Source organism: Nannobrachium achirus, assembly GCF_963921795.1.
Source record: "Nannobrachium achirus genome assembly, chromosome: 13".
NCBI classification, from domain to species: Eukaryota; Metazoa; Chordata; class Actinopteri; order Myctophiformes; family Myctophidae; genus Nannobrachium; species Nannobrachium achirus.
In genome coordinates, this window is record NC_137833.1 from 46,625,784 (window position 1) to 46,697,872 (window position 72,089).

At 41.6% G+C, this 72,089-nt stretch overlaps 1 protein-coding gene across 1 annotated transcript; it reads right to left on the minus strand.

Annotated features, from left to right (window-relative positions):
• Nucleotides 1–30,363: 30,363 nt before the first annotated feature.
• On the minus strand, nt 30,364–46,772 carry ubtd1a (ubiquitin domain containing 1a; the record flags this gene model as incomplete). Its single annotated transcript, XM_080740789.1, has 5 exons — nt 30,364–30,581; nt 31,838–32,023; nt 35,495–35,722; nt 44,521–44,607; nt 46,721–46,772. 5 exons carry the CDS (start codon nt 46,770–46,772, stop codon nt 30,364–30,366), a joined length of 771 nt encoding a protein of 256 aa, XP_080596915.1.
• Between the last annotated feature and the right edge of the window lie 25,317 nt (nt 46,773–72,089).

Genomic DNA, 72,089 nt, shown 5'->3' on the forward strand with positions numbered 1-72,089 from the left:
CTTTTTTTCTTTTTTTTTTAAATTAAATAATAATTTCTAAGATACATTGTTTTGGTCTCTGATTTTATCTGAAGTCATTGCTACAACTACATACAGTAGAATCGGACAGGAAATATAATATCTCGTTTACAGCCATTTTGACAACATGCAAACTCAAGAATAATACAGGTATAAGTCCCTTCTGTGCCATAAATCTTAGCAAATGGATTCATATTGCTTGTATTTGCAAAAGCAGTCAACAATCATGGTAGAAATTATGCTAAAGCTCTATTTTGGGAAATATTGGCAAATATGCATAATAAAGGTCCAGACACACCCAATAATAAAATTAGCTATTCCATTGAGTCGTGACGACTTACATGACGGTACAGTTCAATGGTACAAGGTCTACTAAAAGGAGATCCATGAAAAAGACTAAGCTTATTTCCACAGGAAACCATTTAAGTATCTCATATAACATTGAATGACAGACGAATAGAACACAGTACTATGCAGTAGATATGTAAATAAAATAAAATGAGAGAACAAAAAAGAAGAAAACAGTAAGTCTAAACAAACAGTAATATACAAAGAAGGGGCAGGGGAGGGGAGGGTTGGGCTAGGTTAGTGTTTTTTTTTTTTTTTTTTTTTTTTTTTACCAGTTGCAGAGTTTAGCCTTGGTCTCCGGTTTGAGACCACACTGGGCACTGGGGGGAAAACACAAACGTATTTTAACTTTTATATTTGATTTTATAATTAATTTTGTTATTTAAAAAAATAAATAAAAAATAATAAAAAAAAATAAAAAAAACGTTTACTCACGATGTCATCATGGGCATGGGGGGCGTTTATATTCTCACGGGGAAACTACATCGCCATCGGCGAACTACATCACCCACAATCCAGTGCTGTGCAACTCGATGGGAGCATGGATGGGAGAACAGTGCGCAGTAGTCAGGTCACGTTATGATACAGGGATCGGATGTGCAGTGCAGTCAGGGTGCAGCAGTAGAAACATTTTGTGAAAGGCAGTTAAAAGCGGACTAGTCTCCACTCGCGGCGCGTGACGCGTCTGAAGACGAATTTCACTGTAAGTAATTTTACGTTGGTACTTCAAAGTCATCTTATAGTCATAGACGGATCATTTTGACCAAATGAGTTTGTGGTGGGAAAGTTTACATAGAAAGTTTGCATAGGAAAAGGTACAGTTTCAAGACGGTACAGTTCACTGGTACAAGGTCTACTAAAAGGAGATCCATGAAAAGACTAAGTTTATTTCCACAGGAAACCATTAAAGTATCTCATATAACATTGAATGACAGACGAATAGAACACAGGGTAGCCAGATAAGTCGCCCTCTTTCAAAGTCGCCCCCAAACTCGTTTCCCAACGGGTATGTGGCCTTAAGCTAGATGCGGAATAGACAAAAATCAAATATTTGCTTCTGGGGGTCCCTGGAACAAAATATTTTGTGATGGGGGTCCGTAGCCAAATATCATTCTGGGGGTCCTTCACATGACAAAGTTTGAGAAACACTGATGGCAACATAGGTTTTTTTTTTTCAGAAAATTGTTATGATTTAGAAGACATTTGAGCTCCGCGACTTTTCTTCCATGCTGGAGTGGAGAGGTGTCAGGCATATTCGCCTATAATAACTCATTCGCCTTAACGGGTTAACGCATTTGGTCCTTTCGCCTGGCACGTTCGCCGTGGAGGAAAAAAATGTTTTTTACCAGTTGCGAACGGCTGCTGCCTGTAAGGGGTGTATCAGGGCAATTTTAAAGGATGCTAGTGATCCACACTCCTTTATGGCCTTCGGTAAGGCTTTCCACATTTTGGTGGTAGGCCTATAGCAGAAGAACGAGTTTGACCCTTTGTTGGTTTTGACTCTGGGTTTTAGTATTTCAGCATGCTACAACTGGTCATATGATGCAAAATGCATTGTGACCAGTTGTAGCATGCTGAAATACTAACATATCTAAAAACACAGATTGAACACAAAAAATAATTCAGGATTGTGTTGATCGTGTCCCACACAACAATAAAATAAGATCTGGTTGTCCCAGAGGTGACCTGGTCCTTTAACCACTTCAATAGATTTTGGCCATTGACAATCTATTTTCTAAAGATTTTTATACATTTGAAAACTTGAAATGAGACATTCTGCAAAATATAAGTACTGTTACTTTTGTTACTTTAAGTACATTTTGATACCAGTAGCCTACTTTTGGTTTCTAACAGAGTAGGCTATTTCTACAGTCATTGCAGTAGCCTAAAATACTTTTATTCAAGAAATTACTTTTTCCTCCACCGCACACCAAACTAAAAACAAACATTGATTGATTGAAGAATTTATTAGAAGTTTGCAATAGAAAAAAAGTACAGTTTCATGACAGTACAAATCACTGGTACAAGGTCAACTAAAAGGAGATCCTAGAAAGCCGAGGCTTATTTCCACAGGAACCACACTTTAAGTATCTCATATAAACAAACAATTGAAAATAGCCAATCTACAATTAAGCTCACACATGTATGGCTTGACTCCAGTACTTTGTGCACCCACCCAGGTGTAAAATAAACGTGGCAGCTGCACGAGGGATTGTTTTTTCGCTATAGTTCCTTCAATGAGATACTGCATCGGCGCACTCATCTTCTGACCATTCTGAGAGTTCTTATGGGTTGAGTATAAATGTCCCCAATTTTGCTGAGAAAACGCTCTTTCTTCATTGTTCAGCTTGTCCTTGTACGGTATGTTGAGTCCAAGTTTCACTCTCTCCATTCCGTTCTCTGTTCACGGTGTTAACTAGTTAATGTTTACATTTACCGCCATCCAAATTCCATACATTCCAATGAGCGCAATTTTGACTGTGACCCAAACAATGGCCGAGCTAGTAAAGGGGGGGCGTGGCGAGCCCTTGCTGACGTAGCCGTTGGCACACACTATAGGACCACTGTTGTTCTTAACAGTGGTCCTAGTGTGTTTAAACAGTTCCTCATTTTGCATGGGGACCGCTTGCTTGACACACCCTCCCCCTCGCCCTAAAAGAATATTGTCCTGTGTGTGCAGTCCGTATTTGTCAATAGATGTGTTTTAATCAGGTTTAAACCTGCCTGTGGCAGGCTATGTTTTACCCCTTAAGCAGGATGAACAGCTGTTCAGGAACACTAGTGTGTATGTAAGGTTGCTATATGATAACTAAAAGCTTGTTCTACTGTTGCTTTTCACAGATCGCTACAGGGAGAAGTCTACTTATCAAGAGAGATGGCTTCCAAAAGCTATTCAACATTGTCAGAGGAACAGCAAGAGGTGGACCAGTCATGTGGACTGCCTGATGACAAGCTAAAGATGACACCTGTAGTAAAGTTGTATAGGATAGGTATGTACTGTATGTCATGTTTTTATTTTATTTCTCCTGGGGGTTTACACTGACTTCTGCACAGAGAGTTCTTGGTGAACAGACATACCCAAATGAAACAATGTCCAGGCAAGAGTTTATTACCCTATTTGCTAAGTTTACAATTATTTTTTTAACCTAATTCTAATGTGAATGAATTAGGGATGTCACTAACAGTTAATTCAGTAACCGGTTAGCCATCAGCATTAAAGGAAAATTCCAGAATAAAACATAACCCCCCCTTAATCTGCCGTTTACCATGAGGGTACATACCTGATGTGATGGATTTCTGTTATTGTTGCCCCCATTCAAATATCACTGGACTCACCGCGACCCCTCTCCACAGCAAAAATGGGGCTAAATATTAGTCCTGCTAAAGCGCTAATTTTCACCGCTCCAAAGGCACTTTTTTCTTCATAAATCTTGTATTTATAGTTCCAAGTGACGCAGTATTCCATTGTTTTATCCCGACTTGACTGCTCGGAGGATAATGCCGGTTGTTTACATTCAGTAGCACTCAGAGAAGAAGAATGAAGTCTCGCCGTCTCGCGAGAATACCAGTCTATGGTTTAACTTATTTCCATGAATATATTATTTATTTATTATTGCGACCGTCAGGTCGCAGTTTAGTATCAAAACCTCCACCGGCCGTCCGTCCGTCCGTCGGTCACACGTCACACCTTTGCCCTGCTCATATCTCCGCATCAGTATGACATCACACTGCTGACATCAGTATGACATCACACCGTACACAAATGACCCTTATATAAGACCGGCATTATCTACCGACAGATTAGTAACAAGATGTCAAAATCGTCTAGGAAGGATGGTGTGAGTCATGCTGGCACCCTTCGCGGCAGGAGGAAGCTGGTGCAATCGACCCCTTGGCTTGTCGGGACCCCTGCCTACTAACGGGGTGGCAGGCTATCACCTCAGACTAGTCATATTACAGCCAGTATACACAACAAGGCATCGTGGTGACGAAGCTTTTTAATTAGACCAGTTCACGATGAAAATAAAGATGGAAGCTTGAGCTGTCTTTCTGTGAATTTATTCAAACCAGTAAAATAGTGTGTACACACGTTTGCTTTTCAGGCAGAGGCATGAAGGTCTACCAGAAAGCAACAGAGGAAAATATGAAAAACCAAAGCATATACAGAAATGGGTCTCTGGGACGGGAGGGGCTCTACTATCTATTAGCCAGCAGACAGGGGAGTGAGCGTTGCTATGCTACCGCGATGGCCTTGGGGCGTCCACAGAGGCCCTCTGTGAAAGGGCCACTTTTCTAAGATCAGGAGACTACAAAGTGGTCAAATGAATTGAACTATAGTAGTAGTTGAACATGTGTCAGTGAAGTGCTAATGTGGACAAATGATCCAGCCATTAGTTAGACACAGAGATCAATGTACCTACACATGAACTAGTGCTGATGATGAAGAAATGAACACACTGACTGTTTGTCACTGCACACACAACACGGGTCAAAAGGTCGAGTTCATGATGGAGGGGCCCTCCCCTCCATCATTAGGGACCAGCAGGAAATTACCCCATATGATGTATGAAAATAAAATGAGCATATGATCAGTAAAAATAGTATCACAGTGTCGATCAGTAAACATAGTATCACAGTGTCATAAGATAAGAATAAAAATAGTATACAGTATCATAAGGTTAGAAAAATCCATATCGTGGTATGCATTTTCTTTAAAGAAAGCAGGAGAATATAATCTAGTTAGTCTGTTGATCGCTAGAATCTAGTAATTTGAATGAGAAGAAAAATAAAAAAGAGACATTTCTGTGGTCGTAAGGTCATTTTACCTAAAGTATGTTTTTTGTGAGGCATTGCACATTATTTCAGAATGTCTTGAGGAAAATATGATTATTTTGTGTTTATGTTGTAGCCTACATTGTTTACAAAGAAAATACATGTCAAAGTTATTTTGTAAGTAATTCCATGAATAAATAATAAATAAAATCAAAGAAATATCTCGAGGAAAATAAAAACAAATAAGGCAATAGAATTACCTTGCGACCACAGGAAGTCAGTCATATGCTTTTGTTATTGTGCCTTCTCAGTCATATTACTTGATTCTAGCGATCAACCAGGCGCGTCACGACGAGTCGTGGCTATATTAGAGTTAGAGTAATGATGGATGCTATGCTATGCTGCTGGGTGCTGGCTAATGTAGTCTACACTGTTTGGGCTAGTGGCTAGAACCAAAACCACTGTTTCCAAACAATGGGGTCGGGACCGATGCGTGGGTCGCGTCACGGACACATTGTATGGGTCCTGAAAATAGCCAATCTAGAAGTTCACAACGCAGCGCGAAGCGACTCGTTGTGAGCTTGTAGATCTGCTATTTTCACTACTACTGTTTTGGGTCCCCTAACGTTTAGTTTCTCTTGGTTCACGGGCTAAAACGTTTGGGAACCATCATGCTTGCTGTAGTAGACAGTGGTGTACAGTAACTAAGTAGATTAACTGAAAAGCTTTTGGAACTGAATTGTTGTATGTCTGTTGGTACCAAGAAATCCATCTACTATAGACTATATCTTGCTGGATGGTGCATGTGGAGAGGCAAAGGGAAAGTGTAGTGTGCCGTTCCCGATTGTGTTACATTTAGCAAAAAAATAAACTTTGAAAACCCGAATAAAACACGATCAGAACCGCATAAAATCGATAATTTCCGCGCACGTGCACTCGCATTTTCGTGAGGACGCGGCTAAGTCATCCCCCCCACTATCTAAGACGCTATAACGCCCCTGCGATCAACAGACTAACTAGATTATATTCTTCTGCTTTCTTATTTTTTATTTATATACCACAATGCCTTGTTGTGTTTATACCGGCTGTAATAACTCCAGGAGAAAGCTTTGTTTGCGCTAAAGAAATGAGGCTGGGAGCCGGAAATCTCACGAGACGGCGAGACTTCATTCTTCTTCTCTGAGTGCTACTGAATGTAAACAACCGCCATTATCCTCCGAGCAGTCAAGTGGAGATAAAACAATGGAATACTGCTTCACTTGGAACTATAAATACAAGATTTATGAAGAAAAAAGTGCCTTTGGAGCGGTGAAAATTAGCGCTTTAGCAGAACTAATATTTAGCCCTGTTTTTGCTGTGGAGAGGGGTCACGGTGAGTCCTGTGATCTTTGAATGTGGGCAACAATAACATCAGGTATTATCGAAGAAGAGATCAACAATTCAAGACCAGATAGAAGGGTTAACATGTTTCACTCTAATATCAATATTGTTTTGTGTCTTTTCGTTATCTTATGTGTTTTGTTGATTTCTAGCTGAACAAATTAACTCACTTACTGCCAATTAAAAATGCCCTCGAGTGGCATTAGTGCCAGCCCTCTCCATAGACTTCCATGTAATTTGTAGTGCACAGATCATGCACACCCATGCACAGATCATGCACCATGTTTGTGCAGGCTGTTCACAGCTTTCAAACAAAAAAAAAAGATTGGAAATCCGTTCAGGCATTCTTGAGATAATAGCCATTATGTTTTACATGTTATGTAAACAAAGATGGCTGCCCTGTATAAAGATGGGGTTGTATGGGGGTGGAACATGCAAAATCGCGATTGAAATCATGTTTACTAGATTTAATGGGGTCCAAAAGAAAAAAAATAAATGTTTTTTTTCTAAGTAAAAGTCGCCCAAAGTCGCTTGGCAGGGAAGCCCATAGTGAGAAAGTTGCTCTAAAAGTCGCCTGGCACTGTATGAGTTAACATGAGGACTATTAGAGAAAGTTGACATTAGGAAAATGTTTGATTGTCAACAAGGTATTTGCCACGTATGTGAAGATAATTGATTTTTATGGCCTAAACTCTGGCATTTCAACATTATCAGAGTAGTCAGACAGCCCTGGAACTAGGGCTGTCCTCGACGCAGGATTTATCAAATCGACTCGAGTCGCGGGGGTTAATCCGACGCGTCGACGAATCGTTTATGTGTAAGAAAAAAAGAAAAGTTGTGCTTTAATTTTTTTTTCTTTTTTTTTTGAAGTTGTGCTTTAATGACTGGAGAGGAGGCGCGACCGCGACGCATTGATAGAGTACCGGTACAACAGCTGTTGTAAACCACTATGATTTGTGGATTCTCTGCTTTGAAAACTGCCTAGTTGTAATGATTTTATGCCTCTCCAAGGCTAAAGGAACAGGGCTAAAGCACTAGCATGCTAACGATTTAGCCCCGTTCCTTCAGGAGGAAAAACAACACCAAAGTAGGCTAAAGGTAACAATAATGTAACATCACTGCGTCGATACAGAACGGCACACGGCTGCATCGCAATGCAAGCAAATTGTCGTAATCTAAAACTTTTTAAGAAGTCCTCTACTCCACCGCAGTCCTCCACCCCACAGAGCCACACTCAGTGGCAGTGAGTGAAAGTGAAAGCGCATCGATCTGCGCTGCTGCTTCTTGGTCAGCTTTAACAACTAGAATAACAACACGTCGACGCATTTCCTCTCAACGCGGTTAACTTCAAAATAAGAGCCGATTGTTATATGATCAAGGCAACTTTCAAGTCACGTGAACTGGTTTTATGTTTAAGTCTAGTTGCAAGCAGTAGGAAGTATGGACTAAATAGGAAGAACATGACAGTCCAGCGCTCTCATACCGCACCGGTGTGATAAAAAATAATATATTTTTGACGGTTCGACTCAAACAATTGGCGTCGATTCCGGGGGCTTAAAACGACGCGTCGATTCGTCGATTTTTAGAGGACAGGCCTACCTGGAACGTGACTGTCAAGGAATGACTGAGTCAGGCAGAGGTTTGTGAGCTAGCTCTTCACTTTGGAAAACAGAGTTTTAAAGTACAAACAAATGTTTTATCTCACAAATCCTAAATTCTGAAAATTTGAGACACAAAAAAGCGGATCTATTTTGGACACTATTATTAGGCTTACGGCAGGTACAGTGATTTGCCTTTTGCAGTCAGTCGAATTAACGCATCAGATGTAAGTCGTCACGTCCTGCTTCCTGATATTTATGTCTGAATGATCTTAAAGGTGATGCACCATGAAATGTCACTTTTCCTATTTAAAAACCTTTTTTGGGGTCCCGCTAGCACCTTCTATCCTCACAAAGTCCCATTTCTGACAGTTGTGTCTTTCTCTGGTTTTGGGAAGGCGGAGGTTAAAAGCATCCCACGGGTTCTCAAAACAGGCTGTCCAGATTTGCTGCCTTCGCTTTTTTTTTTTATTATTATTTCTTTAAAAAAAATGATGAATTTTGATATTGTGATTATGATTTTTAACATTTTAGCTCAGAGTTTAAAGTAAACAGAGAGATCCTGCACACTGATGGAAAATGAATGACGCATAGACATGAGTCTGGCATAGTTTTTGTGAATGTAATGTAAATCACCTTACAACTGCTGTATAGTCTTTAATGCCTGTTTGTATGTTGATCATGTTGTTGGTATTGAGTATCATGTTTGACCAACTACCTAGGCTGAGCTCCTATTGTCGCTCAAGGGGGGATATGAAGTAAATTGTTATACATTCATTATTATATGATAATACAAAGAACAGTCTGTACATTGCCAGGCCGGACATCCTGGGCCCCAATGAATGGACATGTGAAGGGAGTCACATGTCTGTCACATGTGTCTCTCTCTCACACACACACACACACACACACACACACACACACACACACACACACACACACACACACACACACACACTAACGCACACACCTCATGCACAAACTTAGAATATAGCAGCATGCATGTGCATAGACACTGGGTATAAAAGCTAGCCCAAATCTCCGTACTTTGGTCTGTTGTAGTCAGCTCTCTGTCAGAGCTGGGGAGCTGTTGGAAGGTTCACCATGGAAGCTACATCTGTCTAACCTCTATTTTCCGTCTCTTCATTAAAACCAACTATTAATAGATAAAGGACTGGACTTTTACATTTGTTTCTGTGGGCCCAGAGAGACCCCAACCCCCACAATACACAACACTTTCCTTTTAAAGGATGTAAACTCCTTAAAGTCCTTATTATTAATGTCCTTATTCTATAAATTCCTTCATTCCAGACCAGTCTGTGGAGTCCAGTGTGAATGATATGAGTACTCCATCACCAACCAGGACTGTTCCTATTAAACAGGAACCCGGGACCGTTTCTATTAAAGAGGAACCAGAAAACCACCCAGAGCTCAGTAAGTGTAGAGCATTGATTGCTTTTCACACAGAGACATTTTTTATGGTTCTAAGTTAAACCAAAACGTAGATAAATGTTCAAAACACAACTCAAAGGTCTACTCCAGCTGAATATTCATGACAATGCCCGAGGTCCTTACTCCTTAGAGCAGGGGTCTTCAACAGGGGGTCCGCGGGGATACTGCAGGGGGTCCCCAAAATTGTTGAAAAAAAAGATAGATAGATAGTGATAGCTTGATAGTATTGACATTGGTTCTCAGGTAATAAGGTATGTTTGTAAATGGCAGTGGTACGGCCACTTACATGCATATTTAAAATAATAGCATGAATCTATTATTTTAATAGTTAGTATTGAATGCACAATAACATGGTATGTTTATACACATGAAACACAATTTTATACATAAATATACAATATATGTTGTAGCCCCACCCTACAAGGTAGGGGGTCCCTGGCCTGAAAACGTTGAAGACCCCTGCCTTAGAGGTCTGTGACTCTGTCAATCGTGTCTGGAACGGTTCTGGTTCTATTATCATGGACCCGGGTCTGTCTGTTTATCAGTTATCTTCATTTTGTGTATCCTTTTGTTGTCCTAAATTATTTTGTGAAAAGAAAAAGTATTTTTGGACACTGTCGAAAAGATGAGAAAATACATACAAGACCTGGATTGCTTTTCATTTCTTAACTTAAATGAAGGAAGTTATGAAGTTATTTTAATATTAATAAATGTATTTTGGCCTATCATTAAACACTGCACAATACTAGGCCCTCAAAGTAAAAGTGTTTGTTTGTTTCAGTAAATACTATATTTTTACACTGGTAATGGCCAGTCAATTTGCTTCTCAGTCTGGCAAGCCTCCATTTGACTGGTATTTCCGAACGTATTTCCGGCTTTTCTACGTCATTGCCCCAAACCACGTGCCCCAAGCCTACAGTAGTGGTGGGAATTGTCGTTCATTTCCGTGAACCGAATCATCGTTCGTTCGTTCACAAGATAGATTCGGTCATGATCGTTCAATCGGTCGTTCACAACTTTCGGGAAGCGGGGGGGGGGCGTTGAGCCGGTCGTCACATCATTCTCGTTCAGAGCCGTGACCGCGTTAAGTCAGTCAGTCAGTCAACTTGAGTCAAGCACAAGCAGTCAAAAACACACCTCTTTCCTCTCTGCCTGACTGTTTCGGTCAGATGACAGACTCTGCTGCATGCCTGGCCTGCCTGCTGCCTATATTGTGAACGTGACGCACGCACGGATATGGCATATCAATCAAAAACATTCACACCGTCGCCACACGCTCTATCATAAAACGGCCAACACTCAAAAGCGCAAATTAACATTTCACCCGTTCAGAGAATGAACGATTATCCCTTACCATTACGTTCACACTTCATGAATTAACATGACACTGGCTCAATGGTCCATTGTATGAGATGAGATAGATTGTAGCATTCTTTTGTATTGAACTGTACCGCTTTTTTTGCAAACTTAATACAGTAGTTAGTCAGTCAGTCAGTCTGCAGTCTCGTAGGGTAGGCTAGTAATCAGGCTAGTAATTAGAACATCCCGTTCAAAGAATGAACGATAACACCCTTTTCACTCGCAGGCAGTCAGACAGTCGGTCTCGGTCAATCAATCATCAGTCACAACTCTTCTCGCGGTCGGAGGCACTCTGCTGCTCCGTAACTGTTGTCCCTGATTTCTGTTCCACACCCCCACGCACACACAGTCCTGCTTCTCTGAGGGAGAGCCCGCCTCCAGCCCACTACAGTGTTCAATAAGGAAAGAGGAACGGTGGAAAGGAGGGACGGAACGGTCGGTCGGGTCTGTCTTCTCTTGTGAGATACGTTGAATGAACCGTCTCTCTCTCTCTCGTCGCATTTGCAACTGAACGCCGTGAACGGTTGAACGGGTCTTTTCCGGATGGTGACCCGTTCGATCTCGTTCACCATAAAGATCCGTTCATTTGAACGGGTCATTCATGACCGACACATCACTAGCCTACAGAAACCACGTGCCCCAAGCATACAACCCTGATTGGCCAACCCTTGAAGCTGGTTGAGGAAATAGAATCTCAATCGATTGGTGCCAGACCATACTACAACACCACTACCGCCAGGGGGTGGTGTTGTGTTCGGTCTGGTTTATTAACCAGGCAATGATTCTCCCCTTTGTACCATAGACTGTAAACAAAAATGGAAAGAGCCTGAGCCACGCCATTGGTTTCTACAAACCTTAAATGAAGCCTATTTTACTAGCAAGTGCATATCTGCCATCTTTCTATTAGTGATGCTTCGATGCGATTCTGATATGGACCGATACGATACAGCACATCATTTTAAGTCTTTCTATGGTGTCGGATATCGGGCTGGCAGCACACTTTTATAAATGTACTATTTATTTCTGGGGGGGGGGGGGGGGGGGGGTGTCGGCGGCGAGGCCCGGTCATTTTGGCTCGCATACGGGCCCGTTGTTCACTTGTTCCGCCACTGCACACACATGCACGTGCACACACACGCACACTCTGGTGGCTAAGCTATAGCTGCTAACGCTAACTCAATAGCTCCAACGTCTCTGCATGGCAATGTTGGTCATTGGTCTTGGGAGCCAGCGTGTGGTCGCGTCTTTTTTGCAAGTTTTGCACTGAGCTGCTGTTGGGTCTGCAGCGTCTGCTGGCTTTGCTTTCTCTCAGAGTTCACTCTGTTGTACTGCTGCTGCGGTCGTTGTGCCGCGCGTGACCGTGGAGCAGACTCCTGGAATGGAGTGCTTATATCGGAGCGCTCTAGAATTCCGATATGATCCGATATACGTTTTTAGGCTCATATGGCGCCGATATGCGATATATTTATATATCGTATTGCGGCATCACTACTTTCTCTATCCGCTACAGAAATGGTACTCAATAGCTGCGTCTCAAGTCCTTAAATTAGATCCAATTTTCTACACTTCCTTCCTATTTCCTTGTATGTTTGTCCTGCCCACTAACAATAGAACGCTAAGAAAATAAAGTGTAGTAAGTTTAGTTTAGTTTAGTTTAGTAAAGTTTGCCAAATCCTCAGACTCTCACTAAGCTGAAGGTTTTTTTTTTGGCACCGAATAGCGACATCTGCTGGGCCATTAATTTGAACAGCAACTTCAAGAACCCGGAAGCAGCTACATTTCCAGCGAATGGAAATGTCCCTTTGCTTTGAACGCTTTGCACTTTGAGCCATCCTGATCCCGATTCTACAAAATGAAATATAGTGGACATGCGCCTGAGTATTCAATTCCTTTTACTTGTGTCAAGTTTGGGTACAAAACCACCACCAGGTAGTATCATTGGTGGCTCATTGTATCGTCGTTGTATATCCTAATAGCTTACGGCACAAGTCTTATCATGCCTCCACCAAGGGAAGATGAATTTGTAATACCCCGGGGTTGGCCATGATATCTTCCAGCTTCCTCACTGTTCTTACCTTTGCCACCCCATCCAGTCAATCTCTGATGATGAAGACAGCTATTCTCACCGGCCTGTTGGTGTACACCAAGGGTCTTCAACAGGGGGTCCGGGACCCCTGGGTCCTCAGAGTTACTACAGAGGGTCCTCCAAATCTTTGAGTGATAGAAAGTTTTTTTTTATCCTTTTTTTTATTAACCACTTGAACCCTAGCGTCCATATTCTGAGAACTTTAGCCAAAATAGCAGATCTACAAGCTCACTGCGAGGCGTTGTGAGCTTGTAGATCGGCTATTTTTTGGCGAAGAGGTTTGGTGTAGAGGGGGAAAAAAGAGCAGACTAATTACAGAGTGAAAGGTCAAGTTTATTAAGTATTTACGGTTCAAGTGGTTAAATATCTGAAAACACAAATTAACATGAATCCAACATACACTGATGATTGTGCTGTCAAACGATGAAACTATATGGGATCTATGAAAAGGTTGTGGGGGTCCCTGCTTCATCTCTCTCTCTCAAATAAAGGGTCCTCCTTGGGCAGAAAACGTTGAAGACCCCTGGTTGTTTTGCATCATGTCCGTGTGTGTGTGTGTGTGTGTGTGTGTGTGTGTGTGTGTGTGTGTGTGTGTGTGTGTGTGTGTGTGTGTGTGTGTGTGTGTGTGTGTGTGTGTGTGTGTGTGTGTGTGTGTGTGTGTGTGTGTGTGTGGGTGTGTGTGTGTGTGGTCCCAATAGGCAGAGAAATTCCACTTCAAAATGTTCAAATCAGCCTCATAGTGGCGCTATAACAGGCCCATTTGTGTTTTTACCTGTAACTCCACTGATCAGTGTACAACTTGGTTTGTGCACTCTGTAGAGGCCAAGGAAAAAACTTTGCCCTGCATATTTCGCATATTCCTTTTATTGCGCCAACAGAGGCCGACTTAAAGGGATATTTCACTTTCAAAAAAACTTTTATCATCTAATCAGGCTTTTATGAACACCCTGAACAGTTTTTAATTAGCTTGATTGACTATTTAGAATATTTGATGTAAATGTTACCAGGCCCTCCAGGCCCAGGGCCTCTCCCCAAACACACTCATTGTAACTTCAAACTTCCTTTTAACCATGATAGATTCATTAAAAACACCCATTATCTTTTCTGGTGACTCATAATACCCTGCTAATACGTGAGCAAGATGTGTTTTTTCATTTATTTTTAATAATATTTTTGTTGTATTTCATTTTTTCCATTTTCCCAAATAATTGTAATAATAACAATAATAATAAAAATAAATGAAAAAAGTTATTGAAAAAACACGGCCTGCTCACATATTAGGAGGGTAGTATGAGTCACCAGAAAAAATAACTGGTGTTTTTAATGAATCTATCATAGTTAAAATGGAGTTTGAAGTTACAATGGGTGTGTATGTGGAGAGAGGCCCTTCCACTGCCCCCTGTTGAAAGTGGAATATCCCTTTAAGTAAAAAAAAGAAAAACATTAAACCCTAACCCATTCCAAAACCAAGTTAGCATTCACCAGCATCGGCAGGTTAGCATTTCACCAGGTTAGCATTCACCAGCATCGACAGGTTAGCATTTCACCAGGTTAGCATTCACCAGCATCGGCAGGTTAGCATTTCACCAGGTTAGCATTCATCAGCGTTAGTTTTACTGAGGTTAGGGTTAATGTTAGGTTTAGGTGATATAGTCGGGGATCCACATGCCCAAAAGCTCAAGGAATAGGGTTGAACCTGTGATTTTCTGCCACACTTTTTATTTCTGTTTTATCTATTAGTTTGGTCATTAAGGTCCACAGAATCAGAGGCCTGCTCTGCCCGAGACATCGCGAAAAAAAGTTATCGCCATTTTTATATTCACTGCCCCATGACAAAAAGAATCTGCTTTAAGTAGCATTTGAGGGGTCAAACTAGGGGTTCTTCATCATTCTGAATCCATTGCAAGCATTTGTTTTGCATGAAAACATTCCTTGGGCAAAATATTGGCTCCCAACAACTGTGAAAAGTGATGAGTCATCACCTTTTTTCCACTTTTCACAGTTTTGGGTGGCCAAAATATTGCCCAAGGAATGTTTTTCATGCAAAATAAATGCTTGCAATGGATTCAGAATGACGAAGAACCCCTAGTTTGACCCCTCACATGCTACTTAAAGCAGATTTTCTTTCTTTTTTTTATATTTCTAGTGGAGTCAATGGGACAGTGAATATACAAATGGCCATAACTTTTTTTCGCGATGTTTCCGGCAGAGCAGGCCTCTGATTCTGTGGACCTTAATGACCAAACTAATAGATAAAACAGAAATAAAAAGTGCGGCAGAACATCACAGGTCCTCTCCCATTTTGGTGACTGGATCCCCGGCTAATAGGAATAGTGATGTTTCAGAGTGCCGATGTGTAACATTTTTTTATCCAAAAATCACAAAAAATCAGTACACAGTGTCTCTATTAGTCATCATGTGGTTAAGATGGATCTTTCCGATATTTCATATTGCATCCTGATTGGCTAACATTGGTTTCCAAGGTTGGCAGGATGGGTCATGGACCAATGCCACCCTTTTCATATTGGCCTGTTATAGCGCTACCAGCAGGTGGACTTTTGCACACACATTTTTGGAACAAAATCATGCATGCAGCGTTCGATTGCCGTTAAAGGCCGAAAAATACATGGCACTCTTTTCACATTGGCCTATTATAGTGCCACCAGGTGGCCACAATAACCTTCCCGACCTGGCAGAGACCTGTGCTCGGAAGAGCACTGCTTCTAATTAGTTTAAAATGTGTTGCCAAAACCTCACCTTATCACTATTTCTATCATGTTGTTCTCGTGTTATTTTTCTCCTTGTAGACTATCTGCAGTTCTGTAAAGAGGAGGAACCAATACCTCCACAGATGAAAGAAGAACCGGAGGATCTAGTTCAATTACCAGTGGAGGCTCATGGGTTAACATTGACATTACTAGCAGTTAAAAGTGAAGACGATGATGATGAAAACAGAGAGACAGAGCTTCAAGCAAGCACCTCAACTGAACACGTGAAATCACAAGTTGATGTTGAGGACTGTGGAACACATGGTGACGACCAACTCCTCTCTTCATACTGTTCTGAATCTGACATCACTGAAGACAGTGATGAGTGGGTGGAGACCAGGACAAGTCGGTCAGTTCTAAACAAACTGAAATCACATAAGATACAAAATGTAGAAGGACAAAGGTTGTCTTCACGCAAGAAGCTGTGCCAGGACTTGAAATCATCGAAAAAAACACGATCCATGGGGAATCACACAGGGACCAACAACATGAGTTGTACAGAGTGTGGCAAACGCTTTGAAAGGAAGGCTTCTCTGAAACGGCACATGATGATTCATACAGGGGAAAAGCCCTTTATTTGTACAGTTTGTGACAGACACTTTCGTCAGTCGTCTACTCTGAGTCAACACATGTTGACTCATACAGGGGAAAAGCCCTTTAGATGTTCAATTTGTAGAAAAGGCTATAATAGTGATTCAAATCTGAAAAAACACATGCTGAATCATACAGGGAAATGGCCCTTCAGCTGTGCAGAGTGTGGAAGAGGCTTCAGTGATTCAACTACTATGAAAGAACACATGAGGACTCATACAGGGGAAAAGCCCTTTAGTTGTACATTGTGCGGCAGACAATTTAGTCTGTCATGTAATATAAGGCAACACATGTGTGGCAGACACTCAGGTCAGACAGTTATCCATAAACACAAGATGACTCATATAGTGGAAATGCCCTTTAGTTGTACATGTTGTACCAAAAACTTTACTGATAACGAAAGTCTGAAAATGCATATGTTGACTCATACAGGGGTAAAACCCTTTAGATGTACATGTTCAGTGTGTGGCAAGAGCTTTGCTCGAAGGGGCAATCTGAATAAACACATTGCAATTCATACAGGAGAAAGACCTTTTAGTTGTACAGTTTGCAGTAAAAGCTACCTTCGAAATGAACATCTTCAAAAACACATGAGGACTCATACAGGAGAAAAGCCCTTTAGTTGTACAGTTTGTAGCGAAAGCTTTACTCGTGCTGAACATGTTAAATCGCACATGATGATTCATACGGGTGAAAAGTCCTTTAGTTGTAGAGTTTGTGGCCAAAGCTTTTCTCGTGGTGCAAATGTTAAAACACACATGCTAATTCATACAGGAGAAAGGCCCTTTAGTTGTACACTTTGTAGCAAAAGCTTTCCTCGTAATGAACATCTTAAAAAACACATGAGGACTCATACCGGGGAAAAGCCATTTAGTTGTGCAATTTGTAACAAATGTTTTTCTCGTGCTGAACATGTTAAATCACACATGTGGATTCATAGTACATCGAGAAATTTCTCAGTTTGTTCAGTGTAGTTAAAGTACTTTCGAGTTTAAAAAAGATTCTGAATTTAAACAAGCTGGCATTGCGCTTACCCAAAATCTAATTCCTGGCTACGCCACTGAGTGTCATGAAACTACCTTTTCCTATGCAAACTTCTAATAAAGTCTTCAATCAAATAACACATGAGGAAAAAGCACTGAATTGTGTAATGTGGTTAAACATATTTAGTTGAACATTAACGGCTAGATTTCCAAAGTCATCACATAGTCATAAGATCACTCTGCCCTTTTCGATTAGGTCTGCTCCATCTATAACTGTTTTTAAATCTCAGGTTAAAACTCACCTATTTTCTCTAGCTTTTAATCTCACCTGAGGTCTTTTAAATGTTTTGCTTTTATACTGCATATATGTGTGTTGTGTTTCTTGTTGACACTTGTTATATGTATATATGCTCATGCTTTTATTGTTTGCTCTCTCTCTGTACAGCACTTTGGTCAATTTTTGTTGTTTTAAATGTGCTTTATAAATAAAGTTTGATTTGATTTGATGCAGTTCACAGTCACACTATACAATTCTCTTGAAATCGTCTCTCCTAAGTCATGCTGTACTAAGATGTGCTTTTCAGACTGCATAACTGATTGGTGACGGAGGATCACACAATGCAAAATTTCACTAGGATGTGATATATATATATTATATATATATATATATATATATATATATATATAAATAAGTATTTGATTCACTGCCGATTTAGCAGATCCAGAAGGGTCCCAGAAGATTGACAATGTGTTTTCCGGAAGTAGGTGGTTTACGAGGCTAGCATTAGGTACTCCCCGAAGCACTCTTCTAAGGAAAAGGAAACTCAGCGTCAGTTACATGTCCTTTTACAATACTTTATTTAGAATTAACTTGGATGCATGGTGAGCTTGTGCTTGTAGATTGCCTTTGTTTGATGCACAACACGATCATACCGCAAATTATTATTATTCTGCTGAAAAATCTGACTTTGATTCCTCCTCAACTACAGACCTGTTTTTGTCTAAGGTTGTTGAAAGGGTTGTTTTCACTCAGATCATGATTCATGTGTCAGCTGAGTGAAAACAACCATTTCAAAAGCTTTCAGTCAGGTTTGCGTGCTCTCCATAGCACAGAAACCTGGATCTAAGCACAGCAAATGTGTCAACTGATCACTATGTGACTTGAAGTAGAGGATTTGGACATTGAAAATGGAATAATAGCTCTTTATGACAGTTAACATCAGGAACAGTCCACAAACAGACATGCATATTCATGACAGCTATCTTATGGGGGCAGCAGTGGCTCAGGGGTAGAGTGGCGGGTAAAGCGGCCCGATGGACAACCGCATGGTTCAGAGTTGGTGTCACAATGTCATTGAGCAAGACTCTGAACCCGTAATTGCTCTCGATGTGCAGGTTGGTGCCTTGTATGGTTTCCTCTGCCATCTGTGAATGAATGTGTGTGAATGGGTGAATCTTGTAATGCACAATCTATGTAAAAGTTATAAATGCACCATTTACCATTGTATGTATACCAAATCATTTCACCAGATCACTATGTCTATTGTCTTGTTTCTCCTTTCAGACTTCCTCCAGCTCCCTTTGTGTAAAGAGGAGGAACCAATACCTCCACAGATGAAAGAAGAACAGGAGGATCTAGTCCAAAGACCAGAGGAGGCTGATGGGTTAACATTACTAGCAGTAAAAAGTGCGGATGATGAAAACAGAGACACAGAGCCTCAAGCCAGCACCTCAACTGAGCAAATGAAATCACAAGTTGATGTAGAGGCCTGTGGAACATCGCAATCAGCTAGTGATGACCAACTCCTCTCTTCCCACTGTTCTGAATCAGACACTGAATACAGTGATGAGTGGGAGGAGTCACGGGAGGGTCAGTCAGATGTAGACATACCGAAATCACATGCAACACGACATGCAAAAGGAAAAAGGTCGTCTTTGAACAACGGGCTGTGCCAGGACCTGAAATTATCTAAAACTGCAAATATGGGGAATCACACGGGGACCAAAATCTTTAGTTGTTCGGAATGTTGCAAAGTCTTTCGACACAAGGGTCATCTGAAATATCACATGATGACTCATACAGGGGAAAAGCCCTTTCGTTGTGCAGTTTGTAGCAATAGCTTTAGAAGTAAGGAACAACTGAAATCACACATGCGGACTCATACAGGAGAAAAACCCTTTCGTTGTTCAGTTTGCAGTAAAAGCTTTAGTGCTAAGCATAATCTGAAATCACACATGCTGAATCATACAGGGCAAAGGCTGAATCAATCCTGTCGTTGTTCAGAGTGTGGTATTGGCTTTAGTCATTCATCTGCTTTGAAACAACACATGAGGATTCATACAGGGGAAAAGCCCTATCGTTGTGAAGAGTGTGGCAGAGGCTTTGGTCAGTGGTCTACTCTAAAACAACACTTGAGGATTCACACAGGGGAAAAGCCCTTTAGGTGTACATTTTGTGGCAAAAGCTTTACTCATCATGGAAGTCTGAAACAACACTTGCAGTCTCATCCAGTGGAAAAGCCCTTTAGTTGTGCAGAATGTGGCAAAGGCTTTGGTCTAATGGGTCGTTTGAAAAGTCACATGAGGATTCATACAGGGGAAAAGCCCTTTTGTTTGTGGTAAAAGCTTTGCTCATGCTGTTTCTGTTAAATCACACTTAATGACTCATACAGGTGAAAAGCCCTTTAGTTGCACAGTTTGTAGCAAAGGCTGCCGTGACATGTGTGATCTGAAAAAACACATGAGGATTCACACGGGGGAAAAGCCCTTTAGTTGTACAGTTTGTAGTAAAAGCTTTCCTCGTGCTGACAGTTTGAAATCACACATGATCACTCATACAGGTGAAATGCCCTTTAGTTGTACGGTCTGTAGCAAAGGCTGTAGTCAATTGAGTGGTCTAAAAAAACACATGAGGATTCACACAGGGGAAAAGCCCTTTAGTTGTACAGTTTGTGACAGACACTTTCGTCAGTCGTCTACTCTGAGTCAACACATGTTGACTCATACAGGAGAAAAGCCCTTTAGTTGTACAGTTTGTGGAAAAGGCTGTTCTCAAAAGGGCAGTCTGACAAAACACATGAGGACTCATACAGGGGGGAAGCCCAGGACTCATACAGGGGGGAAGCCCTTTAGTTGTACAGTTTGTAGTAAAAGCTTTGCTCATGCTGTTTCTGTTAAATTACACTTAATGACTCATACAGGTGAAATGCCCTTTAGTTGCTCAATTTGTAGCAAAGGCTGTCTTAACATGAGAGATCTGAAAACACACATGAGGAGTCACACAGGGGAAAAGCCCTTTAGTTGTACAGTTTGTTACGAGAGCTTTCGTTACATGTGTGATCTGAAAAAACACATGAGGATTCACACAGGGGAAAAGCCCTTTAGTTGTACGGTTTGTAGCAAGAGCTTTGCGCAAAGTGGTGGTCTGAAAAGCCACATGCGTATTCATATAGGAGAAAAGACCCTTTAGTTGTACAGGTTGTATCACATGTGGACTCATTCAGGAGGAAGAGCCCGTTTGTTGCAAAGATGTAATCAAACTCAACATCTGAAAAATATAAGCACTCCTACACAGTAGGGAAAATGTTGAAAGTTTAGAGCAACTAACAAGGTACTAGAACAACAATATGAGTGTCTGTCCAGAGTTCAGGATTTGAAAAGGCATATTTGCTATTGTATTCATAATATTAAAATGTATATAATATTTATTATATTCATTATATTAAACCCTATACCCCCAGGGCACTATAGCCTATACTTGGCCTCCTTCGATTTTCTCTCTACAATAAATATATTTGCCAAACATGGCAATCTACAAGCTCCCAACGCGTCACAGTGTGGGCTTGGTTATCTGCTATTGCTGGTGAATGTTAGAATCTCGGGTTCATGCGGCTAATATCCATGCAATAAAGTTCAGACCAAGGGGCTACCATGCTGTTTCTAAATTGAGGCCATAGGAAGTGGCAGTTCATATGAATGGCTGTTAGTTTAGCTTTTTCCCCCCATGATTTCCCCCCTGCTGGCTGCAGAAGCAATAACTCTTTATTCAAGCGAATGGATTTTTGGCCGGACTTTACACCTTTATTACCTTAATAAACATTGTCATAAATACTTTATGCTTTCAGTCGCTAGTTTAAGGGACACAGGTGCAACACGCCAGTTGATGGATGGCATGGTATGGGCACACTGTACCTTTCTCTTTTATTTGCAGCAACACTTTGCAGTGATTCTTGTTACACACATAATAAATGGGAACCTCACCCGACAGCAGTTTCAGTTTGGACATTCAGTTATTTAACATGCCAAAAACAGGTTTCATTTTATGGATCCCTTAATTTCTGGTTTCCTACATTTTGGATCATTTCAAAACATTAAAACATTCCCCAAAAGCTACGATTTTCAAGTAATTTCATTAATAAATAAAGAAAAGAGAAATTAAGAAAATCCATAATTTAGAAAACAAATGTTTAAGAAGTACAAGTAGTGAAAGTGTGTAGAGCTGCTGTTTTTACTAGTTTGGATCTCGGGCAAACATCTAATTTCGAATACCAGTCCGTTAACCCCAAATCCTTTTCACCTCGGGCGCCTATCTGGCAGAAGGGTATACGGTCTCTGCCTGGTATTCCTAAACGTAACCTCTGTATAACGGTTAGACCTAACCTTATACCTAACCTTAACCTTAGTCAAACAGTGCCAAAACCTATAATTCTCATCCTATCTTCAGTATAACAAATAAGTATACAAAAACCGCCCCACCGAGTGGTCGGCGGGGGGGAAAAAATAGGGCGAATGGAATTTTGGGGCGAACAGACTTGTTACCCTAATTCCTCTTTTGGGTCTTGATCTAAAATGTTTGGGAACCACTGCCCTATAAGGACAAATGGAGGTGAGCTGTCTGCATGCATGCGTGTGCATTGATTACAAGCTCACAATGTGTGGCGTCGTGAGCTTGTTGAGCTGCTATTGACTAATGTTTGCACCAGAACAGATTTCATGTGTTTATGCAGTATGCAACTATGCATGCAATAAAGTGCAGATGAGCTGCAAAAAAAAGGAAAAAAAAGAAATAAATAATAATCAGAAACTAAATGTGCAAATGTGGGATGGAAACACTTTCGCCAAATTCCGACATTTAAGCATTTAACTTGGAGTATGACTCTATCAATGTTGCACAATTATAACTTATCGTATTATAAGTATGTTATAAGTAGTCCCTAAATCTATTTAATTCATTTAATCTTTAATCTTATTTAATTTTTTTATTTTCGCAAAATAGGCTCCATTACATCTGCAAACTGCAAATGTAATGGCAACTGCAAAAGACCCCCATCTCAAAATATTTTGTTCCAGGGACCCCCAGAAGCAAAGATTTGAAAAATGTTTATTCAGAATTTTGGTATAGCCTTAAGCTAGATGCAGAATAGTTAAACTCATCTGGAATCTGGATGCAGAGAGACCTCTACTCTAAAACTACCAAGCTAGCCTGATTTCTGCTCATCGAGACTCGGCAAACGTTCCACTCAGAGTGGGCAGGGTCTATGGGCTGGAACCAGGCAACTAGGGGCGTCACAAGGGGTAGGAAAGTGGGACTGAGTTACTAGGGCCCAAGGTGGAGGGGCCTTAATTATTTTATACTTTAGCTATTGAAAAATAGCAGATCTACAAGCTCACAGCGCGGCACCGAGTGCCGCGCTGCGAGCTTGTAGATCTGCTATTTTTGAAAAGTCTTGAAAATGTGTGCAAATCTTTGAATGTATGTATTTGTTAAGCGAACATTTGTAACTCAAATTTTGCTTCTGGGGGGTCCCTGGAACTCAATATTTTGAGATGGGGGTCTGTGGCCAAATACATACCATTTTGGGGGTCCTTCACATGAAAAGGTTTGAGCTCCACTGACATAGAAACATAGGTTTTTCAAAAAACCTCAGAAGGATTTGAAATATTCAAAGATTTTCATGATTTTTTCAAAAATAGCAGATCTACAAGCTCGCAGCGCGGCACTCGGTGCCGCGCTGTGAGCTTGTATATCTGCTATTTTTCAATAGTTAAAGCACAGGGGCCCCACAGTGAATCCTTGTACCCAGGGCCCAGAATTTGGTGTGACGCCTCTGCAGTCAACTACCAGGCAGCAATTTAGCCTTGGTTTGGGCCTTAGGTTTTTTGAGAACACTGGGCACTGGGCAAAAGCTAAAACAACAAATCTTTTATATTTGATTTTATATCTCAATTTATAATTTAAAGGACAACTTTAGTTTTTTACAACAAGGGTTCATATTTTAGATTGTAATTAAAGAATATAAAAGATGAGTGTTAAAATTATTTCATTTACTTCTTTCTATAGTTTTAGAGATTCTTATTTCAGTGGTCGGGGGCATGCGTACAAGTGGCTAAATATCATTTTACACAGAATAAGCCCATTCCCAAGATACAACGCAACCTTTCATGGTTGGATGTGACTTATGGGGGCTAGAAGTGTTACTGTAAATAGCAATAAAGAAACTGCTGGCTTAGTGTGTCTAAAAAGACATATTTAGCCACTTGTACGCATGCCCCCATGCGTACGCATGCTCCACATTTTAGCACGGTAAACGCGATAAAATATTAGAACGAAGCGAATGAAAACATTTTAACACTCACTTTTTATCTTCTCTAATTACAATCTAAAATATGAACCCTTGTTGTAAAAAAACAAAGTTGTCCTTTAAGGAGAAAAAATAGATTCTTTTTTTATTCACAATGTTAGTCATGGGGGAAAAAAACACCAAAATAAATATGCTTTAAGTAGCATTTGAGGGGTCAAACTTACCATGAAAAATCCATACCTCAGGGCATGCCATTTCTTTGAGGGGCACAAGGCCAAACTGAGGGGCAACTTCTTGACCTCCTTGAAATTCCTGCCCCATGGTGTTGACTTTACATAATAATAAATAATGAGCAATGAAACATATAAAACATATATAAAATGAGTGACTATGTTTTATGACCAATGAGAAGAAGGGGGAAAAACATCTAAATCTAACTAATCAAATTAAAGAATCAAATTGTTTCATTTAAACTTACATAAAAATGCATTTCCATATTCTGTTTGATATGTGTAAGTATTGATCAATTCACCTTCATGACACAATGTGCAATTTAAAAGACCCTAAGGCCTGTCAAAGCAACATTCCACCTCAACTGTAAGTACATCAGATGGCAAATAGGCTATTAAAGCCATTCAGATGAATATTATTTGGGGTGGTTTGCCATCTTTCACTGTTTGTAGGGGCTCCCAATGCTGAGAGTTATGCAGTCTACATGTTGTTTCAATTGTGCACAGTAAAGTTATCGGTGGCATTTGATTGATTGAATGCTTTATTAACCATATTGATTACAATACAGGTATAGTCAGGGGCGTCACAAGGGGTAGGAAAGTGGGATTGAGTTACTGGGGCCCAAGGTGGAGGTGCCCTAATAACTTTATCTATTAAAAAATAGCAGATATACAAGCTCACAGCGCGGCACTCGGTGCCGCGCTGTGAGCTTGTATATCTGCTATTTTTCAATAGTTAAAGTGTTAGTTCACCTAATTTTGACATAAAGCTGTGTGAAATACTTGCTATTAAAATAGTGGTTACAAATGTATTAATTCATTACCAGAGTCCCGTGGTCAGAGTTCTGGTCAGTTTTAGATGAATATAAAGTAGTTCTGGTGATTTGGCAGGGGCTCATGGCCCAATCATTAAAAATAGATGAATCCACAAAACTAGCGTCATTTGTATTGTTGACCTATTTCTACCAAATAGACCAACTTTCGTTCAACTTTGACCCCTCTGTCACATGGTACTATTTTTTGTGTCCAGTATCACTACGCCACTGCAACATATTTCCCCAAAACAAGGTGCTTTGCAGTCAGCTGATCAGAACAAAACCTCGCTCTATATGGTAGAAATAGGCCAACAATACAAATGACGCTAGTTTTGTGGATTAATCTATTTTCAATGATTGGGCCACGCCAAATGGCCCCCACCCCATTGTAACTACTTAATATTCATTAGAAACTGACCAGAACTCTGACCACGGGACTCTGGTAATCAATTAATACATTTGTAACCACTATTTTAATGGCAAGTATTTCACACAGCTTTATGTCAAAAATAGGTGAACTAACACTTTAACATTCATGGGGGGCCCACAGTGAATCCTTGTACCCAGGGTCCAGAATTTGGTGTGACGCCCCTGACAGTAGTACTGTCAAAAGGTTATGCTAAGGATAGTCTTGTTTCCATTGTGGCCCCCACCAGGGGCGGGCTGGCCATCTGGCATACAGGGCATTTGCCCGGTGGGCTGGTAGGCTAGGGGGCTGGGGGGGCTGGTGTAAAAAAAAAAGAAAGAAAATAGCCAAAGTTCTGACACATTTTGGCACTATTCATGTTCATACTCCGCTGTTTGGTGGTGAGAACTGTATGTTATACAATTTATGGATTGTGTAGTTGTGTAGTTATCATTTGTTGTCTGTAAAAGTTGTGGTATTAAACACTTGTGTATTTATATGTGCCGCCCTCAACCGGTTTGATTGATTATTTTATTGGCACAATGAATTTACACACATGTACAGTGGACACATTTAAAACATGTGGCACAGCACTGGTAGAGCTAAAAGCATTTTGTCCAATAGGAACATCCCAATAAGTCCTTTTACAGTCTTGATTCCATTGGAAGTCCTTGGCACTCAATTTACAGAACATGGCAATATTTGTTGCATTTGATAAATATAAATAATTCACATATATGTAAAGAAAAAAAATAAAAGGGGGGGGGGGGGGGGGTCACTTTTTTCCTATCTTCAGGAAAAAATGTAGGCTACCTACGCCTCTGACCTCCTGAAAGATGAATCGGTAGAGTATCTTTGCGCGTGTTGGTTGTGGGGGCTGGTCTGGCCAAGATGCCAGGGCTGAATTTTAGTCCCAGTCCGTCCCTGGCCCCCACCGTCCATTGTACTCAATTAATCAGAAAGACATTTGAGAGAGGAACCAAATAAACCCTTTTGTAAATCCCGCCCCATTCTGCCCTGTTACTATGATGGGACATTAACCCTGGGCAGATTGTTTTTATAGTGGAAGTGGATGGGATTTTTTTTCCCTTCATAGCCTCATTACAGCTATATAAAGTACCAAAGGAAAAACACCTAGGTGATATTAATAAAAAGGGAAGACAAAGGTACAGTAGTTACATTGCAAAACAGGGGGTTTACCCGAAAATATATGTTTTAATTTGTTTAATCCCAGTGGGACAGAATCCTCTTTGCAGATTCTTTTATAGTGGAAGTGGATGGGATTTTTTTCCCCTTCATAACCTCATTACAGCTATATAAAGTACCACAAAAAACACATCTACGTGATATTAATAAAAAGGGAAGAAAAAGGTACAGTAATTACATAGCAAAACAGTAGTTTTCCCCCGAAAAATAAATGTTTTAATTAGTTTAATCCTCTGGATCAGAGATAGAAAGAGAAGCGCATTGCATCTTGGGTACTAGGAAGAGGACAGAGAGAATGTTTCTCCTCACATAATAGGCTGGCTTTTCGTAATTCTGCCCATTTAAATTATATGTACCCAATCGTGACTCTTAGACCATTGATAAGGTACATGTGAACTAGTTTGTTGAAGCTTATTCGTTATGATGAGCGAGATCGCTTGACGCTTGCCGTCGCTATCACCGTACCGGCCGATCTCCGTGTCGCGCACTGCGGACAGTTGTTGAAAGCCTGAAGCAACATTCTCCACTGCACAAACTCCACCCCCGATAGCAAAAAGTGAATGTTTTTTTCTGGTTGGCCAGTCAGGGAGTCTCAGGGACCAATCAGAAGGCTGACAAACGGTCTATTGACTCTTGGAGGTTTATAATTGTAACTGAGAGCATTCAAGTGTAACCACACAGGTTCATTTGTATGGCATTGGTCCGAAGGTTCATTAGTCCGAATTTGTTAAGAATACTATGCCTAACCCGGGTGTAACGATACATTTTAATAGCGATTCGATACATATCACGATACATGGTTGACGATACTATACATGGACGATATTGGTTCATTCATGGCGATGCGATTCGATTCAATGATTTAAAATCAATATAGTAACTATTTAGCAAATAATTTAAATATGTGTGAAAGGTGTGGATGTGCAGGTTTTTAAGGGAAACATGTATTATTATGGATATAAATAAGTAAACACAGTGATTATCTGCCAAATACATGGACATTGTATATTGACAAACCTGCACCTTGACATGAACCCAGAGATTACACACATTTATCAATAGACCAGTAGCTATATGGAAAGGAAAAGTAATTAAATCCTTTAAATGTTTTCTTCTTAAAAATGCTAAATATAATGCACAAGTAGGTAGTATCGATACAATCGATTCTTTGCACTGCCGATTCGATACGATACAAAATAAAACGATACGATTCGATTTTAGCAGTTTTCATTTCGATATACTTAGATTTTTTAAGTTAAAAACGATATTTTGATACAGTTACTATTACTATATCGTTACACCCCTAACCCTAACTAAATTCGGACTAATGAACCTTCGGACTAATGAACCTTCGGACTTATATGGGCAGTCCCCGTTAAATTTATATTTTACTGTGTACATAAAATAATGACTCAACAAGAAAACAGCTGTAGAGAATCATTTTATTTAATTTACAACTTATTTATTGACAATTCAGTCAAGCATATTGCGCATAAAAACTACAGCATTTCATTAAATCTACATTGGGTTGATAAAATAATCTGCTCGCTTGGGCCCTTTTAAAAAGGTATGCCTTCAGAGTTACACTTCACACTGAAAATATGCAACTGTGATTTTAAAATACACCACGTGTGTCTATTATATATACGTAGGGAAATGTACTGTACATATTTACATGTTCATATACGCCACGGAAATTAATATTTAAAAAAATCACCCTCCTACACCTGGAAATAGGTGCATAGAAGTCATATCGTCTCTGTCGAGTGGAAACCTCGCATAAGGGTTTCTTTTCAGGATTCAAATTCAAAAGTAGCAAAAGTATCAGATCTACAAGCTCAAAACATTCCATGCCGTGATGCTTTTGTGTGACGCTGTAGTATGTATGATCAAGTAGGGCGTTAACTTACAAAAAAAAAAACACAAAAAGTCGACTAGAGGTTTCTTGCTGATAGCGACGATATAACGGTAGCCTTACATTAAGATATTCCTACCGAGACTTCCGCATTGTGACGTTGGAAGTGGAACGTCACAATGTGGAAGTCTCGGTAGGGATGTCTTAACCCATTTAGGCCTAGAATTATTGAATGCTTTAACCAGTGAAAAATAGCAGATCTGCTATTTTTGAAAAAGACGTGAAAATGTGTGCAAATCTTTGAATATATGTATTTTTAAAGCGAACGTTTGTAACTCAAATTTTGCTTCCGGGTGGTCCCTGGAACTAAATATTTTGAGATGCGGGTCAGTTTGGGGGTCCTTCATATGAAAAGGTTTGAGAACCACTGACATAGTAGCCTCTCAAGAACCGACTAACTGAGCTCCAGTTACGTGAAAAGGACCTTTTCTTTGACAACGGCTGGCCAGATTGCTGACATAGAAACATAGGTTTTTCAAAAAACCTTAGAAGGATTCAAAGGACACTTATAGAATCGGGTTAAAATTCTAATTTTCACGATTTTTCAAAAATAGCAGATCTACAAGCTCGCAGCGCGGCACTCGGTGCCGCGCTGCGAGCTTGTATATCTGCTATTTTTCAATAGTTAAAGCATAAAATAATGATACACAATAATGTGTACCCGTTCTAAATGGGTTGTTAATGTATAGATTTTCATCAGGATGTCCAGGCGTGACTCAGGATTCACACAAACCCTGAGCGGACACTTAAAGGTGTGTAACTCTGAGAATGTACAAAATGGAAACCTAATGGCACGCTTACAGATCCAGTTTAGTTCCATTTGTACGCTCTCAGTGTTGCACGAACACTCAGGACTTTACTGTGCACGTTGCCACTGAGCGATAGTGCAAAGAAGTCAAACACACACGGCAAGGGGAGAAAGACACGTAAACAAAACAAGCGTAGGAGCTTTATGTGGTTTTCAACGGCCCACACCGGCCAAACGCGGGGATCGACAGGGTTTTATTGGGGGGAAAGATGAGGCCATTTGGAGGAGGGAGGGGGGGGGGTACAGGGATACATACAAAAGGTGCGATAGAAAAGCCAACAAACGTTTTAATAAAAACAAGGGTTAGGGTTAGGGTACACAACATGTACTGTAATTGCAGTATACCCTCCATGGGTATTATAAGCCCAGCGGTTCCCAAACCGTTTAACTCGAGACCCAACAGACCCCGTCTGACGCAAACTATAGTAAAAAAAACTCTATCTTCTGCTATCTTCGCCTCTTCTTAAAAACATTTGTCAAAATTTCTCTTGAAAACAGAAAAATAAAAAATGTAGTAAACGATGTAATATTTTACACATTTTTTTACTCATGACTCATAAAAAGGGGTCTCGACCCACTATTTGGGAACCCCTGGTCTAGCCTCTATAGCAGTGGTTCCCAAACCTTTTAGCCTGTGACGCAAAAGAGAAATTATCAAATTTTGTTTTTAATTCATGAAAGAAATAGCATTTTTGGGAATGTTTTTTTTTTAATATATATATTTGGAATAATAATAAAATAAAAAACAAAATTTAGGAAACAAAAACAAAGGGACCCATAAAAACCTGTCTGCGACCCACAGTGTCTGGGAACCAGTGCTCTATTAGTGTCCCTCTTTGTTTGGGGCAAAATCTCGATATTCCGAGGTCCCGTCGTTTCGAGGTCCCAGTAGTCCGGTTAGGGTTAGGGGTTTAGGCTTGGGGTTAGCATTCACCAGCGTCTGCAGGTTAGCATTCACCAGCGTCGGCAGGTTAGCCTCAGACTACTTGGACCTCGAAACAACGGGACCTCGGAATAGCGCTACGCGCCCTTTGTTTGGTTGTTCCTCAGCTGGCTATGGCTGGGGGAGGCTGCTGGTTGACGATGACCTGGATGACAAACTCCTTCTGCATCTTGGTGTCCTGGAGGCGGGTCTTGTCGGTGAGGAGCTTCCCAGAGAAGAACCACCTCTGGTGGGCTACGGCGATGTCCTCCTGGCTCTCCAGACGCTTCTTCAGCTCGCCGATGGAGTCCGCCATGCTGGCCGTCAGACACAGGTCCCTGCCTGTCCACGACACAAGTTACACAAGTTTATCACACGGCTTGGTTGAATGCTCGATTCTGATTGGTCAATCACTGAAATCAGCCATCTGTTATTTCTGGATAACAGACCGCTCAGCTCTATAACAGACCGATGCCTAATCAAAGGCTCAGAGCACCTGCTGCACTCAGGCTGCACTGCATGAATTTACAACTAAACATTGTTTTTAAAAATATTTGAAGCGAGAAATAGACAATGCAGTAACAGAAAATGGATTCTATTTTCAGCAACACTTCCTTTTTTTCCATGGTGACCGTGTTGCGCCGGGGGAAAGCCCAGCGCAACACTTGTGGAATACTTTCACCACTATAAGCAAGGAAATACTTTGTTATGTTTTTAGTTTTGAGTCAAATTTTATTGAGAAGCCTTGTAATAAGAGGGATAATGTCTGGCCGCTCGGTCGTTATCGAGAAATAAAGGTCCCTTCAGCCTGATAACCCCTGAGGCGATCCGCCAGTCAGGACCTTTATTTCTCGATAACGACCGCACAGCCAGACATTATCCCTTACTTAGAGCAGTGGTTTTCAACCCTCTTTCATGTTAAGGTCCGTTTTTTAGTGGCATGTGAGCCACTAGCCGGGGACCCAGCCACCCAAAATGTGAGATGACCTGTGATGTCATGCCGTACTTTTTATTTCTTTTATATATTAGTTTGGTCATTGAAAACGGCCCTACAAAAAAGTGAAAAGTGATGAGTTTTTTTTTTATGAGTCATCACTTTTCACAGTTTTTTTCAAGGAATGTTTTTCATGCAAAACAAATGCTGCCCTAGGCTGCTCTACTGGGCGAAAAGGCCAATCAGGTCAAAATTACATCATCCATATATATCAGGAATGGAGAGGAGTGGAACATGAGATGCACCTCCAGCCGTGTTTTTAACTGATATAAATAAAGGGTAAACGCTGCACGGTATTTCACAAAGATGAACAAAAATCCAGCTCTCACCGCCCGCAGACGCGCACAAACGAGCACGCTCGCGGGGATTTCACGGGACCGCGCCCACTCGCCTCACCGCCCCTAAACTTCTCCGCACGGCCAAAATAGCCGCCTGCCTCTCATTGAAAATGAATGACTAGGACGCGGTGACCGCGTATCGTCTGGTATTCTAAAAAGACAAATGAAAGCAATATACAGCTATAATTGTAAAATGGAAATGAATTTGCTCTGGTGTCCTGGGGATAGAAAATAAAGGATTGTTTATGTGCTGGGTTTTTCCTTACCTGATGACAAGCGGACGCGCAGTCTGAAGTCCTGTTTGGGTGGTGTCGGCGGGGCCTGTTTTTCTGCGTGCGCAACGATCTCACCCCCACTGATGGTGTCACTGATCAGGTTGACAGGCGTGAATAGGGCGTAGGCTGGGAGCTGATAGCGGTTGCCTAGCTCATCATAACTCTCTGTTAGGGAGCCTGTGGAATAGGGGTGGGCAATATGGTGATAATTATCGTTGGGACGATACAATGTCTCCACGATATGCCTTTTTAGACGTATCGTATATATCGTGATACAATTGAGGGAGCCTTGTAAAAAATCCTGTTAATACAGAGGTTCATTGCAGAATTCAATTTAAACCTGCATTTTGGTCTAAATCAGAAGTTCTCAAACTTTAAAATGTCAAGGTCTCCACTTAACTCTGACAGTATACAAATGAAACCAAATGGACCCATAAGGGTCCATTTGGTTTCATTTGTATACTGTCAGTTACATACTTGTAAAGATCAATTTAGACCTCCCAAAAGGAACCCAGAGAGTAGTTTTTGTCAAGTAACTTGAAAAATAACCATGAAAACCAACGTGAAAAATAATCGTGATAAAATCGTGTATCGTGATAAAGCTTCGGAAAATATCGTGATATTGTATTTTTCCATATCGCACACCCCTACTGTGGAATGAGACGAGAACCGTCACAATCTGCCATGTCTGTCCGGACACTAATCTCAGCAATCAGAGACACAGAGACAATCGGAGTCCTCCACCTAATAGTCGGATGCTGTAGTCTCCCAAGTTTTCGAGCTTGCAGATCTGCTACTTTTGATGCTTTTGTGTGACACTTGTGATATGATCAAGTAGGGCCTTCAATTACACAAAAAGTAAAAATATGGAGATAAGAGGTTTCTGCCCAAAAGCAAAGATATGCATGCTTCAACGGATTTGATTTACAGCAGGACACATGTACACAACTGAACATTTTGGAAGTGGGGACGAAGAGGAGACTTTACAATCTTAAAATCCTTTGGTGTCTCCGTTGCACAGACTAAATTGTGGAAACATTCGAAAATTGTGTGAGCCAACAGTCAGAGAGAGAGAGACAGTGTTGTTTTTGACAGCAAATTCTGATTTAGTTTTAGTCATAGTCTTTTGAATACAATCTCATTTAGTTTTAGTCATAATTTAGTCTCCTGAAAAGTTTTAGTTTTAGTCTAATTTTAGTCGACTAAATATCATGAGATTTTAGTTGACTAAATCTACAGTTGATTTAGTCAACTAAAATGTATTTTGGCAGGCCTTGATGGCATCGTAATGACTGATTTTACACTTGGTTGCATGCTGAAAATAGTCGATCTACAAGCGATCTACAACGTGTCGCGCTGCGACGCGTTGTGAGCTTGTAGATCTGCTATTTTCAGCAAGCAACACCTGAGAGCAACCAAACATAAAATGACTTTCTTCTCCACTAGTCCCTCCCTAACATTTTAGTCTAGTTTTTATTTTGTTGACGAAATTGTCAATATAGTTAGTCTTAGTTTTAGTCATCACAGCTTAGTTTTTATTTTGTTTTTATTCGTCAGTGAAAAAAACGCAGTCGACACACATTTTTCGTCATAGTTTTAGTCGACGAAATCAACACTGGAGAGAGAGAGAGAGAGAGAGAGAGAGAGAGAGAGAGAGAGAGAGAGAGAGAGAGAGAGACCAGTCAGATGCTGACTAGTTAAATAACAGCATCATGCAAGAATGGTCAATGCCCAGTCCCATCAGGACATGAGCAGAGGCGTTTAGGTTTATTAAGCCAAAGATCCGAGGAGAGATACGTTTTGTCCTTGAAACAAGGAAAAGGCTTTGTAATTAAATTCCCCCACAGAAGGATTTTTCCATCAATCTCTCTGCCATGGTATCTGACTACCAATCCATCTGTTCTCGTCACACTCCCTGCTCCAGCCGCCCTGGTGACTGTTATGTAACGGCCGTAGCCGTATAATCTCTTAGCAACGGGACGCGCAGGGCTCGAACTGCGTAACAGAGCTGAGTTTTTGAGAATTACATTGAGTTATGTAGCGATGGAAGTTTACAGCTTTTATTTCTTGCAATGCCTGTGTGTGTGTGTGTGTGTGTGTGTGTGTGTGTGTGTGTGTGTGTGTGTGTGTGTGTGTGTGTGTGCGTGCGTGCGTGCGTGCGTGCGTGCGTGCGTGCGTGCGTGCGTGCGTGCGCGCGCGTGTGGAAAGTAAATATGTACATAACTCAAGTACCAATATTTTTACTTCTACATCTCAGAGGCAAATATTGTACTTTTATTCTGCTAAAATTATTCTAAACTAAACGTTGTTGTTTTTAAAAATATTTAATGCGAGAAATAGACATGCAGTAACAGAAAATGGATTCTATTTTTAGCAACACTTCCTTGTTTTCCATGGCGACCGTGTTGCTCTGGGGGAAAAGCCCAGCGCAAAAAAATATGCATTAACCACTTAATCCCCATATACTTTGGCTATATGAAAAAAATAGACAATGAGACAATGAGACATCGCACTGCGAGGCGTTGCGTGCTTGTAGATCTGCTGTTTTCAATACTTTTGTGCGGCACCCTTGTATGATGAAGCAGGGCTTTACTTTGCGAAAAAAATTACAAATTTGAAACTTGGAGATACGAGATTTCTGCCCGAAAGTGACGATTTACTTTGTTGGCCGTCAAGCCCCCAAAATGGAACGAAGGCCGACAATTTCTTTAGAATTTTTTCCTAATGGCCGGCCTGGACCGGCCGGGAATGAACCGGCCGTTCGGGAGTTGTCCCTCTTTTCCCAATGACCAGCACGTCCCTGACTTGAATGTTTCATCTGCTGCAGGTACAAAATATCTGTGTCCATCCAAGGGAATTACAGTACTGTATACTCTAGCACAAAAAGCACAAAAAGTAAAATATCATTGCGTTTTCAATGTCAGCGTTAGCATACAGTTGATTTAGGAATATTTAGTTAGTAATTATGATGGATATTATTAGTTATTCATTTGTTCACTGTTTATAAAAGTATATATAATACGGCTGGAGGCGTTGTGAGCTTGTAGATCTGCTATTTTCGGCTAGAGAATATGGACACTATGGTTCAAGTGGTTCAAATATAAAAAGGAGAAAAAAGGAGTTTCTATCACACAAAGATTTGGAGGGCCCCTTGCAGTAACTCGGAGGACCCCCTAGGGGTCCCGGACCTCCTGTTGAAGACCCTTGATAGGGCTGTCACAATTATTACATAATCGTCTAATCGCGATTATTTGACGTAATCGTGATTATTTTTCATGATCGTCATAATCGTTTCCTCAAAAATAGTGGAAATAGCAGATCTACAAGCTCACAACGCGTCACATCGCGACACGTTGTGAGCTTGTAGATCGGCTATTTCCACTATCAATGTTCTTTTTTAAGTATGAAGTTGTCAAATATGTAAGTAATTTCTTTGTATATTTAGGTTGTGTGTCATATCTACCATGTGCAACTTCAAAGCCTAAAAGCCAAACAGAAATGTAATTGTCAACGACAAAAACACAATTAAATCGTTAATCGCAATTATTTGAGTGACAATTAATCGTAATGTAAAATGATGTCATAATCGTGACAGCCCTAACCCTTGATATAAAGTGTTTCTTCCACCACTGGTAGGGTTTCTCTCACCGTGCGGCAGAGTGATGCAGGCTCCGTCCACTATGGCCTGTGCCAGCAGCAAGTCGTTGCACTCCGCTGCCAGGGCGGCAGCCCGCAGCGCGTCCCAGATCTCCTTGCGGCCGTCAAAGGCCGGGGCCGTGTCCCAGAACTCGTCCCTCTTGCCCCTCAGCTGGCCCTCCGTCAGGGGGCACTCGCTCTTCCATTTCAGACGCTCCCTCTTCAGAGGCTCATTCCGTCCTGTGGTGAAGAAATCATATACTGGATGATGAATATGCCTTGATACATTATAATTGCCCATTATAACTAAAAGTACAAATAAATAGAAAAAAGTAATACATGAGCATCAAAGCAATATTTTAAATACTTTTGTATTAGAACATGTATTTCATAAATTCCTTATAGGGCTTGACCACAAATGACATCATCAACTTGCAACGGGAGTTGTCCCTATTGAGTGAAAGTGAAAGAACTATCTAAGTATCTTCTAAAATAAATAAAATATTTAAGGCATTTTAAATGTTAGTTATAGCAATTATAATATACCAGTAAGATGCCTAGGAGCGAAAAGCGACAAGGTTGGACATACGGATTCTGTTAGTCACTTCGTGCCACCTGCTATGAACATCTTTGAAAAACCTTTGAAAAAGGAGTGAGAACTACTGATTTATATTGGAAGGCACTTTTGTAGAATCGTGTCCGGGTAGCTCAGTAACCCTTTGGATCAGAAGGTCACGGGTACGATCCCGGGCACCGGCGCCAACTAGCGTACGAGTAGCAAGACATGGGTGCGGCAAGTCGTGCGGCAAGTACTGGGAGTGGGAGCTGATGGTAGGTGTGGCGCTCCACCTCAGCAGTCCATCTCCCAGGGGTCTAGCGCATTGTAACAGGGACAAACCCCTCATACCGACAATAAGCCACTCCCGACCTACTTGTTCGTAGAATCAGCCTCAGGGCTTAATGGGTTAATGTGTATCACAAACATATTATGAGATAGCAACTGCCTCATACTAGGCTTGTTACCAAACAAACAAGGGTTTAATGCTCTTACAGTATAAATACGGAATTATTGTATTATGTTGCATCCGGCTTTTTCGGGCGTCTATGCGTGACGAGGGAAGCCGGGGCGGGGAGGGTGATATACAGGGACGTGCAGAGAATATTAGAGAGGCAGGGGCTGAAATTTCGAAAAGGGCCTTTTGGTGAAAATATCGAAAATAGCAGACCTCCAAGCTCGCGTCGCGCTGCAACGCGTTGTGAGCTTGGAGGTCGGCTATTTTCGGTGCCTGATACCACACTGAACTAAGCATAATCAATTTAGTTCACCACAGTAAAAACTGCATTCATGGTCTGGAGAGGGCACTTTTTACAGACGGATAAAAGGGCAGGGGCTCAAGCCCCCTTTGATGCCTGGTGATATGTGTGACTGTACGCACTCCTAGTGGCTGGGGTGGCGGCACCTGTCAGCGGGGAGTGTTGTTATAACATATTACTATGTAAAAGAATAGTACATATTACATATTACTGTTTGTTTGCTGCATTTTGAAAACAGTTCATTTAAAAGAGAGAGATTGCTGCTTTTTGGCTGAATGGTGAAAAGTAATATGTAATATAATAAATTACTCTTGATTGAGTAATATAGAATTATTACTTTTTTGAAGGAGTAATATGTAATAAGTAACATTACCCTCCTGAGTAATATTGCCCAACACTGGTCATTATAGGTCAAAGCGTTCATGTACAAGTTTACCTAAAATGACGTAATTGTCACATCCCAGGAACAGAGTGAACAGATGTTGGTGCGGGTTACAGGGTTTAACTGTACACCTTCATGCGCCTGTTATGAGTTGTGATGTAATATTCTCTTGTTTATGTACAACAGCCCTGAGCTCGGGGGCTCATCTTACATCTGTGAGGGTAAACAGACGCTCCAGGGACACGTACCAGTGATGGAAGAAGTTCTCATGTTTTACTTAAAAAAAAACTTTGGGTGTTTTTAATTAATCTATCTTGGTTGAAATGGATTTTGAAGTTACAATGGGTGTGTATGGGGAGGTGTCCTGCAGGAGGAGGGCCTGATAACATTTACATCAAATATCTAAATATTGAATGAAGCAAATTAAAAACTGTTCAGGGTGTTCATAAAAGCCTGATTAGACGATAAAATGTCCAAAAGTTTTTTTGAAAGTGAAATACCCCTTTAATACTGCAATTTAGATATACTCTGTTATAAGTAGAAGTCCCATACTCAAAGAGTACAAACTTCTCAGGCATCAAAACATACTTAAAGTACCAAAGGTAAAAGTGTTCATTGCGCATGAAAAATGGTTTGAAAATAGCCGATCTACAAGCTCACAATGCAACACATTGTGAGCTTATTTTCAAATGGCTGAAATATATTATATAGTAATAAGTAAGTAAGTAAGCAAGTAACTAAAGTTTTCATAAAATAGTAGTGAAGTATTGAAAAATTTAAATACTGAAGAAAATATAATAAAAGAAATCTAATTCGTACTCAAGAATCTTTACTTGAGTACATGTACTTAGGTACGTTACACCACTGAAGAACAGCACATGATATTGTCACTGCCAGGCAGAAACCTCGTATCTCCAAATTTCAAATTTGTATGTTTTTTCATAAAGTAAAGCCGTGCTTCCATCATAAAAAGACGTTCACACAAGACTAGTGAAAACAGCAGATCTACAAGCACACAACGCCTCGTGGGGCCACACAAGCTTGTAGATCGGCTGTTTTCACTGGTTTAAGTCGTTTTTAAAATGATAAACGTTTTGGAGATAGAAGGTTTCCACCCTACAACGACGATATTATCCCTCACATTTAATCTTAGGCTAAGATTTGGGAGACTTCAAACAGAGAACCTTTACAATGTATACAGGTGTCAGTTCTACTCTGGCAGACCTGACAGTGTGCAAAGCGAGAGGAAGGTCACTTTGATACATACTGTAGAGTGGCAGGGAAATCAAAGTGATTATTTATAGTGTTGTGGATTACTGCGGTAGCCAGTGAGAGAGAGAGAGACACACACACACACACACACACACACACACACACACACACACACACACACACACACACACACACACACACACACACACACACACACACAGTGGATTATAGACAGTAATCAGGATCTACATAACAGGATTTATCTTCCACTGACTGTTCCACATGGCAATGCTAAGGGAGACAGGCGCTCTGTAGTGAGAGGCAACAACAACACAAAACACAGCCCTGGGCTCTATTTTGATTGTCTTAAAGGGGAAGACTACCCATTTTCAATATTGAACTATGTCATTAATATACCTTAGAGGAGTTGTGTGGAAATAGAAAAAAAGTTACCCCCCTTCTGTGTTGCCTAGAACTGGAGGATTGATTTTGGGGTTTGTATTGTAAAGTACAACTTGATGACATCACACATTGTACTTTACAATACAAACCCCCAAATCAATCCTCCATTTCTAGGCAACACAGAAGGGGGTGAACTTTTTTTCTATTTCCACACAACTCCTCTAAGGTATATTAATGACATAGTTCAATATTAAAAATGGGTGGTCTTCCCCTATAAGTACCAGCTCGTATGCCTTAACATGAGTCATGAAACCCCAAATCACCTTTTCTATAAATATATATTATTTATATCAATGTGTCAGTTGTGATAGGGAGCAAGGATATGGTTCAATTTGCCCATAGGCTTGTGGATTCAGTGCTTTCTGTTGTTTCTGTGGCTATTTCTGTGTACTTCCAGTTTCTGTATAGAGAAGAAATATTTGGCGACACTAATTACATATTTTGCTCACTGCATTCCATTAGTTCGGCGTGACGTGGCTTATCTAGTTAATATTAACGTCTGTTTTCTATAGATTTGTATCAAGGGGGGGGCGTGGTTTCACTGTACTTGCATTGAGAGCAGTCAGCACTCAGCAGACCACCTGCCGTTACACTCACTGTGTATTGTGTATTGTGTAATGCGTTTCCTGCTTCTCTCTCACAAGCCAGACAGTTCTTTAGATTTTATGGTAGTTTCTTCAAATTTAGTGTTTTATCATATTAGTATTTTCAATGGTTTTAGTCGGATATATTCCATTTTAGTATTTTAGCCATGGACTGTTATCTCTTTGAATCGTATCGAGCCGACACCACCGTGTTTACATGCCGTGATAGAACGCTGTGCGGAAGCTGTGGACAGTGTCAGTGTCAGTAGTGGCAAAAATACTCACACTTTTACTGTAAAAGTATCAACACTGCAATGTAGAAACACTCTGTTATAAGTAAACGCCCCGGAATTCATAATTTACTTGAATAAAAGTACTACGGGCAGCGCATAAAATAGCCGATCTACAAGCACACACGTTCACACAGAAGATTGCTGACCGGGGTCCCCCAGCGGTCTGTACTAGGTCTCCTCATTTTTCCTCCTCTAAGCCAGATCTCTTTGTCTATATTATGTCATGCTCAGAATAGGGAGTTCATGTGGTTAACATGGACACCGTTGTTGTATAAACATGGCCATCCTCCAAGCTTCAGCTCAACCACATGCTGTGTTGTTTATGTGTATGCAATCTCCTTTGGAGAGATAATGTGTGTGTGCCCAGTCTGATACACTACAGTATAAGTGCATGGGTGCAAACATATACTGTAGTTAATTTTATGATCAATATGTTGTTACAACGCTGAAATCTGTGCTCCTTTCCTTAACCCTAAACATTTGTGCATTCAATTTGCATTAAACGTTGACAATACTTTTCCATTCCGTTAACGTTAACCACTTGGAATGAACTGAGCTTAAATTCAAGATATGTTCTCCCATACCATACGGCCAATTTAAATCTTTGATTGCAGACCTTTTTTTTATTATTATTATTGATCTGAATATTCATGGGTTTCATTTGTAGTCCTACACCGGCCATGTTGAGGACCAATACGTAGGTGTTTCAATGTCTGATTGGGATAGAACTAAGGTTCTACGCCAATCAGAACACCTGTGTTGGTCCCCAACATGGCCGCTGTAGGACTACAAATGAATGAAACCCATGAATTTATGTAAAAATTGGATCTCGATTGTGATCTATCTCGATTGTGATCTATCTCGACGAGGCTGCAAATGAGGGCAACCTCAAAGTCGTTCCAATAATAAATAAAGGTTTGAATGAAAGAATGAACCCTGTGTGAATTCAACGTCAACCTAAAGGCCCTGTTGCTAGCCCCTGGCAACTGGAGAGCTGCATGCATGTGTTATTGTGTTAGCCAACATACTGTAGCAATGTATTATTAAAACAGCACTGTATTATTAGATAGTATACTGTATTATTAAACAGTACTGTATTATAGATAGTATTGCATTATTAAACGGTGCTGCATTGTTAGAGAGTACCGTTTTATTAAACAATACTACATTGTTAGTATTGCATCAACATGTTAGACAAGCTCTGCTGCTACATTGAGTACATTCTGATAAATACAGGTAGCATAGAACAATGTAATGATAAATTAGTTCTTACAAAACCAGTAAGACTCCCTAATCGGGAGATAAGCGACCATCTGAATTAACCCATTAAGACCGGGAAAGCCTGATACGTTGTTATGCCTTTTAAACAGGGCAAGCATCTGTGTCATTTTAGACGTTGCAATGTAGCAAGTAGCAACAGTTTCATTTATTTATTTTATAAAAGAAATAAAGTTTCAGGAAACTCTGGAAAAATGTTTTAGAAAAAAACCAAGACGAGGCCAACTCATTAGGAGAAGGGTCTTTGACGATATGGACAGATATGGATCTCTAAGCATTAGACACTGATCAGCACTCCACTAGAATGTGTAACTGGTTATCCTGCAAGTACTGAAGCTTTATATTTCCTAAGCAAACGTCTAGGCTGGAGGTACACCTAACTGGAATGAAAGTAAAGGCTTTAGTGATGAAATTGAACACTCTTGAGGGTTCAGATCAGAGATCTGTCCTTGATACAGTACTACCAAATACTTTCTTCCTATATGTCATCCCAGTCCATCCAATCTGAACTTGAAGGTGACTTGTCTACAACAACAACAAAAGAGTCCCTATAGCATAGAGTCTACTTACCAGCATAACCAACTATGTAATATTGTAAACCTGCAGGGAGAATGGCGTACTGCAGACCTACTAAATTCATGTGTCAAAAATGCACAACCCTCGTTCACAGTTCCTCTTTCACTCATAGACCCAAAATGACTAGAAACATAACTGCTAATAAATAGTTGATAATAACACCTCTTGTTTGTTTGCATGGCGGCAAGCTCGGTGACCTCAACTGGAAGTACATGACGCTGATCAAAATGCCATTGTCTAATTCAGTCTCACTATAAATAGTGAATACAGAATTTTACCAATAGTCAGCCAGAGGAGAGGGGATTCCCCAACACAACTGATATCATCTCTTTCATTTTTGTATTTTCTTTTGTTGTCATCAGTCTTCGTTTCCTTTTTCCTTCCATTTGTGTAAGCCAGGGTGATTAAGATAATATTTGACCGTCAATACTGAACTAACAACTCAATACTGAACATGAATGATATAGCTTGTGTTTGGAAAAAATATAATACCATAGCAATGCAGAGTAAAAATGATTTCTGTGACAAGAAAAGGCTACTCATTTTGTCTATATATACAATGAGTTTAGGAGACATTATTTTAGAAGCAAGAATGCTTCTTTCACAGTTTATATAAAGTCTCTGTCAGGTGGAAACCTGATTATGTCCAAAACTTGGATTTTTCAGGATTCAAATTCAAAAGCACCAAAAGTAGCAGATCTACGAGCTCAAAACGCATCGCTTCGCGCCGCGTTTCAAGCTTGTGGATCGGCTTCATTATTTTCATGCTTTTGTAAGACGCTGTAGTAATTTATGAAAAAAACACAGAAACTTCTGCCTGACAGCAATGATAAACAGCACTTACTTTTCGGCACCACTTTGATGGGAAAGTCCCTGGCGTGATAGCTGTGGCCCCTGGAGTTAGTTACTCCCATGACCACACTTCTCTTTGATGCAAGTAGAACTAAAGCAGTTCCAAAATAATCAGCATTTGAGAGAAAGAAGGATCCAGGGAGTACGGTATAATTCTAACAATGCCAACTGCGAGCTGCCACAGTCCTTCCTGTTTGCAGCCACTGCAACTGTCACGGCAACACGCTTGACCTGCTTCCTCAGAAATTAACCCAAACACACCCACTCTCCAATTGTGTCCCTTCTAATGACAAACACCCAAAAATACCACAGGATCAATTTGTGTAGGGCAGCAGTGCAAGGCCAGGTGAGGAAAACCTGTCTCGCGTCCAAGCTACTCTATGAAGAGACAGCTTCTTTACACAAGAGGTCTAATCCTATCAGCCCTATTTAAAGGCATGAGTTGGAAATACCAAGGGCAAGATGGCCAACCCATTAATAGACGGTAAAGCCTCGTCTATTACATTCTATTAGTGGTGTGGACACTATTTGCAGGTACTGTCTCTCGCGGCCCATTGTTTTGTTCTCAGACTCTGGCATATCGATTGTGCTAAGCAAAATGGTAATAATTCATATTCTTCAGATGCAAAGTTGTACAGGGCTTGAGGTGTGCATGTGGCGTGCGAGTTAATTTAAAGGGAAACTATGTAACTTTAAGACACTTTTTTTTATATATACTGTATGTATACGTTTTTTTAGCAGTCATTTCCATTTATCAGTCACTAATATTATTGTGCTGGGGTGTTTCCTTGCAGAAAGACACATCACCTTGGCTGTACTTTTGGTTCTGTTCCAGTGTTTATGTTGACATTCATCCCTTGGAGCGACGTTTTTGTCAGGGGGAGCTGGCCAGAGCTCTTAAATGCTCCCTTTGAACTTCAAAAGGGTTGTGCACTGAGGTAATTGATTGCGCCATAAAAGTGTCAAGTGTTCGTTAGTGATCTCTTCTTATCAATGAAAGCAGACTTGCCTAGTTCCCCTTTAAAGGGGGTGTAAGTAGAGCAGAGGTGCTGCACAGCTTCTAATGGCACAAGTGTTTTCCATTACTGCGGCTGTGATTTGTAAAGCAGTGGCTCTCAAAGTGGGGTTCGGGGACACACAGGGGTCCTTGGGGAGGTTACCCAAAAAAATAACCCATTACCCAAAAAAATGGGTTAAAGGTGCACTTCACCCCAGAAATATATATACATATTTTCTATCAATTACACACCCTATGAAGCCGTGAATTCAAGAAGCTTGTTTTGTTTTTGTCACATTCCTAAACCAATAATTTGATGACTGGCAGTTTCCAGGAGACTCAAAGAGTAAGAAGAAGCTGTCTCCTATTGAGCGATGACCTGGTTATCAAATTATTGGCTCAGGAATGTGACAAAAACAAATAAATCTCCATGAATTCAAGGCTTCATGGGGTGTGTATAATTGACAGAAAACTACCGTAATTGCCGGACTATAAGCCGCAGCTTTTTTCCCATGTTTTGAACCCTGCGGCTTATATAAAGGTACGGCTTGTATAACGATTTTTACAGCTAACGGCCAGTTAGTCAGTTTTACAATGGTCTTTAACAAGGATTTATATATAGATTTGTACAGCTAATGGCCTCCAGGGGAGCTCTAGCGGGAAGCAGGGAGGACACCTGCGGCTTATAGTCAGGTGCGGCTTATATATGTAAACATTTGTTTTTTGTTCTAAATTTAGCTGGTGCGGCTTATATTCAGGTGCGGCTTATAGTCCAGCAATTACGGGTAGTTGTTTTTTGGGTGAACTACTCCTTTAACCATCTAATAGCCGATTTACATGACCAGTAACCTTGTAGATCTGCTATTTTCCAAAAGAACCTTGAAAATAAATGTGAACCATTTGGAATCTTTCTGAAACATTTTAACAACCCAAATCTTGTATGGGGATCCCTGGCACAGAATATTGTCAGATGGGGATACGTGGCCAAATGTATATTGATTCCGGGGGCTTTGACATGAAAAGGTTTGAGAACCACTGATTGTTGTAAGAAATAACACAGAACCAGGCAGGGCCTCCCAGCGTCTTACCTCCACGTTTTTTGCTTCTTGCAATGTCTCTGGTCGTCCCCTGTCCGTCTACACGATGCCTGCCCACACAGCCACCCACCATGGATCCTAAATCCCAAAGATGAAAAAATAAATAAAGCTCTATCATACATCAAATCACGTTAAATACTTAAAGCATACATGGGCAACTGGCGGCCCGGGGGCCACATGCGGCCCCCACCTTCACTTAATGCGGCCCTCAGGTTAATATCAGAATACTGATATATTATTGGTTTCAGCTGTTACAATTCCAAACATGCAAACATGACTGTTTTATATTACTTCAGTCTATCTTAGTAGCTTAATGACTAGTATAGTAGTACTAAAATGTTAGTCTTTTTTCATATATAACATATTTGTATTTAGGTTAATAAAGTTAACATGAGTATAACTAAATGCATTTGAAATTAAATACAATTGTACATTTCAGGATTCCAATTAAAAAATAACAAAAATGATTCATGTTTCCAATTCAAAAGAAGCAAAAATAGCAGATCTACAAGCTCAAAACGCGTTGCAGTGCGACGCGTTTTGAGCTTGTAGATCTTCTATTTTTGCTTATTTTGTATGCGATACTAGAAAGACAAAGTAGAATGTAGCAGTATGCAATGTGGCCCTCTGGAGTGATGGTGGAAATATAGTGGCCCTCTCCATCATCAAAGTTGCCCACCCTTGAATTAAAGGCTCACTTCACTCATTAGTATTAGTATTATAAGATGGCACCATTTCTGTCTATTTGGCTGTGATCAGCTCAGAAACCTGCCTAACATCATCAGTAGACAGGTCTGGTCATTTCATACAAGATTTAAACCTTTTATTTAAAAAATGTTATTCATGCAAGAGCATAGAAACAGATGACATTGTTCTTGCATAAAAAAAAGGTTGAAATCTTGTTGACCAAACCTGCCTACCGATGATGTCACTGGTAGTATAGGCAAGGTTCGGAACTCTCCAGTCTCGAACTCTCCAGTCTCCACAGCCCTCCTCTGAGACAAAAATGGTGCCATCTTATAATGAACATTAGTGAGGACCATATGAAGATGGGTGTAGTGGTCCTTTAAGCCCTTTTTATACTTTCAATTTATTTTTCCAGGAAACAGCTTTTATCCTACTGTATATAATGACATGCCCAACAATGATTAGCTCAATGGCAGTAGTGAACAAAGACAAGTACCCAACTTCAGTACTCAAGTACTCCTGGTCAAATATTAGTACTCCACAACTAAGTGAAAGTTGCTCTGTCAAATGTATAGGCTACTTACGAGCGTAGCTACTTGAGTTAGAGTACTGCAAAAGTATGCACGCATGTACACACACACACACACACACACACACACACACACACACACACACACACACACACACACACACACACACACACACACACAAATAAAAAAATAAACAATAAAAAAAATAGTGAAAATAGCTAATCTATTGATATTTTCTGCACAGTAGGCTACTGTTTTGTTTGTCTGTCATGATATATGAGTTAAAAAGGACCCCAATCATCAATCATAGCCCATTGTGAGCTTGTAGATCAGCTATTTTCATTTCAGATTTTAAATAGGACTTAAGTGAGGTTTAATTCATAATGTAACATACTTTTCCCCTTCCTAGAAATGGTGTGGAGTCAAAAAGTTGGCCTTTATTTGTAGCAGAGTGAAAACGCTACAACATGTATGTACATAAGTAATAAGTAGGCTACATTTAAGTAATAGTTACTTATAATTGCAATCCACCACTGCTAAATAGTGAATGAGAATGAATATTATCATCAATAGGCCTAATGTTTCAAAGATGTCCATGTCCCTGATGATGACATCAAGTAACATGACTAAAAATATAATTAATCTCTGAATCTCTGAATGATCTCTGAAGTAATGTGACACTGTCACATTATGCAATGTTTAAGGCTACTGTCACGTGTACAGTACACAGCCAGCTGACACTATAGGGACAGCTGACACTGACAGAGATCCATATGATCACTGCATGCATGTTCCTCAAATGTGCAGCTTCATCTACTAAATATTGTGACTACATTAAATCAGTCGTCTTGTTCAGTTAGGCTATAAGGCACGCTACTATTTTGTTGGATCAACGCAATTGTTACAAATCAATTCGTGATAACATTATAGGGCTATCATCATTACCATTAAAGTATCTTTATCATTTTGCCTACCAGAAATCCAGTCAGATAAATGATGCATTCGTCTGCAGTTTGCCCTCCACATCCGAACTTGTTACAAAGTTTCCAGTGGATCCCGAAGATGCAACGATCAAGAAAAATATCCAGTCAGCAGTTCTATATATAGAGAACCGTCAACACCCCCCGCCGTGCAACGAGAGCCAAGCAGATAATCACGGCTGCTCGCGCATGCACACAAATACTTTCTGCAGAAAAAAGTACATTTTACAAGAAACAAAAAAAAGTATATGCTTCCAGATGACTAGTGTAAACAGTGGGAGGGTACCATCACCCGTACAATCCCGGTTGTACACAGTGCTAAAATTAAATCCCCCTTGCGTCTGGCACGCATGCGCAACCTGAACCTCCTCATCTTCTGTAGCATCATCATACGAGTACGGACCCCCTCCAGTCTGCAGTCTGTCAACCTGAGAGATGCATAATGCCTCCAGTGGTGGTGGACAGTAACCCACACAGTAGTAGCCTACTACTAGTAGTACATTTACTTGAATGGGCTACTGTACTTAAATAGGACGTAAGTATCTGCAGTTTACTTTAATAGTATTTTATTTGTGGATACTTTTAGGCTATGACTTTCACTCCACTACATTTCAATGTTAATTTGACTGCTCGTTTTAGGGAGGGGAAAATAACCACTTGAGTCCTATAAGGTAGTGAAAAGATCTTCTTCTTCTTCTTTTAAAAGCAAACTACTTTAACTCAAGTACAAATTTGGCTGAGGAATTTTCACTTGTGGTTGAGTATCTATCTATGCTTTTGACTAAAGAACTGTTTTCCCACCCCACATGGGAAAACAGTCTAAAGTTTTAAGTGTTTAAGTGGCGCAATATCGAACTTCTTTTTGATTTACGAGTTACTTAATTCAAGACAAAACATTAATATTGTACCCATCTCATGGAATGACCCGATCAAATGCAATTTGCATCAGTCACCAAACCCATTCCCAAGAAGTAATGTGTACGACACCGCCACCTCATGTCCATAATAATTTACTACAAAAATGAACTACCTGACTTTTGTACACTGTGGCTGTTGCATGCCTATCTTACGTAAACCTACTTTAATTGTCTCCACCAGCCGAAGGCTGAGGGAGAGTATGTTTTCCCCTCCGTCCGTCCGTCCGTCCGTCCGTCCGTGCGTGCGTGCGTGCGTCCGTGCGTCCTCGCAGTTTGTGAGCAGCTAAACTGAGCACACACACTCCCTGGATGCCAATCTAGAACCTCTGCCCCACATTTTTCAAATCAGCCTCATGGTGGCGCTATAACAGGCCGATTTGTGTGGCCTGGTTGTTACCAGCTAATCTCCGGCGCTGTTGGCCCGATCGCTGCCAAACTGAGCACACACACTCCCTGGATGATAATTCAGAACCTCTGCCCCACATTTTTTAAATCAGCCTCATGGTGGCGCTATAACAGGCCGATTTGTGTGGCCTGGTGGAGACCTGTGCTCGGAAGAGCACTGCTTCTAGTTGGATTTAAATTAAATCACGACACTAGGATTCTCAATTTACACACTTTAGTGTTTTAATAATTTGATGAAAAATCCCCTGACTTGAATACATGTATTAGGAGCAGTGGGCACCTTTCTTTCATACAGAACCTGGGGATGGAGCACTAATGCTCAGGGCCTAGCCTTGCTCATAGACACTTGGATCCATAGCTATACCTGCTATTAAGTATTAACCGTCTCCATATAGGTGAGCAGCATATAATGGCTCATTGGAGAGCACCTGGGACCCCAGGAGTCTAAATAGCCTGTCCATGCCAGCGGATTCACACTGCAATCCGTTTGATTAGAACTGATTCTGAAAACGGTTGCTGGTTCACGCTGGCCAGCATTCACATTGGCAGACCTTCTGGCCTCCCTGGAGATCACTAGCACTATACAGCCCGGTCCTATAGGTGGCGGTATGCACATAGTGTCATCAACTATGCGACATTGCTGATGGTGGTCGCCAATAAATTCAGGCACGAAAGCTGGTGTAACAATTCAATGACGCGCGACAGCGCAGTGTGGTTACCAGTGTTGCGGTCTTGGGTCGAGCGACGTTCCCTGATCTACAAGCTCACAATGCCTCGCATCCGCGACGCTTTGTGAGCTTGTAGATCTGCTATTTTCCAGGGGCAGAAACGTGCAGAATGATGAGCCAGTAATAAACGTGCAGAATGATGAGCGAGTATCTGTGTCAGACCTCAGACGTCCAGCGTAGCACACGTTATTATTTTTATTATTTAATATATATAATCAACGTAGCCTACAATTGAAACGCTTTCACAAGCCACAGTGTGGCTTAATATTCACATTAATGGCACGTCAAGCAGGCATAGCAGTGCCAAGGAATCTATAACATCGAAACAAAAGTCAGGGATATAGGTTATTTTCGGTTTGTTTTCATGGTTTAACTTGTAGGCTAGTGCTTTCTCTTTCTGCTTTTCTTTCCCGACGGGCGACAGCAGGAGTATAGCTGCTACGCATCATGCACACGCATGCATGCACGCACGCACCAATCTCTTTCCCCCCTGCTGTAAATCTGATCCTAGAGCAGCATTATCATCTCACAGTTACAGCCATACTTCATGTCGCTGCCTCGCGGCTAATAACGGACCTGAATCTGATCCTAGGTCAGCCTAAACAGCACAGCAGTGACAGCACACAACTACACGCATTGATTGATTGATTGCTTGCTTTACGGTTTGCATAAAAAGCAAAAAGTACACACACGTCTCACACACACAGTACGGGTCCTCTCGGGTTAAACACATGATGATTACAGACCCGTGTTCCGAATGTTTTAACGGAGCGGTGGTTCTGGCCGTTCCGTCTCACTTTCACCCTGCCCTGCGCTCAGTGCGCTGGTGCGAGACAATAAATAACTGTTCGCCAATTGTTACTTCTCTCAATTGGAAGTACATGACACCAGTCCAGCGCACCGCAGTAGTAGGCTAACTGGTGATATAAAAAAATAATTTTAGAAGACAGCCCTACAAGCAAGCAATCTCTCTGTGAGACGAAGTCGCTGATCCCATGGCCATGTCGACAACTGTTACCCAGTGTTTATTTGTGCCGACGCCTGACTCGTCGACATTATATGAGGTCACGTTCAACATCAATACCGGTTTTGAGGACGGTTGCTTCACACTGCTGCTCACCGGTCTCGAGGTCGCACAATGCAGTCTCGAGACTACCTCTTGAGGTGGTTTCGAGGCTATCCGTTTCTAAGGAAAACCGCAAGCTTCACACTGTCAAAACCGGTCTAAACATCTGCCAAGTAGCCTCGAGACCGGTCCCAAGACCGCAGTGTGAATCCGCCCCAAATCCAGAGGAGACGGACCTGCTGTTTACCCCAGCTTCTTCTCCGTTCTCCATGCCCCAGTTTAATTATGTTTGACTTTACTTTCCATCTTGGAACTAGCCTGGGGCCAGCCTATATACAGTGCAGCTAACTAGTAACATCCCCTCCTTGTTTTAACATGGCTGGGATGTCTAGCTCGGCTAGGCTATCTTGGAACACCTTGGATTACACTAGAATCCATTCATCCACGTTTACACTACTGACTTACTGACTCCACACCTCATCCTCTTAAGTTGATTGTTCATAGGCCTCATTTAATAAATACACTTTTGTTAAAACTTTATTCTGGTCTCCTCACCCCATTGTTTGTCATGGCCAGACAAAAACTAACGTTTAAAAATGTTTTAAATAATTTCTGGACACAGTGGCACAGTTGGTAGCTTTGACGTCTTGCGGTTAGAGGGTCCAGAGTTCGATTCCCGCCAGTGGGCGCTGGGAGTGTGTTCTGTCCTCTGTGTCATCAGAGCCCATACCCTAGGTGGGGTTGCTGAAAGGGCCTTCTCTGTGTGGCGTTTGCATGTTCTCCCCATATCCCTTAGGTTAGGTATCCTCACAAAAAACATGCAGTAATCCTGGTCTCTATAATGCCTCCCTCTGGTCAGCCGGGGCGCCTGATGGAGGGGAAAGGAACTGGTTGGAATAACATGCCACGTCCTACATGATAGCTACACTATAGGTTATAGGGTTAGAACTAGAAGTGTTAACTCACTAGAGGTTCGCGGCCCGAAATCACACACACACGCACGCACGCACGCACGCACGCATGCACGCATGCACACCAACACCCACACACACAACACACACTCCCCCGTACAGTATATGGGGGAGAGAGCTATGGCCATCAAGGCTGCACATTCCTGGCCGGTTCTGTAACTCACTCTCTTGCTCCTCTATCTGTCTCTCTCTCTCCCATTTTCTTGTCTTTCCTGGATGAACAACATTATCCATAAGGCTGTGAAGCAGGATTGGAATAGATCTGAGACCTTTTCTTTTCATTCTTATTTTTGGTGTTAGGATCCTGGATAAAACATTCGGGGCTGTAGGCCTAGTCCTGGTCATCCAGGCCTGAAAACAGCCATCCTGAAGTTTACTGTTTTCCCTCAGCGTTTGAAGAACAGAATGCCGACCGCCATGTTGAAGCCAGTCATCAAGTTACACAGAATAGGTACAGTATGTACTGATTTAGCTACAGTTTACAGTAATTTAGTTTTGTAGATATTCTGTTTAACTATGTTTACTATAATCATTAAGTCTTGTGTTGTAGATGACATCAGCCATCCTGAAGTTTTCCCTCAGTGTTTGAAGAACAGAATGCAGACTGTCATGTTGAAACCAGTCATCAAGTTACACAGAATAGGTATGTACTGATTTAGCTACAGTTTACAGTAATCATTTAGTATAGTAGTAGATAGGAACTGTTTAACCATATTTATATATTTTTTTATTTGAGGCAGATTCTACATGTTTTGTCCCGGGGAACCCCCAGAAGCAGAGAAGTTACACGCACTTTGAGCTTGTAGATGAAATAACTGTTAAAGTGGTTCAAATCTAAAATGACAGATGCTGTAATCATTTAGTATAGTAGACAAGTGCTGTTTATATATGTCAACTGTAATTATTTAGTCTTGTAGATATGCATTGTTTAACTCAAATAAATGTAAATCCTTATCAAAGTCAGACCATTCTCTCCAGTGTGAGCTGCCCACAACCCTTCTAAGAGACACAGACACAAAATGATGCTACAAACATAAGAGAATTCACACTGGAGGGAGGCCTTACTGCTGTGACCAGTGTGGGACCAGGTTCAGTAGAATGTATACTCTCAAAGAACATATACCTTACACGATGAAATTACCCAAATGGGTCCATTTGGTTCCATTTGTATACTCTCATGGGGTCTAAATTACTTGACTAAAACGTCTTATTCATATTAAATAAAGGAATGATAAATATGCTGCTGTTAATTCACAATAGCTTTGCCGCAGCCCTGGTGGAGGCCAACCCCCATCTTATATTTACAATTGAGTAAGAGCCGCATCCCACTTCCAAGCCCATTCACGCCCACTTTGCATTGACTTCAACTCAACTTCAACTCAACGGTAGGGAGAAGAACGTACTGGGTAGGGAGAAGAACGTAAGGAATACCGCCCACAACCCTATGCCGTCCGCTCATTCGCTAGAGAGCAAGAGAGAGAGAGAGCGAGAGAGAGAGAGTCTCAGGTTACAAGAGGGAAGGGGGGGGTCAGCTGCACAGAGAGAGAGAGAGAGAGAGAGAGGGAGAGAGAGAGAGAGAGAGAGAGAGAGAGTCTCAGGTTACAAGAGGGAAGGGGGGGGGGTCAGCTGCACAGGGGGAGAGAGAGAGAGAGGGGTCAGCTGCACAGGGGGCACACACACACACACACACACTCAAAATACATGAAGAAACAGTGCTTTTTGTGGGCAACATGGCTTGGAGCAGTTGTGCGTGTGTGCATGTGAGCACGCGAAGCGTGCAAACTCTAGGAGGCGGGCGATATTCTAGTTTTACACAATATCATTCAATCCATGGCCTGTTCTGGCCAGGGGTGTTTCTAGGCATAGGTAACCCAGGCAGTTGCACATCCACCAACAACTAATCGACAACAAGCGTGTTTGGTTGATAAACATGCCCCATTACTTTTTAAAATGTAAGACAGATTAAATAAATGGTTTACGGATGAATTATTTTCATTATTTAGTCAAGAAATAAAGCATGGACCCTAGCCAGACTCTGGCAGGTCTTTATAGGCAGCTATGCAACAAATGTACTGTGCTAGTTAGAAAAGCTAAATCAGATTATTATGTAGATCTACTTAGTAGTCATTGTAATCACTCTAATCCCCAAAGGTCCTCACTCCTCAGCCCTCACTCACCTTAGTCTCGGAAATGATGTTTTAACTCATTTTGAAATATCCACAGCTTCTAATAACCATTTTGCAACTGCGGGCCACCTCTATAGAGACTGTCTATTTTAGAGACAGCTCTCTGTCTGTCTCAGAAACACCTTTTTCTTTTAATCCTTATAATGCCAATTTACCCAGGGGGCAAACCAGCCTTTTTTTAGGAAACCTGCATTTGCCCCGACATAAAAAGTTGTCCACCAGAAATATTATCTATGACCCAGTAGGATCACAACCTATATGGACAACCCGGTCAATTTGTACAACAAAGTCCAATATGGCCGCCTCAATATTAGCCTCTATTAGTTTTAATGGGGGGTGAATAGGGCAACATTTTAAACTGAGGGATATTTCCACGAAACTTCACAGGTTGATCAATGGTATACATATGAACATTTTTTGTATTGCAAGGGAATTGCATGCTACTTGGGGTGTCGTTGCCAAGGACTGGAGACAAGATGCAGCAGGATAGGTACACATGACAGTGATAGTGACTAGCAATTATTTGCATTATAATGCAGCCTGTTTTAATCATGTTTGCGTTTCTAGCTCATCTGGTTCAGAAGTTAGAGGCAAAACCTATTTTCTGGGTCCTTACATTATGGCGGCCCTATTGTGGCGGCCATATTGGATTTCATGGAAACTTGCAATACAAAAAATGTTCATATGTATACCATTGATCAACCTGTGAAGTTTCGTGGGAATATCCCTCAGTTTAAAATTTTGCCCTATTCACCCCCCATTAACCCTATTAGTGCCAGCGCCCTCTAGGGGCCATAGAATGCCAGGGTATCTCTCATAGGCGAGCGCTTTAGCTTCCAGGACCTCACCTTCCAGGACCTCACGTGCTCACGTTCATGCACGTCATGGAAAGGTCCCGGATGATAATGCTAACAGAATGGCTATTCCCATTTTGTCATCTAAAAGATCATTTTTGGGCGATTTCGCCGTAAATAAACCTCGCGCCGCTTCCCTAAAGACACAATCCAGAGATATAAGCCTTCAAAGATGTGGTCTTTCATTGGATTAGGCGGAGATTGGCGATTTCGTTCGCAAATAACGGCCGGCCGGGAGGTTGCTAGCTTTCGGCTAGTAGCTAGAAAAATCAGGCCAGGCTTCAGAAGGCCTCTTATCATTTTATTCATTTTCATTAAATATCCCGGACTAGTTCGGGATAGGCACCCTGGAATACGTCGCGCCGCCTACAATGAACATTGGGTGAACATTGGGGGGGTCTAAACTTTATTTTAAACCATTTTCAATGGAATATATCGTCGGACAGAGTAGAATGGCTAGCTGGCTAGCGGCTAGCGAGCCAGGACCACCCACGTTGCTCCAAGCAGCTCGGGGTAAGTAAAATAGCAAATAAAAAATTGTTTTTGATCCCGAATATCCCGAACTAGTTCGGGATAGGCACTTAACGAGTTAAAACTAATAGGGGCTAATATTGAGGCGGCCATATTGGACTTTGTTGTACAAATTGACCGGGTTGTCCATATACACTCGCCACAAAAAGTTCGGAAATCTAACTTTGGTCAATTATATCTCTCCTTTAATAAACCCAAATGGTATTGTGTTTTATATCATTTTCATTGCTGATTTGTCACCTTTACAACGAGAAACAGCTTGTAAGCATCGGGCATTCGAGGCATGAGCTACACAGCCAAACGTGTGGGTTGCGCTGACCAAAAATTTGCCAACATTCGGTCCATTATATCCCCCCTTTAATTGTGCCAAATGGTATTGTGTTTGATATCATTGTTATCGTTGATTCGTCACCTTTACAATCAGGTACAGTTTGTAAGGATCTGGCATTCGTGGAATGAGAAACACAGCCAAACGTGTGGGTAGCGCTCCTCCAAAAAATGTCAAAATGGCCTGGCTGGCCTGCAATACTGTTCTTTTGGTCTTCACCTTTGTTACTTGGGGCATTGAATGATTGCACTCTCTCACAGTAATAAGGAAAAGAATAAACAACACATATTGGCAATTTTTACACTTTATTAATGTTAAGCTCAGTGTCAGGGAAGCCCAAAACGAGAGTAAATGCCAGCAGAACAGTATATTGCAAGCCATCTTGGCAAAATTCTGGTCGGCGCTACCCACACGTTTGGCTGTGTAGCTCATGCCACGAATGCCCGATGCTTACAAGCTGTACTTCGTTGTAAAGGTGACAAATCAACGATAAAAATAATATAAAACACAATACCATTTGGGTTTATTAAAGGGGAGATATAATCGACCAAAGTTAGATTTCCGAACTTTTTGTGGCAAGTTTAGGTTGTGATCCTACTGGGTCATAGATAATATTTCTGGTGGACAACTTTTTATGTCGGGGCAAATGCAGCACACCTTCCTTTGCCCCCTGGGTAATTTCATGCTGTACCCCTGCATAAAGGACACAATAAAAATGACCAAAATAATTATCGTCCTATCTCTTAGTTGTCATGTTTCGCTAAAAATCTTGAATCCCTTGTGAATAATCAATTCAAAGTATTTTTAAATAGTTATTCTGTTTTGAGTTCTGACCAGTCTGTTTTTTGGGACAAGCACAGTATCAGTGCTACCTCGTTAGTTCTACTTGATTTTGGTGAACAAGCTATTTTGTGTTGCACTTTTTATTAATTTATCAAAAGCTTTTGATACGGTAGATCACCCATTGATTGATTTTACAAAGATGATGTAATATTGGTTTTGATTCTGTTGCCTGTGTGAATGGTTTGACAACTATCTTTCTGAGAGACATCAATGTATCAAAGTTGGAGCTTATAGTTCCTTCATATCTCCAAAGAAGCAGGTTAGCATTTCACCAGGTTAGCATTCACCAGCATTGGCAGTTTAGCATTTCACCAGGTTAGCATTCACCAGCGTTAGTTTTACCGAGATTAGGGTTAAGGTTAGGTTTAGGTGGTCGGAATAGCGATGTTGAGAATGAACCTGGGGAAATAACCTCCTATCATCTGGCAGAGGTACTGGCGCACCCCCGAGGTGCTGAACCCTGCCATCCGTGTGTCTGCTAGAGTCCAGACTGCAGGTGAAGATGAACTCCCATCCAGCAGTAGTGGAAAAAGTACTCGGCAATACTGCAATGTAGAAATACTCTGTTACAAGTAAAAGTCTTGGTATCAAAATGTTCTTAGAACCAAAAGTAGAAAGTACTCATTATCCAGAATGTCCCATTTCACAGGTTTTCAAATGTATAAAATGTATACAAATCTTTTGAAAATAGTCTGCTGTCACTACTAGAAGCTCCCGTCATACAGGCACATCAAAGTGCCTGTATGCAAAGGGTCCCACATTCATACATTTTTTTGTAGAACGAATTGTGATTAACCAGTCTGAAAACTGCTGATGACTTAAATATAAACAACTCTATTTTTTTCTTACTCTAACTAAGTAGTCCTAAATGGATAGTGACACAACATTTTTGTTTAAACATCCCACCTCTCGTCTTAAAGGATGACTTTGCCACTTTTCAACATATCTTCATTTGCTGTAATTGGTCCTCACTAATAAAATTGCATTTTGTTTTTGTCTGTCTCTTAGGAGGGTCATGGGAAGCTCACCCTGGAGAGAAGCCTCATTGCGGTGACCAGTGTGGAAAAGCTTCAAGCAAAGGTCTCCCCTTGAAAAACACGAGAATTCACGCTGGAGAGAAACCTTATTGCTGCGACCAGTGTGGGAAAAAGTTCAGAGACATGTTTTCTCTCAAAGAACACAAGAGAATTCACACTGGAGAAAAACCTTACTGCTGTGACCAATGTGGGAGAGGCTTCACTCAAAGGTCTAACCTTGAGACACACAGGAGAATCCACACTGGAGAGACACCTTATTGCTGTGACCAGTGTGGGAAAAAGTTCAGAGCAATGACTAGTCTAAAATATCACAAGAGATTTCACACTGGAGAGAAACCTTACTGCTGTGACCAGTGTGGGACAAAGTTCAGAGACATGTCTACTCTCAGAGACCACAAGAGAATTCACACTGGAGAGAAACCTTATCACTGTGAATACTGTTCGAGAAGCTTCACTGTAATGTCTAATCTCAAAAGGCACAAGAGAATTCACACTGAAGTGAAGCCTTTCTGCTGTGACCAATGTGGGAGAAGCTTCACTCGAAAGGATCACCTTGAGACACACAAGATAATTCACACTGAAGAGAAGCCTTGCTGCTGTGACCAGTGTGGGAGAGACTTCACTCGAATGTCTAATCTCAAAAGGCACAAGAGAATTCACACTGAAGTGAAGTTATTTGGGTGTGAAATATGTGGGAAGTGTTTCACTCAGTATGGAAACTTAAAATCACATCAGCGCAGCCATGCTGGAGAGAGAAGGCTTTCTGCTGTGACTCACACTGGAGAAAAGCTTTATGGCTGTGACTACTGTTGGAGAAGCTTCACTGTAATTTCTAACCTGTTGACGCACAGGAGAATCCACACTGGAGAGAAACCTTACTGCTGTGACCAGTGTGGGACAAAGTTCAGTAGAATGTCTACTCTAAAAAATCACAAGAGAATTCACTCTGGAGAAAAACCTTACTGCTGTGACCAATGTGGGAGAGGCTTCACTCAAAGGTCTAACCTTGAGACACACAGGAGAATCCACACTGGAGAGACACCTTATTGCTGTGACCAGTGTGGGAAAAAGTTCAGAGCAATGACTAGTCTAAAATATCACAAGAGATTTCACACTGGAGAGAAACCTTACTGCTGTGACCAGTGTGGGACCAAGTTCAGTAGAATGTCTTATCTCAAAGAACACAAGAGAATTCACTCTGGAGAGAAGCCTTATGGTTGTGACCAGTGTGGGACAAAGTTCAGTAGAATGTCTACTCTAAAAAATCACAAGAGAATTCACTCTGGAGAGAAACCTTACTGCTGTGACCAATGTGGGAGAAGCTTCACTGTAATGTCTAGCCTTTTGACGCACAGGAGAATCCACACCGCAGAGAAGCCTTACTGCTGTGACCAGTGTGGGAGAAGCTTCGCTCAAATATCCAACTTTGAGAAACACAAGAGAATTCACACTGGAGTGAAGCCATTTGGGTGTGAAATATGTGGGAAGTGTTTCACTGAGTATGGAACATTAAAAACACATCAGCGCAGACATGCTGGAGAGAGAAGTCTTTCTGCTGTGACCCTTCCAGGACCATCTGGAGAGAGAAGCCTTCCTGCTGTGACCAATCCAAGACCATCTCTAACAGAAGGAACCTGAAGACCACCAGGACCTCAGTAAGTTTAATTCTCTCAGGTCCAGGCTAGACAGTAATGTGAAGTGAAAATACAATCCAAGGGAGTGTTTATTTCACACACCGGAGACCTCATCATTACACCTTCCAATTACGAAGTACATTTTTAGTGGTTCCCATTGCAAATTTAGTCATAAATACAGAAGCCTTTTTTTCCCAGTAAATAATAGTTTTAAGTGTGCATAGCTCAGGGGTAGAGAAACCGTTATTAGAGCACGAAGGGTTCCCGAAGGGTTCCCAGTTCAAATCCGGGCTCCCCCTGAGTTAATGTCGAAGAGTCCTTGGGCAAGACTCTGAATTGCTCCCGGTGAGTAGGTTGGTGCCTTGCATGGTTTCCTCCGCCACCGGTGTATGAATGTGTGCGTGAATGGGTGAATGTAATGCACAATCTATGTAAAGCGCTTTGGATAAAAGCGCTATATAAATGCACCATTTACCATCAAAATGCATTGCAAAAAGTGTAATGTCAAAATATCAACTGCCTGGTTGTATTTTGTTACAATGGCCATGCATTCAGATTTAGAGGTGGAACGCAGCTTGTCAAATTTCAAAAAAGTGTCCTTTGGGTTGCTTTCAGAACTCAACATGCCATGGCAATTTTTCAAAAATGTGTTTCAGAACCACATTGACATTGTCATTGGACAACACGAAACAACTACCTGTGTCACATTCTGTAGCTGCTGCTCACTCTTGGCTGCTGCAAGTCTACAAGTTGTTTGAGAGTTTGACACCATGTTCGGCGCAGTCATTCACTGCATTCACCACACACTTTGGCACTGGCTTCGAGCAGTGGTCAATCAAGTAACAGCTGGATGTGAGATGGCCGGAGTTGTTGTTGTGTTGTTGTCAAATGTCATGTTGACAATTAACCTGGTCGGTGCAGCACCACTCCTTCAGCAACTTACATGTCAGCTGGGCAATGATCTCTTGTCATTCCCCTTTGTATACACTGAGCATTTTCACTGTCAAACACTCCTCCATCTGGTGCACATTACTGAGCAGAGCATGGGCGTCAAATTGCTGTCCCAGTGCAGGGTGCAAATGGTAGATTGTCGACTTTAATGAAGGCCTCCAGCTCATGGTCTGCTGTTGCCTAGGATGCTGAGATATTTGTACAATTGCTGCTGGACTCTTTTATGCACCATAATGTGCTCACAACCACATGCACATGCGCACACAGATGGAGGGGAGCAGAACAGAGGTCATGTTTCAGAATTACCTCAGGGTTGGCTGCAGATCTGATGCTACATATCATTTAGGTCCTTGGCAAAGAACTACTAATTTTAGAAGGCATTTGTAGAATTGGCCTCATGTCAGTTCACCCAAAAATTACTTAAAGGAGTAGTTCACCCTCAAAATGCAATCTTTTCAATTGATTACTCACACCTTGGAGTGGAGTGGAGTTCATTAATAACTTTAGTTTTTTTAATCACATTAATTTAATCACATTAATGGAGATGTTTGTTTTTGTTGCATGTTTTTGTACCTAAGCCAATCATTTTGAGTCTACTACCGAATAGACTCCGCTGGTCATCGCTGGTGATCAGATGATAGGCTCAGGAATGAGACAAAAACTAGAAGGCTTCATGGGGTGTGTAATTGATAGCAAATAAGTCATTGTTTGGGTGAAATACTCCTTTAATGGTTTGACATCACTCTGATCAACATCAACATGTTCCACTCTCTCACAGGCTCCACCAAGCAGCTCTGAGTCATCTGATGAGTGATGGGTGATGTCTGCCTGGCAGGAGGATGAAGCTGTGCTGATCTGATGAGTCAACTGAACCGTCTATTATTTGGAAACCATAAAAGATCTTATTGCGACCGTAGGGAGCTACTTACTGTAGAAACCTCCACCGGCTGTCCGTACCCAGCCAGCACGCCCACATGGGTCCCGCATGGGTACGAGTTGGGCTACTTGGGTACCACGTGGGCATGGGCTTGATATGGGCAAATTACATGGGTCCCACGTGGGATACATGTGGGATACCTGGGCATGGGTTGGAAGTGGGCTTTCCCACATGGTTCCCACATGGGCTACATGTGGGCTAACTGGGCATGGGATTGAAGTGGGCTGGCCCAAGTGGTTCCCACGTGGGCTACATGTGGGATAACTGGGCATGGGATGGAGGTGGGCTGGCCCAAGTGGTTCCCACATGGGCTACATGTGGGCTAACTGGGCATGGGATGGAAGTGGGCTGGGGCACGAGGTTCCTGCATGGGCTACATGTGGGCTAACTGGGCATGGGATGGACGTGGGCTGGCCCACGTGGTTCCCGCATGGGCTACATGTGGGCTAAGTGGGCATGGGATGGAAGTGGGCTGGCCCAGGTGGTTCCCGTGTGGGCTACATGTGGGCTAACTGGGCATGGGATGGAAGTGGGCTGGGCCACAAGGTTCCTGCATGGGCTACATGTGGGCTAACTGGGCATGGGATGGACATGGGCTGGCCCACGTGGTTCCCGCATGGGCTACATGTGGGCTAAGTGGGCATGGGATGGAAGTGGGCTGGCCCAGGTGGTTCCCGCGTGGGCTACATGTGGGCTAACTGGGCATGGGATGGAAGTGGGTTGGCCCACGTGGTTCCCGCATGGGCTACATGTGGGCTAACTGGGCATGGGATGGACATGGGCTGGCCCACATGGTTCCCGCATGGGCTACATGTGGGCTAACTGGGCAAGGGTTGGAAGTGGGTAGGCCCACATGGTTCCCACATTGGTCTACATAGATTTTTCAACTTCAAGCGTCAATCACTGGTTCCCACATCGGCCTATTTTTAAATGTATTTTTTTATTTTATTTCAGTTATTTTTTGGCTGTGAATTGGCCTAGGCAATGAGTGGGGAAAACTATTTCCTTTGAATGTTTCCATATGGACTTACGAAGTCTAGCCTAGTTATTAACAACAGCTTGACCAACATATCTATTCAGGGGGTTATGTATAAAGAAGAAAAATAATAATAAAGAAAAACATCCATGACTTTAATGCTATATCAATTCCATGCTGTACCGGTACCAGTAGATAACAGGCAAAATGTTGACCAAAATAACACTTCTACTTTCTCTAATTGTGTAGACTTGTTGTAAATTAAGTAATGCAGATGTTTAACAATAATTTAGTGTAAAATGAAACTGTAGATCTATGAGGGTCCATTTGGTCACCAACTCGCCATCATTTAGCTAGGGACCACCTGGAACGCTCCCAAAAACCACTGGTGGTGTGTGTGTGTGCGTGTGCGTGCGTGCGTGCGTGCGTGCGTGCGTGCGTGCGTGTGTGCGTGTGTGTGTGCGTGCGCGTGCGTGCGTGCGTGTTGTGACATGTCTGTGTGTTGTGACATGTCTGCTTTATGTGCTGATAGGTACTTTTACAATATAATAATACATAATACACATTATTTAACAGTCAGTAGCTGATTATACTTGATGCATTTTGGACAGACAGACAGACAGGCACATTGCACGCACGCACGCACGCACGCACGCACGCACGCACGCACGCACGCACGCACGCACAGAGAAAGAGAGAGAGAGAGAGAGAGAGAGAGAGAGAGAGAGAGAGAGGGCAGACAGACCAACCAGGGACAGAATCTCATTACCATTTGAATACAGGGTGAGTTCACACATCACTGTGAAGTCCATCTAACCAATCACTTTCCTTCTCAGTTTTTGAAAAAGTAACTGATAGAATTAGGAACACATTTTCCACTATGCTACTGTACTGTACTGTCTTGCGATTTGGCTTAACCCATGGATGGACCTTAAAACATCTAAAAGTATGGTAAGTAGCCTCATTGTCTACTCTATATTCTAAAATGTTCTCAAACTAGCCCAGAGACAGGCTGGTTTTTACTCAAGGTTTGTTGTTTTTGTCAGCTTAACCAAGGACATTATCCTTAACAAGTTGCATGTTTTAGCTCTAGATTTAATTGTGTTATCACATTGTAACCAATTATTTCAATTATTATTATTATTTAATTATTTAGTACAGCCAGATGCTTAAAGGTGGGCCAGAACATAACTTTTTCCCTCCTCAAAGATGTGTAGGCCTACATTGACATTTACATTGCTTTAACTTTTGATGGGGTCCTCAGAGTCACTAAAGGGGGTCCTCCAAATCTTTGTGTGATAGAAACCTTATTTTCTCATTTTTTATATTAACCACTTGAACACTAGCGTCCATATTCTGAGAACTTGAGCCAAAAATAGCAGATCTACAAGCTCACAACGCCTTGCACTGTGAGGCGTTGTGAGCTTTTAGATCAGACATTTGGGCAAAGAGGTTTTGTAGAGAGGGAAAAGAGCAGACCAAGTAGTGAGTGAAATGTCAACTTTATTAAGTATTGACTGTTCAAGTGGTTAAATATCTGAAACACAAATCGACATGGATCCAAAATACAATGATGATTTTCCTGTCATGATGAAACTATATGGAATCCATGTAAAGGTTTTGGTGGTCCCTGCTTCATCTCTCTCAACTAAGGGGTCTGTGGCCTGAAAACATTGAGCTTTCAAAACCAGTTTGTCCACAGTCAGCAGGCACTTAGACAGTAGGCAGCTGATAGCATAGGCCTACTCACGTTGCTTATAGAGATGCAAATTTTTGCTATTGTGGGGGTTTACTTTGGGTCATCGTCACCTGGCTTTACAAAGAATCAAATGTGCACATGCTTGCCAAATGGTCTGTCTCCTGTGTACTACACTATTGGACTTTAGTTACTAGTTACTTATTTAGAATATTATTAGGCTATAAAACATAGGCCTACATTAAACTCTTCAGCCCTATACATTTTGTCTATTTGAAAAGCCGATCTACAAGCTCACAATGCGTCGCAATGCACTTCACTGGCATTTCGCCTACTAAAATCTCATTCCTGGTGACGCCAGTGTAAGTGTGTTTAAAGATAGAATGACTACTTTACATTCATATCTTGTGGCTAATCCTTTCTTTGACTTTTGCCATAAACTCAGGAATTGCCATGTCGGAGATATCTAAGGTTAAGGCTTCCTGGGTGAAGGCAAGATGGACAGACCAGTGGAAGGCAGCAGAACCGTCCAGGCTTCACCAATTCATCAAGGATCTCACAGATGTTCCTGACCAGCACCTCCCCCATAAGGAGTGGACAACCCTCAATCACCTGAGGACAGGTGTGGGACGTTTCAGTGCAGCACAGGATCCATCACAGACTGTGTAGCATGTGATGACCAGCTGCCCTATACCAGCCACTGAATGGTGATCGTGGCCGAGAATGATCATGACCTAGACAATGACACACTCGACTGGATTGCTGCAACGGAGTGTAAGGACATACAACAGAAAAAGAACTGGATGATGTGCCACACCAATAGACAAACTCTCTCTCTCTCTCCCCTGTGGTTGGCTAAAAAAAAAAACACCCACAAGCACAGCGGACCCAGATTGGTGAATGCAACATGAATTAACACTGGATTCCAGAAAACCTATGCCCTAAAACAGTTTTGTTACAAAATTCAAGATTTTGATGCACCTCTTACACAATTTATGTTTTTGGACATTTTTTATCCTTTATTTTGTTCTGTTAGCAGTCTGTGGAGCATTATGGGAATATCTCTTTTTGCATTTCAAGTGTTTTTTTAAATGTACTGTATGTACACTTGCACATTTGATCTGTTTGCCTTCATGCTGCTGCTATCTTTATTTATATTGTATTTTATTATCTTGTTTATTTTTGTAATAAACGTTGTCAAATATACAGTATATCGTCTATTTCATCCAAAATGTATTTTAGGTGTTTCAATAATTAACACAGTTCATGTCAAACACTGTTTTAGTCTACCATTAAAATCTTCCTAGGAGCAAGGTTGAGCCCACTTGGATCCCACGTTTATCCCCTATGGTTCCCGCATAGAATTGCCTAGGTGGGGTCCAACCAAGGCCCATGTAGAACCCACCTAGAGCCCACACAGGCTAGCCCAAGCGGCTCTCACCTGGGTCCCATATACATTTGCCGAGGTGGGGCCCACCCAGGACCCATGCAGAACCCACCCAGAGCCCACATGGGCTAGCCCAAGTGGTTCCCACTTGGGTCCCATATAAATTTGCCGATGTGGGGCCCACCCAGGGCCCCTGCAGAACCCACGTTGATCCCACGTGGGCTAGCCCAAGTGGTTCCCACTTGGGTCCCATATAAATTTGCCGAGGTGGGGCCCACCCAGGACCCATGTAGAACCCACGTTGAGCCCACGTGGGCTAGCCCAAGTGGTTCCCACCTGGGTCCCATATAAATTAGCCGAGGTGGGGCCCACCCAGAGCCCATATAGAACCCACACAGAGCCCACGTGGGCTAACCCACGAGGGACCCTTGTGGAAACCGCGGACATTCCCACATAGAACCCACGTGGGCTAGCCTAGGCGGTTCCCACATGGGTCCCATATAAATTTGCCGAGGTGGGGCCCACCCAGCGCCCATGTAGAACCCACGTTGAGCCCACGTGGGCTAGCCCAAGTGGTTCCCACCTGGGTCCCATATAAATTAGCCGAGGTGGGGCCGACCCAGGGCCCATGTAGAACCCACACAGAGCCCACGTGGGCTAACCCACGAGGGACCCTTGTGGAAACCGCGGACATTCCCACATGGGGCCCATGTAGGGAAGCCCACCCTGTACCCATGCGGGACCCATGTGGGCGTGCTGGCTGGGTAGGTGAGTCAGTCAGTCAGTCAGTCAGTCAGTCCGTCCGTCACACTTTTGCCCTGCTCATATCTCCACAACCGTTGCCCCCATCCATGCCAAATTTTGCACACACACTCCTTGACTGCCAAACTACAACCTCCAAGGACCCCCGGAGCCCCAGGGACCCCTAGGTCCCTGGGGGACCCCCAGATGTAAAAAATTACCAAATGTGCTCACACGTCACACTTTTTCCCTGCTTATATCTCCGCACCCGTTGACCTGATCCATGCCAGATTTTACACACACACTCCTTGCCTGCCAAACTACAACCTCCAAGGACCCCCGGAGCCCCAGGGACCCCCAGGTCCCTGGGGGACCCCCAGATGTAAAAAATGACCAAATGTGCAAAAATGACAAAATGACCACCCCAACGGGGCTGCTCACGGGGAATTCCCGGGGACCACCGACTCCTGGTGCTCCAGAACGGATGCAAAAGTGGTGGCACCCCCAGTGGAGGACCCCCTGCCACTGCAGCGCACATAAAATGCCGTAACTCGGGCTAGGAGCGTCCGGGAGAGCCGGGGCCGGTACCTATTCGTCCGCCAAGGCAACGCGGAGACCCCACCCCTAATTTCTCACATGGCCCTATTGTAGCGCCACCTTCAGGCCGATTTTTAAAACACATTTTTGGACACTGCTCCTACAGTTTTTGCCCTAAAATCACGAATATCACTACACAGCATGTCTACACTCATGTCATCAACATGGATCAGGAAGATTTTGGAAAAACACATTTTTGCCCTATTTGTGGAGATAAGCCACCTACGGTCGCTTATCTCCCGATTAGGGAGTCTTACTGGTACTAATATTATTAATACTACTACTACTACTACTACTACTAATAATAATAATAATAATATTTATATAGAGCTTTTGCTAAGTACCTAAAGTCGCTTTACATAAAAAATAAATGTATTATGAAGAAAAAAAAGAGAAATTATGAGCATTGGTTATGGAGGCATCTTAACTAGACCTCAGCTGGGGAAAGCTATGCTGAAGATGGGTGGGTTTTGAAGGAGAGGGGGGAGAGGATGTTTTAGATGGTTGGGGAGTGCATTCCAGAGGGAGGGGGCAGCAACAGGTAAAGCCCTGTCCCACCAGGTATGGTACTTGGCTTATTGAACTGATAAGTTCAACTGAGGGATACTGATCTGATCCTTATTTCTGGGAATCAATCAATCCCACTCATCTGTTCAAACAGCTCATCTGTCCCAGAAATGGGTTTCTCGGCAGTACAGTCTGTGTGTGTTTGTAGGTAGTGTCATGGTATGGGCATGGTTTATGTGACACAAATCACAGGTATATTAACACCTGCTGAGGTGCAGTTAATCCAAAGACTGAACAGACTGAGTGCTGTTTCTCTGTGTGAGAGAGTCTCTTAAATATAAAGAATAAGACAGAGACAAAATAGTGTTCTGCAAAATTAGATAAAGAAGAAAACGTTAACTACTCTATATAGGGTCTAGAAGGCACACACCATGTCACCTTTTATGGTTTGGTTGTCATTTCACCTGTCATTGTTTGTACATGTTATTGTTCAACTAACTGCATTATCTTTTATTGTTTTGTATAACTGAATGGCATTGCATTGTTTAATTCGTTTTGGTTTGTAAGTCATTGTGCTATATATTTGTTGTTGTTTCCTGCAGTTTTCCACAGTGTTTCATCATGAGTACAAAATAAAGTTTAAAGCGTTTAAGTGGTGCAATATCGAACTACTTTTTGATTATGAGTTTCTTAATTTAAAACAAAAAATACATATTGTAGACTACCCATCTCATGGAATGACCTGATCAAATGCAATTTGCATTAGTCACCAAACCCATTCCCAAGAAGTAATGTGTACGACACTGCCACCTCATGTCCATAATAATTTACTACAATAATTAACTACCTGACTTTTGTACACTGTGGCTGTTGCATGCCTACTGTATCTTACCTTAACCTACTTTAATTGGATTTGAATTAAATCACGAAACTAGGCTTCTCAATTTACACACTTTAGTGTTTTAATAATTAGATTTATTTGAGTACACACAGCCCCAGTGGAAACAGGCTTTCTTGGAAAAAATCCTTTTAGCAGACCTTGTATTGCTAGTGTGATCAATTCAAACTATTTGATCTATTCTATTGCAAGTAGATCACTTGCTTAAATACTACAAAATTACTAAAATTACTAAAAGCTCATGTGACAACTGACAAGCTGTGTGCAACATGCTTCCTTAGAAGTGATGCTGGCTGTTATGGAATCCTAATGGTGGTGACTGAGAACTTGAATCAGGGGTCAGCAACCATGCTGGCTTGTGGACATTTTGGTCAAAATTACATTTTTGCCATGGACACAAACCATACAAAATGGGTGAACAATAATATTACCAGAAACACATAAATAGCTAACCCGCGAATGACCATAATAGGTCTGTAACTCTGAGAGTGTACAAATGAAACCAAATGGACACTCTCCCAATATGCCATAGTGTCATAGTAAATCAGTGTCATACATATTCTGGGATACCAGTCTGTTCGCCCTCCCGGCTGTTCGCCTCGGGCGCCTATCCGGCGTAAATGGTAAACGGTCTCTGAAACCTACGTTTTCAAATAATTGCAGTGGAGTAAAAGTACAGTATTTGGATCCGAGATTTAGTGGAGTAGAAGTAAAAGTATTGGAAATTGGAAAGTAAAAGTAAAAAAAAAAATCTAATTGTACTTAATAACAGTACTTCAGTAAATGTACTTAGTTACTTTACACCACTCCAAAATAGCACCAAATAGCCTACAAGTATACAAAAACCACCCTCAGAGCTGTCAGCGCGGTGTGCGTGAGGTATAGGCGGAAAAAATAGGGCGAATGGCCAGGAGGGCGAACAGATTGGTTACCATATTCTGAAGAAAACCTGGAGACTTGAGATTCAGTAACTGGGTCTTGTGATCAAAATAAGATCCTTAAGATCCTTTGTGTGTAAAAAAAAAGTACATTTGACAGAGACAAGACCAAAAGTCTTTGACACAGACACATTTGTCAGTGCACGAACACATTAATGACCCCTGACTTGAATCCATGTATTAGGAGCAGTGGGCACCTTTCTTTCATACAGAACCTGGGGACAGAGGGCCTGCCTTGCTCATAGACACTTGGATCCATAGCTATACCTTGCTATTAACCTCCCTATAGATGAGTTTACCCCAGCTTCTACTGCATTCTCCATGCCCCAGTTTAATTAATTAATCAAATAAGTTTGACTTTACTTTCCATCTTGGAACACTTTGGATTACACTACAATCCATTCATCCACATTGTACACTACTGACTTACTGACTCCACACCTCATTGGATCCATTTCCAGTTCTCATCATTTTAAGTTGATTGTTCTTAGGCCCCATTTAATAAACACACTTTTGTTACATCTTTACTCTGGTCTCCTCACCCCAATGTTTGTCATGGCCACATCCTACAATGATATATCTACACTAGGTTATGGGGTTAGAACTAGAAGTGTTAACTCATGTACTGTAATGTGCATCACACACACACACACACACACACACACACACACACACACACACACACACACACACACACACACACACACACACACACACACACACACACACAAATGCATGCACGCATGCACACCAACACCCACACACACAACACACACTCCCCCGTATATGGGGGAGAGAGCTATGGGCATCAAGGCTACACATTCCTGGCCAGCTCTGTAACTCCCTCTCTTGCTCCTCTCCCTCCCTCTATCTGTCTGTCTCTCTCTCTCTCTCTCTCTCTCTCTCTCTCTCCCATTTGATTTTCTTGTTTTTCCTGGATGAACAACATTATCCATAAGGCTGTGAAGCAGGATTGGAATAGATCTGAGACTGTTTTATTTTCATTCTTATTTTTGGTGAGATCCGGGGTTATTGATAACACGTTCAGGGCTGTAGGCCTAGTGCTGGTCGTCCAGGCTTGACAACAGCCATCCTGAAGTTTTCCCTCACTGTTTGAAGAACAGAATGCTGACCGCCATGTTGAAGCCAGTCATCAAGTTACACAGAATAGGTATGTACTGATTTAGCTACAGTTTACAGTAATCATTTAGTGTTGTAGATATACTGTATACTGTTTAGCTATGTTTACTATAATCATTAAGTCTTGTGTTGTAGATGACAAGCACCCTGAAGTTTTCCCTCAGTGTTTGAAGAACAGAAAGCAGACTGTCATGTTGAAGCCAGTCATCAAGTTACACAGAATAGGTATGTACTGTTTTAGCTACAGTTTACAGTAATCATTTAGTAGATATGAACTGTTTAACTATATTTATATTTGTATTTACTTGAGGCAGATTCTACAGAAGCAGATAAGTGACACGCACTATGAGCTTGTAGATGAAATAACTGTTAAAGTGGTTCAAATCTAAAGTGACACAGATGCTGTAATCATTTAGTAGATATGTGCTGTTTAACTATTTCAACTGTAATTATTTAGTCTTGTAGGTATATACCGTTTAACTCATGTAAATCCTTATCAAAGTCAGACATTTGAGTGAATCCTCTCCCACACTGGTGGCAGCAATGAGGCTTCTCTCCAGTGTGAGCTGCCCCAACCCTTCTAAGAGAGACAGGCACAAAATGGTGCTACAAACACAAGAGAATTCACACTGGAGATAAAGAAGCCGTATTGCTGGGACCAATGTGGGAGTGGCTTCACTCAAAAACCTGACCTTGAGAAACACAAGAGAATTCACACTGGAGAGATGCCTTGCTGTGGCCAGTGTGGGAGCAGTGGGACCAAGTTCAGTAGAATGTATACTCTCAAAAAACATATAACTTACATGAAAGAATTACCCAAATGGTTCCATTTGTACACTCTCATGGGGTCTAAATTACTTGACTAAAACGTATTCATATTGAAAAAATAAATTATAAAATATGCTGCTATTAATTAACAATTTAGCTTTGCCGCAGCCCTGGCGGAGGCCAACCCCCATTTTACACAATATAATTCAATCCATGGCCTGTTCTGGCCAGGGGTTTTTCTAGGCAGGTAACCTAGGCAGTTGCACATTGATTGCACCGCTCACATCGGACCGTTATGATCTTTATTTTAAATCTTTTGTATGACAACTAATCAACAACAAGCATGTTCTTTGGTTGATAAACATGCCCTATAACTTTTTTAACGCATGTGGGCCCTAGGCAGACACTCAGGTGACTCCTCTCGCTGGCAGGCCTTTAGGCAGCAGGGGTGTTAATTGGGTATGGCAGGGGTATGCAGCTGCCATACCCTGGGTTCAGGGGGGAAAATAAAAGTTAATTTTAAATATAAATACATAAATGTCTCTTTGTCTATCTGTGCTGGTTATTATGTTGTTAAAATACAGTAAAATAACTACAAATGCAAAATTTTACAAAATGGTCACTTTAACAAGGCAATTATATTCTCCACATTTTAGCTGCACAGGTGCGATGCATTATTGTTAATTGTGGCACATTTACTAACATGCCAAGTTTAGCTGCACTTGAACAACTGTTCCAGGCTGCCATATCCAGCCCAAGAAACCGTAGAAACGGGGGAAAAAAAGAAAATGTACTTCTCAAAATAAACGAATCATGCCTGTTGATAAGGTATGGCAACATGACTGGTCTCTTGAACGCGCGCCAAGAGACCAGTCATGTTGCCATACCTTAGCTTTTTCTGAACTGACGCCATTGTTAGGCAGCTATGCAACAAATGTACTGCGCTAGTGAGAAAAGCTAAATCAAATTATTATGTAGATCTACAGTACTTGGTTGTAGTTGTACTCACTCTAATCCCAAAAAGAAAGCAACATTTCTCTCTTTTACAGACAGCTCTCTGTCTGCTTCAGAAACCCCTATTTCTTTTAATCCAAGGCCAATTTCATGTTGTACCCCTGCATAAAGGACACAATAAAAATGACCCAAATAATTATTGTCCAATCTAATCTCTATAGTTATAATGTCTCGCTAAAAATCTTGAATCCCTTGTGAATAATAAACTCAAAGTTTTTTTAAATAGTTATTCTGTTTTGAGTCCTCACCAGTCTGTTTTTTTTTTTTTGGGTCAAACACAGTATCTGCTCCCTCGTTAGTTTTACATGATTTTGATGAACAAGCTATTTTGTGTTGCACTTTTTATTGGTTTAATAAAAGCTTTTGTTCCGGTGGGTCACACATTGATTTTTACAAAGATTATGTAATATTGGTTTTGATTCTGTTTCCTTTGCATGGTTTGACATCAATCTTTCTGAGAGACATCAGTGTATCAACGTTGGAGCTTGTAGTTCCTTCATATCTCCAAAGGAGTTCCCCAAGGCCAGATTTTGGGTCCTATACTGTTTAGTATAGGAGGAGGCAGTGGCCAGGTTTAATATAGGAGGAGGCGGGGGCAGTTCTCCATTTCGAAACATCCCCATTCCGAAACCAGGTTAGCATTCGCCAGCGTCGGCAGGTGAACATTACACCAGGTTAGCAGGTTAGCATTTCACCAGGTTAGCATTCACCAGCGTTAGATTTACTGAGGTTAGGGTTAAGGTTAGGTTTAGGTGGTCGGAATAGCGATGTCTGGAGTGCTGACGTGTAACCGGAGGCAGGGAGGAGGCAGCGGCCAGGAGCTGATATATCAAACTTTTTGAGAATGAAACTTGGGAACTGGTAGCGTGTCGCTGTTACTACATGTCATCTTTTCGACACCCGACTCTAACCCTCACCCTAACCCTAACCTCCGTGGAGTGAGTCGCTAACCCTCCGGTCGAAATGATGGTCGTTCGAAAGAGTGCGATTTTCCCGGGGAAATACCTCCCATCAATTATCTGGCCGAGGTACTGGCGCACTCCGAGGTGCTGAACCCTGCCATGACTGTGTCTGCTGGCCCTGTAATTTGGGGCTAACTTTCCCTGAAACAATGGTTTCATTTCAGAACAGTCTATTATTAGTTAGGGAAAGTAACCCGAGTCTTTGACCAATCAGGGAACTAAATGCTTATGTAGTGATGCGCGGAAGTGGGGATTAAACCCGGGACTCCCACTCGCCAGTCCAACGCACAACCTGTCGTGCTGATAGGGCTGAGCCCGATTAGCAGGGCTGTTGTTGCTGGTTCATGGCTG